Source organism: Pongo pygmaeus, chromosome 23 (assembly GCF_028885625.2).
Source record: "Pongo pygmaeus isolate AG05252 chromosome 23, NHGRI_mPonPyg2-v2.0_pri, whole genome shotgun sequence".
Classification (NCBI taxonomy): Eukaryota; Metazoa; Chordata; class Mammalia; order Primates; family Hominidae; genus Pongo; species Pongo pygmaeus.
In genome coordinates, this window is record NC_085931.1 from 1,061,513 (window position 1) to 1,133,601 (window position 72,089).

The window sequence follows — 72,089 nt, forward strand, 5'->3', positions numbered from 1 at the left end:
CCCTCATTTAGAAGATGTTTACCTCTGTGAAGAGTGGGCAGGCATGTCTCTTCAGATTTCTGAAAACAAAAACTATGTAGTAAATACCATTATCAAAAATCGAGATATCACAGCATGTCAAAGCCTGACACAGGTTCTTACCCCAGAATCTTGGAAGAAAGCCAACATAATGACCGAGCCCCAGAAATCTCAGGGAAGATATAAGGGAATTTACGTGGAAAAGAAATTGTACAGACGTGCTTGGCATGATGACAGCCTCAATTGGACCTCACGTGATCATCATGAGTCCCAAGAATGTAAAGGAGAGGACCCTGGTAGACACCCCAACTGTGGGAAAAACTTGATTATGAAATCAACAGTTGAACAACATGATGCGGCCCATGCTTTACCACAGCCTTTCACATGTAATAACTGTGGGGTGGCCTTTGCAGATGATACAGATCCTCGTGTCCATCACAGCACTCACCTGGGAGAAAAATCTTATAAATGTGACCAGTATGGAAAGAACTTAAGTCAGAGCCAATATCTTATCATTCATTGTAAAACCCACTCAGAAGAAACTCCCTATGAATTCCACGAATGGCCTACAGGCTGCTAACAGAGCTCAGACTTTCCCAGATGTCAGAAAGTCCCCTCGGGAGACAATCCCTAGAAATGTAAATACTGTGGCAAGGGCTTCAGGTGCAACTCCTCCCTTCACAACCATCATCGAGTCCACAAAGGGGAGATGCCCTACAAATGTGACTTATGTGGGAAAGCGTTTGGATTTAGGTCACTTCTTTTTATTCATCAGGGAGTACACACAGGGAAAAAGCCCAACAAATGGTGAAGAGTGTGGGAAGGGCTTTGAACAGTACTCCAACCTTCTTATCCATCAGAGAGTCCACACTGGAGAGAAGCCCTACATATCCAGTGAGTGTGGCAAGTGTTTTAGTTCAAGCTCCGTTCTTCAAGTCCACTGGAGGTTTCACACAGGGTAGAAACCTTATAGGTGTGATGAGTGTGGAAAGGGCTTCAGCCAAAGTACACAGCTTCACATTCACCAGAGAGTCCACACAGGGGAGAAACCATACAAATGCAATGTTTGTGGAAAGGATTTTGCTTATAGCTCTGTTCTTCACACTCATCAGAGAGTTCACACTGGAGAAAAACCATATAAATGTGAAGTGTGTGGCAAGTGCTTTAGTTACAGTTCATATTTTCACTTCCATCAGAGTGATCACACCAGAGAGAAATTATATAAATGTGATGAGTGTGGTAAAGGCTTCAGCCGGAATTCAGATCTTCATGTTCATCTCAGAGTCCACACAGGACAGAGACCCTATAAGTGTAAGGCATGTGGTAAGGGCTTCAGTCGTAATTCACACCTCCTTGCCCAACAGAGAGTGCATATATATGAGACACAGCACACACATTGTGAGCATGGCAAAGACCTTCTGACTCATCAAAGACTACATGAGCAGAGAGAAACATTATAAACGTAGTAAGTCAGGGTTAAATTAGGAAAACAGAAGCCACACTGTATTCCAGATAAGAAGCTTACTCAGCCTGTGGGAGGGCTGGGGGAGCAAAAGACAGGGACACTGCCATCGACAATGTCAGCCCGCAGCACTGGGGTGTGCCAGGCAAGTATTGTGGATTTCAAGAACTTCCGTATGCTACAATGGCAAAGTAGGTTACTCTTGACAAATGGGTGGTTTGTGGTAGTGTTTGTAGTTAGAGGTAAAATTTCCATTAAAGGGTGTATCCAGGAAAAAAATTCTAATTGGGATGATTATGGTAAGGTCTTCAGTTTAGCCAAAGTCCCTAGATTTTTTTTAGTCCCCAACGGAAAAATACTCTCTGTATGAAGAACATTCAAAAGTGTGCTCGGAAATGAAACCAATGCTCTTACTATGAAAGAATATTAGTACTCAGGTTTTCTATGAGATTCTCTGCACAGGCAAGAAGCTCTGCAGAAGTGACATTTGAAGGATGCGGCAAAGGCAGTGCTGTATTAATCACACTGGTTCCATTTCCTTGCAAATAAGAAGACTCTATTCCTCAGTAACTCCTGCAGTTAAGAGTGTGCCCATGTTTGAGTTCTAGCCAATGGAGTGTGAGCAAAAGTGATACAAGCCACTTTCAGGTCTAACCTTTATAAACATCCTCAGGCTTCTCTATCCCTGCCAAGGTGACCTTGGAAGCTGCTTATTCCAGACTGGGTCGATAGAAGGTCGCTATCTGATCTGTGCTGGCTTTCTTTTTAGAGTAAGAAATAAAAATTCGTTGTGTCTCACCACTGAGATTTTTAGTGGTTTATTTGTTACTGCAGCATTGCCTAGGCCATCCTGACTAGCATGGAGGGATTTTATAGCAATATGTTTCATTGTCATTGGAGTCCACATACAGAAGCAACATTGTAATTCAGAGTTCAAAGCTTTTAAGTCTTTAAGGCTTGATGTGGCAGTGCAACCATCTAAAATGGTATGGATGGGACTTCTCCAGTGATAACCTTCATTCTTTGGTGTGTACACCAAAAAGAAATGTTCAAGATGATATAGCTGTGGTAAAACTTTACTGAAAAGTACAACCCACAGACGTAAGACATCTCATACAATAGAGAAACTCTGTAGTGTGGGGGCTGAATAAATTTGTCAGCTCACACATTAAATGCGATTAAAAATTAACTAGAATAGGTGTTCTGTGGTTAGTCGTAATAAAATTAATTGAATAAAGCTAACATTTACTAAAGTGAGCAATAACATGTAAAAAACCAACAGTGTTCATTGCAGACTGTTGCAGTCTTCTTCTCAGCAGACTTGTATAATAATGGGTTTTTAAAGGGTGCTCTTTCTGTCAGCTTCCTCCCAAAATTGTCATTTAATTGGGGATAACAGATGAATTCGAGAGGACATCTCTTTGCTTTTTTTTTTTTTTTTTTTTTTGGAAACAGGGTATTGCTCTGTCACCCAGGTGGCTGGAGTGCAGTGGCCTGATCATGGCTCGCTGCTGAAGCCTTGAACTCCTGGGCTCAAGTGATCCTCCTGCCTCATCCTCCTGAGTAGCTGGGACTACAGGCATATACCACCATGTTCAGCTAATGTTTTCTTTAAAAAATTTACTTGTAGAGTTGGGGTCTTGCTCTATTTCCCAGGTTAGTCTCATTCTGGTTTCAAGTGATCTTCCTACCTCAGCTTCCCAAAGTGCAGGGATTACAAGTGTGGACCACTGCACTCAGCCCACAATGTCTTTTATTTTTTCTTCGAAAACAATGTCCTTTTTTGTTTTAATTGACTTATAGGTTTCTTCATTTGGATCATGGTTTATTCCTAGTTTTTCCTTCATTACATTTTCCTGCCAGTTATAGTTTGTAAATGGAATAGCCAGTCAAGTGCAAATAAAACCATCCCTGAAGTGTCATTTTCTTACTGATCAGGTGGATAAGAGTGAAGTATTTTAAAAATTCTATGTCAGTAGAAATGAGGAAATGAGTGTTCTTACATAAGTTGGTGGGGAAAAAAAAACAGGTACAAAGTTGCTGGAGAGGATCTTGTCTATATATATCAGATGTACAATTTGCATTGTCTTTGAGCCAATGATCCTCCTTCTCAGAATGTATTTTTAGGATGTAATTACATGAGTGGAAAAATATGGTTTCAGAAAGAAATTTATTCTAAGAATTTTGCAATGAGAACACCGTAAACAACCTGAAGCTTCATGTATAAGAGATTAAGTAAATTAAGGCATCCCATATAATGGAATAACATGGCTCCATCAACAATGATCTAGATCTATAAACGTGTCCACATTTTATTGTCCATGTCCACTACATACTCCAGTCTTCCTACGCAAACAGTAGGTTAGAGAAAAAATCTGGGATACACATTATCCCAGGAAGCTTTTGGGGTTTACAATGGGTGCTACATTCCCTCATGACAGACTCAGCCCTCAGCCTTGGTGGAGGTGTCCCAGGCAATCCTCCAGTTTGGTCAGGAGCAGCCCTTGCATATCACATTAAGGTTTTTAAATATATGATGCTAACAGGATTGTCTCCCTACTTCATAACATTGTTTGCTTTTCCTCTTGTAACAAAGTAGCATGGAAAAAGCAGAAATTAGTCTAGCACCCAATCAGTGGGAGCCAATCTCATTTACAAATGTAGACGCAGAGATCCTAAATAAATATGAGCATGTCAAATCCAATGATTTGATAAAAGCATAACAGACTTTGCTCATGTATAATTTATCCTAAATATGCTTATCAGCTTCTGCCTCATAACACACACAAGAACTGAGTAGCTCTAAATACAAATTTAATTAGCTCATGATGTGTGAGCTGGCAAGTTCAGTTGGCCTTAGCTGAGCAGTTCTGTTGTGGGACATGCTAGATTACCTTAACTGGGCTTTGTGCATGCCTCTGCATTCAGCTGATGGCTCATCTGGGCCTGGCTGTTTTATGAGGGTCATAGATGAGACAATGAAGTTCTCTCTGTCATCATGGTCTCTCATCCTCCAGAAGAGCAATCTAGGGTTGGTCCCATAGTGCCAGGGTTTCAAGAGCAAAAACTGTGATCTCTTAAGGCCTCATCAGAGAACAGGCTCAATGATAATTCCACCACATTCTAATGATTAAAGCAAGTCACAACACTGGCCTAGATTCATGCGGTGGGATTAAGACGAGATAAAAAATGTTGAGACATAATCATTGGAAGGAAAACGAAGGTACTATTTTTATGTTAGAGAATAATGTTATTTACTTATAAAATTCAAATTCGCCTGTAAAATGTGACCAGTTGAAGTCTGTTTTAAAATTATCAGGTCAAAAAATTGGTTTCACACAAAATTGGCACATGAAAATTCATAGCATCACTATGTAAGTGTCTTTTATAAAATGTAGCCAAAATGTTTCATTCACAATAACAATTGTGAGCAAAGACCAGAAATGTCCAAAGGTAATTCTGGGAGTTCCCTTTGGGATGCGTAGGTGAGGAGCTATCTGGAGCCTCAGACTCCCACATTCTTCAGTGCGAAGGGCTTTACATGAGCTCAACTTCCCAGCGGCTTTCTCTTTCTGATGGGAGGTGTTAGAACCTGGCTTTCTCATGCAACTTCTGTGAAGCTCTGACAACTAAAGCCAGATTGTCTGTTTTAGTCAATCTGTCGGATCAATTAGTCATTTGATCTGACAACTAAAGCCAGATTTTCTGCTTTAATTAAGTAGTCCAGATTACCTTCATAGTCAATTTGTTCCCCCACCAACATGGATGCCTTCACAATTGCTCTTTAAGAAGGATAAAAACGTAGGGGTGAGGTGTGGTCTATCTCCTGCTTCACCCATGCCATGGTGATTCTTCAAGTGGTGAGAGAAATTGTGGTCCTGTGCATTCTCTTCCAGACCCTTAGCTTATGTGTTTTCCCTATAAAACTTCATCCTAATCCCAGCACTTTGGGAGGCCGAGGTGGGTGAATCACGAGATCAGGAGTTTGAGACCAGCCTGGCCAACATAGTGAAACCCCGTCTCTACTAAAAATACAAAAAATTAGCTGGGCATAGTGGCAGGCACCTGTAATCCCAGCTACTCAGGAGGCTGAGGCTTGAGCCCAGGAGGTGGAGGTTGCAATGAGCCAAGATCGCACCACTGCACTCCAGCCCAGGCGACAGGGAGAGACTCTGTCTCAAAAAAAAAAAAGAAGTCCCTTATGTGTGATGATAAAATTTGATGAAGAGCAACATTGGTGGACTTACACTACCACAGATCAACATTTATTATAAATTTTCTGTAATTAATACACTGTAGTATTAGCTCAGGAGAGAAAAAATAGATCAATGGAAAAGAATAGGGAGTCCAAAAACAGATCCACATGTATACAGTGAGTCAGTTTATCAGCCTTGAAATATGTTGAAAAAATAATAGTCATTTTAATAACTGATGCTGGGTTCACTGGCTACTTTACACTAGTTCTTCATAAAATTGCATGTAATAAATACAAATAACATGCAGCTGGAAGACTGGGATCAGTGGCTGTGCCTCCACTAGACTGCCCATCGAAACACATAGTAAAAGCTACCAAAGGTGTCTGATCCGTCTTGTCATTTTTTTAACTCATTTTGTTCAGGTATAATTTACATAAAGTGCAGATTTTAACTACATTTGTTTTAAAAATGTACATATCCTTGTGAATAATGCACATTCAACATGTTAAACATTTTCTTTACCCCAAAATATTCCCTTGTGCCCCTTTCCCTTCATTTCTTTCCAAAAAAGGATATAATCACTGTTTTGGTTTCTATCACCATATGTTGGTTTTGTCTGTTCTTGAACTTTATATAAATTAAGTCATACTGTAATATGCTCTTGTATTTGGCTTTTTTTCATTCAACATGGTTTTCTAAATTAGTAATTTATAATAAAGAGTATTGCATATTTTATTATTGTTTATAAATTGTGTTCTAAAAACATTCTATGTTAGTAAAATTTATAGTAAACTTCTATAATGTACATACTTTTCTTTCTGGAGAGCCATTTATTAAACATTTATTAGCATACCACTAACAGAGGAGATGTAACCCGAGAATTGGCCTTTTTCTTCTGAAGTCAACTGGCTTTGAATTAGAATGTAGCATTAGTTATTATTCCTCATTCCCCACTCATTCTCTGTATGTACTTCCCTTATTTTTTTCTTTTATTTTTCTGCAGACACTATGGTTACTTAAGTGTCTACTTCTCTTTTTCTGCATGTCTTTGAGTGGAGACACTGGTCACCTTTGTTCCCCACTGCCTTTTCAAAGGTGCATGTTAGGGAACAAAAATATAGTGTCTCCCTCTAGAGCAGTAGATTTGTTTATGGCCCACTCTAGTGAAGACAGTGTCTCCCTCTAGGGTGAAGGGCAGTGGTTTTGTTCCCATGGGCTATCATAAAAGATTCAGGTTTCCTAAGCTTAGGGTTCTATTCCTACAACGCAGCCCTCTAGGCCTGCAGCACCTGGCCTTCCATGTCACTCTGTGGGATTAGAATGCCAAAAGTCATTGCAAAGAATGACACTCTGGCTACTGCTGTGGTTGTGACTAATAAAGTCCTTTGTCTCAGAGCCAGGAGTCTCTCATCTTGTGCCAGCATCTGTGAGACTGTCAGGCTAACTTGTGAGCTCATAAATTGGTTACTTTCAGATCCTTGGTTTTTGATGGAAATAAATGTCTCTTAATCTTAGATGCAAACTAGAGCTGCCTGGAATGCTTTCAGCTTTTTACAATTTTTTACTGGTGAAATATACATAACATGAAATTTACCATCTTCACCATTTTTAAGTGTATAGCTTAGTAGTGTTAAGTACATTTACATTGTTGTACAACCAATCTCCAAAACCCATTTTATCTTGCAAAACTAAAACTCTATCCCATTCAACAGCAACCCTCAATTTTCCCCTGCTCCCAGCCACTGGCAACCACTATACTTTGTGTCTCTATGCATTTGACTTCTCTGAGTCACATAAATGGAATCATACAGTATTTGACTTTTTTTTTTTTCTTTTGAAATGGAGTCTCGCTCTGTCGCCCAGGCTGGAGTGCAGTGGTTCCATCTTGGCTCACTGCAAGCTCCGCCTCCAGGATTCACGCACGCCATCTTCCTGCCTCAGCCTCCTGAGTATCTGGGACTACAGGCACATTCCACCACACTCGGCTAATTTTTTGAATTTTTAATAGAGATGGGGTTTCCCCATGTTAGACAGGATGGTCTCGATCTCCTGACCTTGTGATCCACCCACCTCGGCCCCCCAAAGTGCTGGGATTACAGGCGTGAGCCACCACACCTGGCCCAGTATTTGCCTTTTTGAGACTGGCTTATTTAACTTACCATAGTGTCCTTAAGATTTATTTGTGTTGTAGAATATGTCAGAATTTTCTTCCTTTGTACACTTGGGTTTCTTCCACTTTTTGGCTACTGTGAATAATGCTGTTATGAACATAGGAGTACAAATATCTCTTCAAGACCTTGCTTTCAATTCTTTTGAACACACACCCCGAAGTGGAATTACTGGATCATATGGTAACTGTATTTTCAATTTTTTCAGGATCTGCCATTCTGTTTTCAATAGAAGCTGCCACCATTTAACATAATGTTTTTAACTTCATTTATACTATTATGCTTGTCAGTCTTCTTTTAATGTTCAGAGTAATCAGGAAATTACCACAGTTTGCCCATTCTCACTTTGGTGAACATTTGTTTCCAGGTTTTTGAAATTTTGAATTAAGCTACTAAGAATATACTTGTATTGGCGTTTTTGCAGACATATGCTTTGATTTCTCTTGGGTAAATACCTAAGAGTTGAATTGCTGTCATAGGCTAAGTGTATGTTATCTTTATGAAGAATTGCCTGTCCTTGTCTATTAACATAAAGAATGAGGTACTTTACTGTTCACTTAAATTCTTTATGTGGTTGGCCTGTGTGGGCTGGCATATACCTGTAACATACCTTTAGTCCCAACTACTGGGGAGGCAGAAGGATGACTTGAGGGCAGGAGTTTGAGGCTACTGGGTGCTACAATCATGCCTGTGAATAGCCACTGGACTCTAGCTTGGGAAACTTAGCTAAAAAAATTTATGTGCTTAAAATTTCAATATGTTTATGAAATTTTTGTATAATGATTTTGTAAAAGAAAACTTTCCCATACTCCCAGGCATTAATTATTTTCAAAACATGAAGAATATGTCTTAAATGGTGTCAGGCACAAGTCTAATTTTAATTTTTTCCAATTGGATAGTCAAGGCTTTCAACATTTATTGATGAGTCCCTTTTTTATTTACTGATCTTAAAGGTCACATTTATACTACACTAGGTATATCCATTCCTAGAGTCTCCTATCTTCCATGTTTATTACTGAAATCTCTGACCTTTTTTTTTTTTTTTGAGATAGAATCTTGCTCTGTCACCAGGCTGGAATGCAGTGGCACGATCTTGGCTCACTGCAACTTCCGCTTCCTGGGTTCAAGTGATTCTCCTGCCTCAGCCTCCTGAGTAGCTGGCATTACAGGCGCCCACCACCATGCCCAGCTAATTTTTGTATTTTTAGTAGAGAGGAGGTTTCATCATGTTGTCCAAGATGTTCTCCTGACCTCATGATCCACCCACCTTGGCATCCCAAAGTGCTGGGATTACAGGCATGAACCACCATACCCAGCCCATTTTTGTTTATTCTCAAACCACTATCTCACATCTTTAAGAATTATACTTTTGGTACAAGGCAAATAACAGTGAATATGCTAAGTGTCTGTTTAACTTTACCATTTCTAAAAGTGACTATACCACTTTATACTTCCATTAGCAATCAATGAAAGATCACTTGTTCTACATGCTAACCAACACTTGAGATTTTTAGTCATTGGGATTATTGGTAGTGTTATCTCACTGTGGTTTAATTAGCATTTCCCTGATAAGTAATGATGTGGTTATCAGTCATTTTATCATGTGCTGATTGGTCATTTTATATCTTCTTTGGAAAAGAACTTTTGAAAGTTTTGCTTGTTTTTTGTTGGTTTGTTTCCTTATTGTTGGGTTGTAAGATATCTTAATATAGCTTAGATACCAATTATTTCTCAGATAAATACATTATGAATATTTTTCCTAGTCTAGGGTTGCCTCTTCATTTTGTTAATGATGTCTTTAAGAGAGGAAGTTAATTTGATGAAGTTCTGGTTTATCTTTTTAAATTAGATTTTGTGCTCTTTTTTGCCTACCTATGAAATCTTTTTTTGCTTATCCTAAGGTTTTAAAAATTTTCTCTTATATTTTCTTGTAAAATTTGTAGTTTTAGCTTTTCATTTAGGTCTGTTACCTATTTTGAGTTGTTTTTGTGTATGATGTGAGGTAAGTGTTGAGGTACATAATTTTTGAATGGATATCCAGGTGTTCTGTGCTATTTTTTGAAACAACTTTCCCCCATCGAATTATCTTTGTGGCTGCACCGAAAATAAACTGATCATATGTACTTGGCTCTATTTTCTGCAATCACTTCTGTTCCACTGATTTATATAAATATTATTAAGCTATTACTATGTTTTAACTACTGGAGCTTCAGAATAAGTTTGGAAATCTGATACTGTTATTCCTCTAATGATGTTCTTCCTTTTCAAAACAATTTTGACTATTCCAGTTTTTTTAGCTGGCTGTTTTGTGCATTTCAATGTAAATCTTAATATTAGTTTCTGCAAAAACCTGCTGTGAATTTGATAGACATTGTGTTGACTTTATAGATCAATTTTGAATTCTGGTTCTGGGTAAGATGGAGTAAACCAGTGGCTGGGAAATTCTGGCCTAATGGCTAAATATCGTGTACTGACTGTTTTTGTATACCCCTATGAAGTAATAATGGCTTTTGCATTTTTTATTGAGACAGGGTCTCACTCCATCGACCAGGTTGGAATGCAGTGGCATGATCTTGGCTCACTGCAGCATGAACCTCCTGGGATCAAAAAATCCTCTTATCTTAACTTCCTGAGTAGCTGGGACTATAAGCATGCTCCACCATGCCCAGCTAATTTTTTGAATTTTTGTAGCGATGGGGTTTTACCATGTTGCTCAGGCTGATCTCAAACTCCTGTGCTCAAGCATTCTGCCTTCCTCGGCCTGCCAAAGTGCTGGGATTACAGGTGTGAGCTACCACACCCAGCCTACACTTTAAAATAGTCAAAAAAATCAAAAGAAGAATATTTTATGACATATGATAAGTATATAAAATTCAAATTTTAGCACTCATAAATTTTGGTTGAAACACAGTCATGCTTATTTGTTTACATATTGTCTGTAGCTGTTTTCATGTTATGTTGGTACAGTTGTGTACTTATGATAGAGACAATATATAATGCTCTCATCTCTTCATACTGCTACTCAGTGTATCATAAATCAGAGTAACACAGTTATTACAAGTTAACAGATTTTTGAGTGCCATACTGTGATATTTTATTTATTTTGCATATCCATCATGTCAAAACAAGAAGAGAAAATCAAATTTTGAATGTTATGCTTTTAAGGTATATTAAAGTGTAGATTATTTTGTTATACAATCAGACAGCTTACTATTGTGTTTCTTATGCAGTGACAGCTGCACAAGAAGAAAAATTATAACATTAATACTGCCAGATTAAAAACTTATCCCAATATTTCCAAATCACAGATAATTATGGCCAAAAATAAAAAATTTAAAATGGAATATCTTATCAAAGCAGAATTACTTTTATAAAATAACAAATGAAAATGAGGCTATAACCAAAGTAAATTTTAGAGTGGCTAATCTGTTAAGCAAGAAAAGTTATTTACTGATGATGAGTTAGTTGAATCATATTTTGCAGCAGCTGAATAAATGTATCATATAAATTTGTCTAAGACTGTAAGCCTTTTGACAAGGATAGTTTCTGAAAAAGTTGAGAACATTGGGAGCAGCACTGATAGTCATTTTAAAAAGAAGATCATAAAAAATTCACACTTATTGTTACCGGTGGTGAAAATTTATCAGCCATAAGTGAACACAAAACAAAACAAAAATGAAAGTTAAAATTAGAAGAAAATTAAAATGAGGAAAACAGAGGATCAACAAGTTTCTATTTCCACTTTGTATTTACCTCTGGGAGCCAAGAGACAATGCAACTGGGCTTAAGACCATCAATGAGGTGTACTTTTCTGGTGACAAACATCACCTGGATTTGTTACATCAATCCATTTGGCATCTCTGTGGGACCCCCAAAACTGTCAACAAAATAATTTTCAAAAAATAAAATCGTAACTCTTATGCAGGTATGAAAAGACCAGCTAGGGAGTGACAGACTATTTGCAAATCATATATTTGTAAAAGTCTTGTATAGAAAACATATAAAGAACTCTCAAAACTCAATAAGAAAACAATCCAATTTTCTAAGCTAAAAGATTTAAACAAACACTTCATTGAAAAAGATATACGTATGACAAAGGGGCACATGCAAAGATAATCAACATCATTAGTCATTAGAGAAATATAAATCAAGACCACAATGAAATATCTATACACATCTATTATAACAGTTAAAATTAAAAATAGCAACAATGTCAAACTCTGGCAAGGATGTAAAGAGACTGGAAGTCTCATAAGTTTCTGTTGGGAATGTAAAGTAGTAGAGCCACTCCAGAAAACAGTTTAGAGTTCCTTAAAAAATTAAACATATCCTTACCATACAACCCCATAACTTCAATCCTGGACATGTACTCCAGAGAAATGAAAACTTACATACACAAACAAATGTACACAAAACTGTACATGAATGTTCATAGTAGCTTTATTCATAATGGCAAAAGACTGGAAACAACCAAAATGTTCCCTAATAGGTAAATGTTAAACAAATCGTGGTACATCCATACCATGGAATACTACTCAGCAATAAAAAGGAATGGACTATTGATACACACACAACTTAGAGGGATCTTAAGATAATTATGCTAAGTGAAAAATGTGAATCTATTTTATGGTTCTAGTTGTATAACACTCTTGAAATGACCAAATTATAGAGATAGAAAACAGATTAGTTGTTTCTAGATATCAGGAATGGTGGAAGGGAGGGGACTGGGTGTGACTATAAGATGTAGCAAGAAGGAGGGCTTTGCAGTGACGGAATAGTTATTTATCTTGATTGTGGTAGTAGCTATATCAGTCTACAAGTGATAACATCCAACTACACATATTCATGGTATCAATATATTTTCCTGGTTTTGATGTTGTATTTTAATTAAGGACAGTATAATCATTGGGTGAAACTGGGTGAAGGGTATGTGGGACCTCTTTCTACTGTCTTTTCAATTTCATATTAAACTGTGATTATTTTAAAATAAAAAGTTAAAAAAATAATTGGATGCTTAGGATCTCTATAGAGGATTTTATTTATTTCTGCCAGGTTTACAAGCATTACTGGGTCAGGGATTGAGTTGACTTGGATTTGGATTTGAATACCTGCCAGGTTGAGCCTACTTCCCATTCAACTTTGCTCCTAGGATGCAGTCCTTTGGTGTTCCATACACAAAACCCAAGTGATTTTTTTTTTTTTTTTTTTTGAGATGGAGTCTCCCTCTGTAGCCCAGTCTGGAGTGCAGTAGTACGATCTCAGCTCACTGCAACCTCTGCTTCCCAGGTTCAAGTGATTCTCCTGCCCCAGCCTCCTGAGTAGCTGGGACTACAGGTGTGTGCCAACACAACCGGCTAATTTTTGTATTTTTAGTACAGACAGGGTTTCACCCTGTTAGCCAGCATGGTCTCAATCTTCTGACCTCGTGATCTGCCCAACTTGGCCTCCCAAAGTTCTGGGATTACAGGCGTGAGCCACTGCACCCCAGTGATTTTTTAAACCATGGTTATCCACCCCATCTTTGGCAGGTCCTAGAATACAACTATCAGCTTCTCAGGTTTTTACCTTAAGGAATTGGCAAATTCCACCTCAAACTTTTTTTGAGATAAAAGTGGTCTCAAATACCTAGCTTACCTTAATGGATTTTTTGCAGAGACATGGTCTCACAGTATTGCCCAGGCTGGTCTCAAACTCCTTGGCTCAAGCAATCCTCCCACCTCAGCCTCCCAAAGTGCTGGAGATTACGGGTATGAGCCATTGTACTCAGTCTAGAATCTGATTTGTTATGATGGTTTCCATATTTTAATCTGTCTCTTTTTGCATATTTGCTGTTATTTATTTTTGTCTTTCTCTTCAGAGAGAAACTTGCTGAGGATTTGTGTTGACTTTAGTTGAAGAGAATATGGTTTCTGTTTCCAATATTTCCAGTCCATTCTATGAAGTATTGCAAAAACCAATAACTTGTATTTAATCTAGCCTTACATCAAATTTCTACTTTACAGAACATTTAAAAGAGCAAAGGAGAAAATATGGGGATACCTTTAGACAAATCCAGAATTTATACACCTAATTTGACATTTTTATTTCACCAACAGTTCAAGGAAATAAAAAATGGTGGTGGTGGTGCTGTGTGTGGGAGGGTCGGGGTGGGGGCATAGTTTCAGAGTAAATGACTTCCCGGTGAGATAAAAATCAAATAAAATGGATCAAAATATTTGGATAATGACTGGAATAAATCAGCTGTAAAAGTATTTTTTCCCCAAAAAAACAGGATTTAAATGGGGATGCATTTTAGATAATATTAAGAATTGCTAATTTTATTTCATAAGGTAACAATTTTGTGGTTATGTTAAAACATCATTATTTTTAAGTGATACAGATAGTATTGGGAAGGGACAAGGCCAGGGACCTGCTTTAAAATATTTCAGTAACAATATTCAATAGTCATAGATATTGCCTGTATGGAAAAATGTTGGGAAATGTTGAATTTAGGGTAGGCGCATTTGGTGTTTCATGTTATCATTTTCTTTTTTTTCTTTTTCTTTTTTGTTTTTGAGATGGCGTCTCCTCTGTCGCCCAGGCTGAAGTGCAGTGGCGCGATCTCAGCTCACTGCAAGCTCTGCCTTTTTGTGTTATATCGAAAGTTTCATTAAAAAAATTTTTTTCCTGCCCAGAAGGAAAGTGGTAAGTACATACTTCCTGTAGGTTGAGTTGTTATAGTTATCTGGAGTCCATCTCCCATCTCGACCTACCCACCTCTTCCTGAATAACAATAAATTCACACGGCTTAAACAGATTTGTAGAAAAGATATGTTCATGTTAAATATATGAGGTCAACAGGCAACAGAGGAATAGCCAATTCCAAGCTTGATTTTAACGCAAAAAATTTCAAGACAGGAGCCATTTTCCATATCATATTTTCTAAATTTCCTGCCAGTACAGCTTCCTTCATTTTTCAGATACAACTTGCTCTTTCTGTGCTTGATTTCAAGACTGATTTGTCCTCGGAATTCATTGTGGATTCTTGGCATCTTGAAATAAATTATCCATGCCAGATAGCATAAGCAGAAGTCTAGATGACTACAGGCACATATAAAGAGGTAATAGAGTTAAACCACGTCTGAGATTCCATATTCCTTAAGGTTATGTCTAGCGGACAGCCCAACTCCCTTTTAGAATCTTGTTTTTTCTCATACTTATCACTTTTCCACTAAAGTGTGTTTCTTTTCATACTAAAACCTTCGCTTTTATCCCCAAATAGTTATATTTTCTTTATATTTTCACATACTCTTTTTTTCTTGAGGAAAAAAAATACAAAAATAAGAAGCCCAAGCGCTAATCGCGATACAGAAGTGACCTTCAGTTTGAACGCACTTAACCAACAGAATGAGCTGTAGGAAGTCAGAAGCACTAGCGTGCTGGGTATTCTGGGAACTGTAGTCGGAAGTATTTTTGCCCAGGCTGGTGGAGTCCTTGTCGTCGTTCCGCTTAAACATTCTGGGAAGTGTGGGTCAGACGTTTCATATAGTCGACAACACTTCCCCTTCGGGAGTACAGGGTGTGGACCTCTCATGTGACTCCGGACTCTGGGAAGTGAGTTGCAGGAACTTCCGCCACAGGAAAAGTTGCGGCCATCATGCTGCATGCGAGACTTGAGCCCCAGCGAGGTTTCTGCGCCTCCTCAGCCTGGGTGAGGGACCAAAGATGGTGAAGGCACTCTGTCTTGAGGAGGAAAAGTGGCAGCCGGTGGGGGATTAGGATTGCAAGTGTTTGCGTTTCCCTTGACTCAGCAGAGCTTTCTAGTGTTAGGGGAGGTTCCTGAGTCCCGGGTTGGGGAATGAGGCAGGGTCTTGCATCATTGGGTTTGATGGTTTCTTGGGTCCTGTACTCCCGTAGCCCTTGTGTTGGACCCACCAATCAGGATTGCCGCTTCCTAGGGAAGCTTTTGAGGCGTTGGAAATATTCTGTAACTTGATTGTGTTGGTAGTTACCTGTCTGTACATATTTGTTAAAACTCATTGAACTATATACTTAACAATAGTAGACTTTATAATGTATGTACACTGCACTTCAATAAATGTGACTTTTTAAAAGTGTCTGGAACTTTATTTACTTTTTTTTAAGTGTCAGGACCTCATTACAAGTAATTTCAGAACTAAGTTAAGACTTACTATAATCCTACTAGCACCACCCTCATGTAAACATTTTCATTTTGCTTTATTTTATACTTATGTAGATATTTGCTTTTTAATAAATAATGTGTAAATTTTAAATTAGTATTTCAGTTAGTAATATATCAAAGTTAATTTTGCTGTTTCCCACATTCTTCATAAAGTTCATCTTTAATGACTGTGTTGTATTCTATTGAGTGAATGTGCACTTGTTAAACCTGGGCATCTGGGATGTGTTTAAAAATTATTCTCATAGTTTTATGTATATATGAAATGTTTTACAATTTAAGAGATATATGCTGACTTCCATGCCTCTGGTCATCTTTTTTGTCTATCCTACTTGGAGTACTCATTTCCATGGTCATACCATAGGTCTTAAATTAGCAATAGCTGCAATCCCTCCATAGTCTCCATTTAAGGCACTACACTCTGCTCTACATGTTCTCTTGCCAGATCTTCCTATGGTTTACTGTGATATTGACTTTATCAATTTCTACAATTCATTGATCCTATTGCATTTTCAATGTCCCTTATTCATCTCATATCCTCAATACCAACCAAATCTTTTCTCTTCTTTCTAGTATAAACAGAAGACTTACACTTACATCTAATTTTTCAAAATATTGTCCCATGACAACTGTAGACTTAAGGAACATTAAGAAAGTGTTTTGATTTTCCCCCATGATTTTATAGAAGAGACGTGCAGGGTCAAAGGGATTATGAATGGATGCTCTGTTTGCCAGTCAATAGCATATGTCCCAAAGGCTACAGATTAAATATATTACCTGGCCCAGCAGCTTTAAAATCATCTTTTGGTCTCCTACTCTAGACAGCAAACTTCAGTTCAGGCACCGGTGATGTTATTATGTGAGGAATATTGACTTGCCTCTGTTTTTGTTTTTAAATAACATCAGATTTGGTATCACTTATTACTTAAAAGTTATTTGTGAGACACTTTCTCAGTGTATGTGACCTTGGCTGGGAAGCATTGCTTTATAGGTACAGAGATCGGATAACTTTGATAAGTCGGTATGTGCAATGGTAGAAGTATTTTTAACATGCCATGCAAGGGAATATTTCAATTCATAGCATCTATTTTTGGGGAAGAGGTTCCCAAATGCTATTGGCTCAGTCAATCAGATCACTTGTTTGGGGATAAGGTTGGTAATATGACTCTATGCACTATGCATACTCTTAGATTCAAGGGTCCCCATTCATGGAATTTATATTATGGTAACACTCATTTAAAGATCAAGAACAAATGGACATGAGTGTTCACTAAAGCATACTTTTGTGAACTCTAAAGTATGTGAGACAGATCTCAATCAATTTAGAACATTTAGTTTGCCAAGTTTAAGTACGCACCTGTGACACAGCCTTAGGAGGTCCTGACGACATGTGCCAAAAGTGGTCAGGGCACAGCTTGATTTTATATATTTTAGGAGAAATCAGGCATCAAACAGTATGTGCAAGTTATACATTGCTTAAGTCTAGAAAGGCAGGACAATCTGGAATGGGAGTGGGAGCTTCTACATCATAGGTACATAAGAGACAAACAGTGGCATTATTTTGAGGCTCTGATTAGCCTTTTACTGAATACAAAACTCACACGTGAGAGGAGGGTAGACGAATAGTGACTTAGGTCTTAATTTTGCTTAGTGAATATGCATTATTACAGAAACAATAGGGAAGAAGAAGCAATCAGATATGCATTTGTTTCAGGTGAACAGAGGAATGACTTTGAGTTCTGTCTGTCCTTTGTCCCACACCTGTGAATATAAGCTATCAATTTACATTACCAGGGTGAAATTCAACAGAAATACTTTTGGATAAAGATGTTCAGGCCCACAAGGAATTTCCTTGTTGACAATTGGTGAAGGAGATATGTAGCTTTTTCTTCTTTATAGCTTTCTTATTAAGTAATAAAATGGGAGGTTTGCCTGACACAGTTCCCAGCTTGACTTTTCCCTCTGGCTTAGTGACTTGGGGGTTCTGAGATTTATTTTTGTTTCACAGTTTGCAAGACTATGGATGCTTGATAGGATGAGATTAGCAATTGGAAGAGAAAAAATTTTGATTCTTAAAATCTTCACCTTTTCCCTCAAAGTCTTTGAACCTTGTTCTTCTTGTAACGGACATTTGTGTGCATGATTGAGGTGTAGTATCTTAGGTGCTGTAGGAAACAGTAATATTGAAGAATGTGCTGTATTCTGCACTAAGGAGAAGGTGATGCTACTGAACAAGGCCAGAATAAACCTACCTATGGGGAAGTGTTCTTGCCGAAAACGATGAACCTTAATCTCGTCTGCTCTCTAAATCTAAATTGTAGTTTACCAGAGCCACAGGAGATATTCAAGAAAATGTTAACTGGCAGCATAATGAAACATTTTTAAAAATCCAGAATGTGGGACATCTTACTTGACAACTGACCTGATGTCTTCTACAGGCCAAAAGCATGGATTTAAAGAGGATCAAAGGGGAGATACTCTTCCAGATTGAAAGAGACTCAAGAGAGAAAACAATCACATGAAAAGAATGGGTATTTTTGAGATGAATGGAAATTTTGAAGTTTTGTTTTGTACGGTATAAAATAATATTAAGGAATTATAAACTTTCTTCAGTGTGATAGTTGTATTTTTGTTATATTACAAAATGTAATTCTTTGAAGTATGCATGGGAGTGTTTAGGGGGAAAATAATACAATGTCATGACTTTGTTTTAAAATTACAATAGCAAAAAGGGGAGAAAGACAATATTGATAGATAAAGGAAGTGTGGCAGATGTTGAAAATTGCTGAATCTGGGTGACGAGGTGATGGAATACTTCACTCTTTACTTCTATCAATGTTTGAAATTTTTCATAACATAAAGGTATGAAAATGTTTAGTTCTGGTCCAGAAGAAAAGTGGTAAGCAGAACCTTCGGGTATTTTTATTTGTTGGATTTTCTGGATTTGCGTCCAACTCTCAATCGACTCACTTGAATGAAATACAGTTATTATTGTATTTATGATAATAAGAATAGGGTGGAAGTGGGTGATGTTATATTTGAACTTGAACAAAAAGAAATTTTAAATTTTTATATATTTATCTCTTTTCATATTATAATAATTCTTCCACGTGAACACACCTCCTTTCATTCGCCTCATGAGCCACTTTTTACAATGAACAATTAAACTCAGGGAACACCCAAAAGCTTTTGCTGCTTCTGCTTTATACTTTAATAAACTTTGCATGACCTTCTTGTGGGTTATTGTATCATGGAATGAATAGCTGATATCAGATAACACCGCCAAGAGTTCTAGATGCATCCAACACACATGGATTAAAGTAGAAAATCCAGTCAAAGTAGGTTTGAGATCTTGTGTTCCTTACATTCTTGCCCAGTTTCTAACTTCTGCATTTCTAGCTCACACATATCTTCCCTTTTATAATTTATGCCTCCTTTTCATTTCAAACTACATTCTCTACTAAAAGGAAATGGGTGGGGGACAGGGTGGGAGGGGCGTTCAAATACATTTGTTTTGTCACATGTGAAAGAATAAAAATGAGAATAAGGGAAAGGAATGCTGAGCTTGACCAGTGAGATAGAATGATTCGGACTGAACCCGGTTATCCAAAATAAAAAGGGAAACGCTGGTGAGAAGCGCTACCTGAAGAGGATTCTGGAAACTGGTCCAAAGGATTCACGGCGTCAAAAACACTTTTGTCCAGGAAAGGTAGCTTTAATGATTGGGCTTCTGGGGGAAATATTAAGTAAAAATTAGAATCCTGTTTTTGGAGACATTTTGGTTCAAAGAGGACAGTGCTGACTTTGCATTCTGCTCTAGAACTGTATGACATACATTCCAAATTCAAAGGGTAGTAGCCAGCCTTCCGCCAGAGAAAGGCAACAACATTGCCAATTCTTTGCAAGGATTCTGGGAGCAGTAACCTTCGAGCTCTGTGTAGGCGGCCGGGCTTCCTCTACTGGAGGGCGTGGCTGTGACGATTATCTCATTGGGAATTCTGAGGTTATAATCAAGGAATTGTGGGTAACTACAGTCACTTCTGCTTCATGAAAGTGTTGTCATCATTTCTTTCAGGAAGTTGAGTGAGGTCTGAGACAGCAATGTTTTGTTTAGCCTGGAGGTGGCCCTCCTTGTCTTCAAGAAGAGCATCTGCAGCTAGCAGTGGAAGATGGGGTTGGGCCCCAGGTGAGTGAGCCTTTTTCGAGTTTGCAGCATTTGGTCTTGGTGGGTTGAGGATCTCTTGCATTTTGTGCGCTCTCTTCCTACTCCAGGACTGACCAGGAAGTTCTGCCATCTTCTAGGGGTGTGAAATTGGGAAGTAATTCAAACTGTATGTGCCTGGCATTCCTTTTATGTAACATGAGGGGAATAGAAGTATCAAACTGATGCAGTTCAGTGGAGAATTAAATGAGATAGTCACAAGTAAAAGGTGGTAAGTGTGGTTCATTTTATTAATTTTTTTTAATTTCCCAAGAAGCCCCAGTTACCTGAAAGCTTCTGTGAGCCTGGGAAGGGATCAGAGTTCCACCTGCAGTGCTATTTTGTCCCTTTTTTCTGATCCGTATAGGAAGCAGGATGATTCCTGGATTCCCTTTTAAAAAAGTGGTGGTGGGGATGGGGGTGCGGGGGTAGGGCGGGAATCACTCCAGGCTATTTTATTGGGATGTCCTCTGTGATTCATGCAGGAGGGAGACACAGTTCTGATTTCTTGCAGATGGTCACATGAATGAGGAAAGAATGACTCTTCAGCTCCTAGAAGCAGAACCTTAACTGAGTATGACTTAGCATCCTTCTTCTTGCCGTGTCATCTCTCTTCTCAGGGCAGAAAATATTTACTAATTAGCACATTCTGCTACCACATCTGTGGGAAAAGGTAGGAAGGAAGGAGGGAGGGTGGGAAGGAGGAAAGAAGATCCACTCCTTATACTGGAAAAAAGGAGCAATATACTTTTCCTCAAAATGAGAAGTCAAGCCCAAAAGAATTCTGTACAGACAACCTTAAAATAACTTCTTTCAAGCCTTTCCACATGATTTAGTTGCTTCTTTAAAAAAAATTAATTTATTTTTATTTTGTAGAGATGCAGTCTTACTGTGTTGCCCAGGATGGTCTCAAACTCCTGGCTACAGGCTATCCTCCTGCCTCTGTCTCCCAAAGTGCTGGGATTACAAGTGTGAGTCACCAGGCCCGGCCTAATTGCTTCTTAACCACTTACTATTCTTTGTTCACTACAGTGTATACATAACTGACTGTTTCTTTGGAGCTTCATTTTGTAATGAAGGCTCTGGTCACATGTAAAACTTGTATTAAATAATTTTGCCTCCTGTTCTCCTGTTAATCTGTGTTATGTTAATTTAATTCTTGAGCCCAGCTAGGTACTGGGTCCTGGAGAGGATAGAGTGAAGTTTTGTGGCAGCTACATAAGTCAATGAAATTGGAAACAGAAAAAAAACCTTTAAAAATCAACACAATCATAACCTTATTCTTTGAGAAGTTCAATATAGGTTATAAACCTTTCAACTGACTCACCCACAGGGAAAAAAAAGAAAACAAAAATCAGGAGGGAGGGAACATTATTACAGATTTCGCAGATATTAAAAGGATTATAAGGGAACATTACAAACAACTCTTTGTCCATAAATTCATCAATTTACATGACATGGAATATTACTCGAAAGGCACAAATTACCAAAGTTCACTCAGAAAGAACGGATAACCTAGATAGTTGCATGTATGTATGTGTGTGTGTACATACAATTTTTACACACACACATATATATATACGCGCAGTTAATTTTTTCTCTTTTGTAGAGATGGGTTTTTACCATGTTGCCTGGGCTGGTCTTGAACTCCTGGGCTCAAGTGCTCTGCCCACCTTGGCCTCCCAAAGTGCTGGGATTACAGGCTAGAGACACTGCACCTGTCTGGCCTGATATATATTTCAAAACTGATTTAATAGATAAAGCCTTCCAACAACAGCAATAAAAAAACCAATATTGAGATTACTTCATTGCTGAATTCCAACATTTAAACAGTAAAGATGTGAATTTTATATAAACCCAGAAGCAAAAAGAGAAGGGAACACCCACCCACCCCCAGCTTGTCTCATGAGGCCAGCATTAATCTGATAATACCAAACAAGACAAAGAAATTATTAGGAAAGAAAACTACCGATTAATATCCTTCATGAACTAGGTGAAAAAATCCTGAATACAGTAGTCCCTAGGTATTGGCAGGGAATTGATTCAGGGACCCTTATGGAAATCAAAATCTGTGGAAGCTCAAGTCTGTTATGTAAAATGGCCTTAATATTCTCATGTAACCTTTTCATATAGTTGTCATAATGTATTGCATTTTTATTTGTGTTATTTTTATTGTTGTGTTGCTAATTTGTATTTTTTTCTGAATATTTTTGATCCCTGTTTCATTGAATCTGTGGATGCTTCTGTAGTATCCACTGGCATGAAGATCTAGATGACAGAGATTGAGGTGACCACAGGACCTGGAAAGAGAGGGAAGAAATCCTAGGAAAAGGATGTCAAGCAAAGAATTGCCCCTTATTCTACATTAAACTCTGCCCAAATTTCAGACTGACTGACACCCAGAATATATAAAGACTTGTACAATACAATATTAAAGAGCCCAGCATCTCAATTATAATGGGCAAAATTTGAACAGTTACTTTACAAAGGAAGACATACAAATTGTTAATATAGCCCGTGAAGAAGTGTCACATTATTGCTCATCAGGAAAAAGCAAATGAAAACTGCAGAGAGACACAACTACACAACCACCAGAATGGCAGATATTAAGAATACTGATAATAGGCCAGGCGCGGTGGCTGACAATTATAATCCCAGTATTTTGGGAGGCCAAGGTGGGCGGATTATCCAAGATCAGGAGTTCGAGACCAGCCTGGCCAACATGGAGAAACCCTATCTCTACTAAAAATACAAAAATTAGCCAGGCATGGTGTCAGGTGCCTGTAATCCCAGCTACTCAGGAGGCTGAGGCAGGAGGATCGTTTGAACCCAGTAGGCAGAGGTTGCAGTGAGTCAAGATCACGCCACTGCCCTATAGCCTGCATGACAAGAGTGAAACTCCGTCTCATAAAAGAAATACTAACAACAGCAAATGCTTATTAGGATTCAAAACAATCAGAAATTGCATATATTTTGGAAGACAGTGTAAAATTAATCTTTTGGGAGATTATCTGGTGTTTTCTTAAGCAGTTAAACACATGAAGCAATTCTAATCATAGATATTTATTCCAGAGAAAAGAAAGCATATGCCCACAAAAAGACTTTTATAAGTATGCTGCAGGATCTTTATTCATAAAAATATTTAGACAATTAAAATGTAAGCAATTTTCCAAAGACATATATTCATGCAATAGAACATCGCTCAGTAATAAAAAGGATCAAATGACTGATATGTGCATCAACATGGATGGATCAGAAAAACACTCTATTCAAAGAATTGTAATGCAGAAGAGTTCTTACCATATGGTTCCATATATTTCATATTCTAAAATTAGTAAAATTTATGGTGAAAAAGTGGAACAGTGGTTGCCACTGGGGGAAGGGGTTAGAGACTGACTGGTAAGTGTCATGAGGGAATCTGTCTGGTAATTCTAATGTTCTGATGGATAAGTAATAAGTAAGATAGGTAGATGGATGACTAAGACATAAATGTTGCTAATTTTAGCATCTAAGCTGAGAGTATATGGTTGACTACTGTATAATTCTTCCAACTCTTCTTTATGTCATAAAATTTCAGAGCTAAGTACAGTGGCTCCTGCCTATAATGCCAGCAAATTTGGAGGCCAAGGTGGGAGGATCACTTGAGGCCAGGAGTTTGAGACTAGCGTGGGCAACATAGTGGGACCCTATCTTAGCAAAAAAAAAAAAAAAAAAAAATAGACAGGTGTGGTTGGGCACACCTATATTCCCAGCTACTTTGGAGGCTGAGGTGGGAAGATGGCTTGAGCCCAGGTGGTCAAGGCTGCAGTGAACTGTGGTCATGCCATTGCACTCTAGCCTAGGTGACAAGGTAACACCCTGTTTCAAAAAAATATTTTTTCGTAAAATATTGAGAAAAACATTGTTTTGAGTGACAAATTTTAACAGTTTTATAACACAAGACATATATATGCATCCAAAATTCCACACATTTTGCTAAAAAGACATACCAACAACAGGCACACATAAAACAGATCGACCTGGCTACTGATTCTACAGGAGAGAAAATGAGAGTGGGTAGTGGGGGATATAATGGAACAAATAAATAATAAATTTGTTTTTTTCTTTTTAATATGTATGCCCTCAAATATTCCCCTATTCAAATAAATATTTTTATGTTCACATTTTATTCATTATTTCTATGTAAATAAACTAGGGAGATGGTCTGTGGAAGCTTTATGTGTGTTGTTGCCAAAGGCCTGTAATATGTCTTGAAGAATATTTTCTAGAAAGAATTTAGAAGTGATTTGCAACTGAATCTTGTATGCCAGTAATAGTAGACATGAACAAAACATTCTCTGACCATAGAAGGATCAATCTTTTCATCTCAAAATCCTATAGATTATTTTTATATTTTATTACTGCTTTTAATGTTGCAGACAATAATTAAAATGAAAAGCTTATTTTTTCATTCCTTTGAAATTGACTCAATTCTTCAGTCTTCGGCCTTACCATTAAAAAAATTTCTCAGTGTCTACAAGTGCATCTCTAGGAGTCTCTTCCTCCTTTTTCTCTTACTCTTCCTCCTCCTACTTCTCCTCCTACACACCCTGGCCTTCCACCCACGTCTCCTCCATCTTCTTCTCCTCCTTCCAATATGCGATTTTGCCCATTTGGATAAATTGTTTATTCTCTCTTAATGATTTATTTATTACAATCTGCTTCTTTCGCTAATCCCCTTATTTTTTCTCATTAGCTTATAAGATACACCTGATCAATATGTTCATATTCATTTTAGAGTTCCTTATTATTTTTAGCCCTTCCCTCTAAGTTCTGAATAAAGTTCTATGCCATATATTCAGTTTCCTTTGAAATATATCATTGATTTTTTAAAATAGACTTTATTTTAAGAGCTGTTTTAGGGTTACAGAAAAAATTGCAAAGAAAGTATTAATATTTCCTGTATACTCTCCTTTCCCCTGCCCAGTTTCTCCTATTGTTTGCATCTTGCATGTTTGTGCCATATTTGTTACAACTAATGAACCAATATCGATACATTATTATTAACTAAAGTCTGTGGTTGACATTAGGGCTTACTCTTTGTGTTGTACATTCCATGGGTTATGACAAAGCATAACGTCCTTTATCCACCATACCATATCATACAGAATAGTGTCACTGCTTAAAAATACCCTGTGCTCTACCAATTAATCTCCCTGAACCTCTAACAACCACTGATCACTTTACTGACCTTTAGTTTTGCCTTTTCCAGATTATCATATAGTTGAATTACAGTATGTAGCTTTGACAGACTGGCTTCTTTCCATTAACAATATGAATTTAAGGTTATTCTATGTGTTTTCATAACTTCATATCTCATTTCTTTTTATGGCTGAATAATACTCTATTGTATTGATGTACCACAGTTTGTTGGTCATATATCATTGATTTTTACGGATTGAAATATCACTTACATTCAGAAAAGTGTCCAAATCATAAATACACATGTGAAAGTATGAACATAAAATGAACAGCTGTATAATCACCACCCACAACCAAAAATGGAGCATGGTAGAATTGCAAACACCCCACTCTCACAGCATCATGATGCTTTCTTCCCCATGAAAAGAAACCACTACCCTAAGATTTAAGGTTCCCCTGCTTTTCTTTATATTTTTACTATTTAAGTGTCCAAAATCATCCTACTGATGAATTTTGCATGTCTAATGAACTTCGTACAAGTGGAATCACTCTGCATCTACTGGGTTTGTCTAGTTATTTTGCTCAACATATTTATTTGAGTCATCATGGTATTGCATGTACAGCTAAAGTTTGTTCAATGTCCTTGCTCTTACCTTGTGTAAGTAACAAAAAATATTTATCCATACTATCATCGATAGACATCTGGAGTATTCTCAGCATGTCATTGTGATGAATGATCCTGCTATGAACATTCTTATATGTGTATTTTGGTACACATTTATTATGGATTTATACACTGAGTAGATTTAAGTGTCATAAGAAATGCTTTTCAAATTAGGTTCTACAATCCACCAGCCTTAGATTGTTGCATATAGTGGGAGATATAGGTCAATTTCAGTTTTATTTCACAATACTCAATTTAACAGGAACATATATTGAATATTTGCCCTGTTCCCATGGGGCTGCAGTGCCACATTTGTTGCAGATCTGAAGTCAACATGAGCATGCATATAAAATTCAAAAGATCTACACATATAATATTAAAATTAATTAGATTAGTTTGCAAGATTGCAGGATAAAGGAGCAAATGTGGTATTTAGTAGAAATGGTTGGAGTGGACATCATTATTTTGTTCCCCATCGTAGAGGAAATGTTTTCAATATTTCACTATTCCTTTTGATATTTGTTGCCATTTTTGTAGATCTTTACTATTGCTTAGTTGCCTAAATTTTCTTATGACAAATGGGTGATTAAGTAAACTTTCTTTTTCTGTTTCTGATACCTAGGTCATGATGGGTTACCCTTTTATATATCGTTGGCAACATTTTGTTTAGGATTTTTGAAAGTATATTTATGACGAGATGGACCTGTCATTTTCTTTTTCTTTCTATTTTCTTTTCTTTTTTTTTTCTTGAGAAGGAGTCTCACTCTGTCACCCAGGCTGGAGTGCAGTGGCACGATCTCAGCTCACTGCAATCTCCAACTCCCAGGTTCAACTGCCTCAGCCTCCCAAGTAGCTGGGAATACAGGCGCATGCCTCCACATCTGGCTTTTTTTTTTTTTTGTATTTTTAGTAGAAACGGGGTTTCACTGTGTTAGCCAGAATGGTCTGAATCTCCTGATCTTATGATCTGCTCGCCTTAGCCCCCCAAAGTGCTGGGATTACAGGCATGAGCCACTGTTCCCAGCCAGACATGTCATTTTCTATTCTAATGAAGCCTCTCACAAGTTTTGTCAGTGTTATTATAGTGGCCTCATAAAGTTATTTGGAAAGTGCTTCCTATTTTGTTATTCTCAGGAATAATTTTGAGACTAACATGGTTTCTTCTTTAAATATTTGGTAGAATTCACTGATGACACCAGATTTCAATGCCATACTTTTTATCTATGGATTACTTAAAAGTAGTTTGATTAATTTCCAAACAAGTTTATAATTTAGGGTCCACTGAGAAAATAGAAACCTTACCAATTATTTGAAAAGAAAAATTAGCATATTGTAGAGTTGGTAGCCAGATTTCTGAAAGAGCAGAAAAAGAACTCTAGGCCAGATGCAGTGTCTCATGCCTGTAATCCCAGCACTTTGGGAGGCTGAGGTGGGTGGATCACGAGGTCAGGAGTTCAAGACCAGCCTGGCCAACATGGCGAAATCTCATCTCTACTGATAATACAAAAAATAGTTGGGCGTGGTGGTGTATGTCTGTAATCCCAGCTACTCGGGAGGCTGAGGCAGGAGAATTGCTTGGAGCCGAGATGCAGGGGTTTACAGTGAGCTGAGATGGCACCACTGCACTTCAGCCCGGGGAACTGAGCGACACCCTGTCAAAAAAAAAAAAAAAAACTCTAATATATGATGGAAGTAACAACTGCAGGAAGTAGCAACTGCAGCAAGCAGCTACCAACTGAGGTCTGAGGAAACAAAGTAAAGAGACAGGAATTACTAAAACTTAGAAGGTTGGAGGAAGGTCATGCTCACCTGAAACTCAGACCTCTAAGGAGAGGCCAGTGTTCAGCTAGTTCTGCTGTCTCTGAGCTCAAAAACAGGGACCTGCAGTTTTAGGACTTAGACATCTAAGGATCAGTCTTTGGGAAGTTGTTTAATAATGTTTATAAAGGGCCATGATGAAATAGGTATTTAAGTGTTAGAAAAACTGAAAATTAGGCAGTTGCTACAAGAAAAAGTACTGCTGGCTGGCAGGCACAGGATATAGTATATCTCCCTGCCCCCACCACCCCTATACTATTCAGCTAATAGTTGCCAAACACAGAACCAGATTGGGGGTGTGGAGGTCGGGAAAGATTGCCTGCAGATTCCCCCATTCCAGCCCCATGAAGCAGAGTGAAGAATGGTGGGTTTGGAGATGAGACAATATTTATTAAATGCACACATGAATCATTTAGTTGTATTTTTATTGATTTCTAGCCAAATTTCACTGTATTCGAAAACATAGTATTTCAGTATTTTGAAATCCCATATCATTTTACTCATTTGTACAAATCTTATATGCGCTTGAAAAGATGTGCATTTTAGTTTTTGCTAGAATCTTTTGTTCCCCCAGCTTCATATAGGTGTCAAAAGCGCTGCAGATCTTCTAGGCTTTTCAGATCCTAGACTAGACCAGAATCCCCAGGAGAAAAGTAGCCCCAAATGCATGACTCTCCCAACCGTTTCTGAATTTTGGCCCACCATTTCTCCATTATCTTGTCGTTTGTTGCCTTTTGACATTTAAAAAGTTTGCTCACCTTTCCTCTGCTAGATGTTTGTTCCAAATCACTCATTTTATTATTACTGGAAGTGGAAGTATACAAAGTATTATTCTGTCACTTTTATTTTCAAATTTTCCTTCCATTTTATCAAAAAAATCACCTATTATCAGATTGATCCTCTTTAATATGTAAACCGTATGGATTTTCAAAAACATTTCCTTGGAAAGGAGTTAAATAAAGAATCAAATAGTCTCATCTCTTAATAGTGTCTTAAGCCACTGAGCATTTTCACAGATTGGTCGTTATGTCTTTTTATTTTCCTCTTCCTTTTCTGGATTGAGTCAACCCATTCACCGTCCTCCCTGAATCATCCTCCATAAGACAACGTACAATATTTGCTATATCAAGAGCAGGGTGAAAATAGGTGATAGATTTTTCTCAAAGAAGAAAAAAATTTCAAGGTTTTACAAGGGACTTATCCCTTCCCATAATAATAACATTTTGTCTGTATCAGTACATCCCTACTATTTGCCTTATCAAAGCACAGAAATCGTGGGAACCACTTGCTGTTTCTGCTTATGGCCTCATCAATGGTTGCATCTGTTTTTTTGTGGATTCTTGGCATCCACGTTCTTGTGGGTCTTGCAACAAACACATTATGGTAGGTAGCAGCAGCACTATCAGTTTCAGACGCGTCCACACCAAAATGGAATAAAAAAGCAATCCAGTCAAAGAAAGGTTGAGATCCTGTATTCCTCAAATTCGGTGTCCAGTACAAATCAGCCCAATTTCCTTTAAGTGCCTGCGTTTTTAGCACACACATCGCTTCCATTCTGTAATTCTTTTTTTTTTCTTCCTGTATTGCAAGCTTCTCCGTTCTCTCCTTTATGGGATATTTTCTTGGTAGGTAGGAAGGTAGGTAAAGTCCGCTTTGGTTGAGTTTATTTGGGTTTGTGTAGCGTTTGAAGAAAAATAAATTCAAACTCTAAGGAGAAGGCAGTAGAGCTGGACTAGCAGTATAAAATTAGAGGGCTAACCAAAAGAGAATAGTGACTATACAAATACTGACTATCCAAACGAGAAAGAGACGACTTAAGGGGAAGTGCTGCCCTGCAAGAAATTCTGGGAACTGTCCAGAAGATCCAGAGGGTCAGAGACACACGCGCCAGGAAAGGCGCCTTTCATGCACGGTCCTCTGGGGAAAACAGAGAAGTATATATAGGAGCTCTCTGTCTTTGGAAGCATTTCGTTTCCAGGAAGGGGGAGTTAAGGAATTCCTTTGGGACCAGCACATGTGAAATATCATCCAGACTCTCAGCTTGGAACCAGGAACTTGCGTCCTAGGCAGGCAGAGAAGTGGAGAGTTTTCCTAGGAATTCTGGGAAGTGTAGTTTGGGAGCCCCGTGTAGTCGGGTAACTTCTGCTCTAGGAGGCTGAGGCCGTCTCCCTGATCCCGTCGGGAATTCTGGGAAGCGTAGTCCAGGAGGTCTCCGTAGGCAGAGCCACTTCCGCCCAAGATACGCTAGGCCATGGCCTTCTTTCCTCCCAGAAAGACGACCCTCCCCGCTCTGCGTCCTGCTCCTTCCGTCCATACTGATGTTCATTTTACTGGGGGCCAGTAGCAACTGGGAAGTAGCTCTAGGGGAGGAGAATCCACTTGCGGCGAAAGGTGGGATTTGTTTTCTTTGAATTAGCCTTCTCCAGCGTGGGGCAGCTAGCGCATACCCACTTAGAGCCAGGGGTCCAGGATCCTACATCGCAGGGACTGGGGATCTCCTGGGTTCTGTACTCCCCCAACCCTTTCCCCTGACCATCAGCCAGCTCTGCGATTTCCTAGCAGTATAATAAAAGGCGAATATCTTAATCTCTCTGCCTATGTTTCTTTTTCTTTAAAATGGTGCTAGTATCTATCTAATGGAGTTCTTTTGAGAGTTAAATAAAAAGACTTGGAACAGAGCCTGACAAGTGGTAGAAGATGGACCTCTAGTTTTTAGCACTTTTTAATTTTCTGAGAAGGACTGAGTTCCCTGAAAGCTTCTGTGAACCCAGGATGGAGTCAGAGCTCCAGCTGGAGAGTATCCCTGGCCCTTTTCTGATCACTGAGTGATTTTTCTTTAGGAGAGGATCACTCCTGGCTGTCTGGGCAGTCCACTGTAATTTATGCAGGAGTTCTGATTTCTTCCATCTTCCTTTCCTTCTTTAGCCTTGACTTCTTGAAAAAGGCTGCAGGGAGAAGGAGGGAACGACCCTTTGGCACTTGGCAGCGGAGTGTCACCTGAGTAGTACTTATCATCCTTTCTTCCCAGGGAGACGATATTTCCTTCATTCATTAGCAAATTCTGCTCGAAGATGCCCTGATATTTGTTCAATAAATGCAGAAATGGATGAGGGAGTACTTGGGCATGAGTAATAAAGATAGTATTTAAACATTGAGTGCTGTTCATTCTAAGCGTTTGATATGAATTAACATATTTAATCCTCACAAGAGCCCTTTGAGGCTGGGTTGGGTGCCACCATTCTCATCTTAAAGATAAGCAAAGAGTCACACAGCATAGGTGGTTTATCTTTAGGTCACCCAGGTGGTAAGAGCCTGAGCTGGGATTTGAATTCAGATAATTTCCATCCATTGCCTTAGTTCTTGATGTGTTTAGTGTCAGCTTCAGAAGACATGTTTGGATTTTTCCAGAGGACCGTAAAAGCCACGTTAATGAGCTTTGAATTTTTGATTTTTTTTTTAGTTATCTGTAATTTAATTTTATTTGAAATATTTACAGTTCATATTCTGATTATATAAATGATTGCATATTGTAATAGATTAAGAAAGTATAGAAAGAGTAAAAGAAAAAATTTAATTATGGTAACCACAAGATATAACAATAACAATATTAATTCAATGTTTTCCTCTTCCAGTAGACTTCTTTTTGGATTTTTATCCATGTTTAACCAAATAGGCTTCATAGCTTTTATTTTACCCTTAAGTCTTTACTATGGAAATTTATAAGCATAGCCAAATGTAATATGACTAAAATAATTCTGTGGAAGCATCACCCAGCTTCAAGCTTTGTTAACATTTGCCAGTCTCTGATCAACTCCCTGCCCCCTTTTTTTTTTTGTTTCAGTATTTTAAACCAAATCTCTAACATTGACTTAGAATAATATTGTTTGATTGATTGTCATAATTGTCAAACATTGATGACCATAAATTGCTTATATCCAAGACCGTGAAAGGGAAATGCCAGCAGCTACTCTAAGGTTTTCATTCGTTGCAGCTTACAGAATGGTCCTTACTTGAGGACGCTAGGGGACGCAAGAGAGTTGTACCTTGGAGAAGGATGGTGATGAATTTTTTGTTCCAGTGTGGAGTTTGCCTTGCCTAAGTTTTATAGCTCCTCGTTTCTTATTTCTCTTTATCTAAATCCATACACTGAAAGTTCTTCTATTTCTGGGACCATGTCATATTTTTCTCTATGTGTCCAGCACATCGTACAAAGTTGTTAAGTGTTTATGGTTAGAGTAGTTACTCAACAGACAGCTGGCATCAAGGATTTGCAGTGTAGAATTGGAACTAGGTATCAAAATAGAATATAAATAACCCCTGGATATATTCCTTAGTCTCACTTAATATTGGTAGGTTATATAATCCACCAACTATTTCAGAGTATTGAAGAGTTGAAGAGCAATGATTGGTTATGTTTTGATAATCTAAACAAAATTCCTAAGAAACAAATTGTTAGAAATGATAGCAACATTGATAGACCATGCCTTATAACTGAGATTGTGTTTCCAGGTTTTTAAAACAGGTTTTTAAAAATTGTTTCTACAGTAAAATTGTCTGTTTTGTTATTTTTGGGGTACAATTCTATTACAACACAGGCATAGTTTGTGTAATGACTATCGTAGTCAGAAAAATAACATTTCCATCACCCCAAAAAGTCCGCTCATGTCTTCCCTCATAATTACCCCTCAGCATACCTGTAACTACTGGCAACTACCATAAGCACTAAAACTCTATAGCGTTGTCTTTTTGAGAATGTCATATCAATGGACTGACGCTATATGTAAGATTTGAGACCGGATTCTTTTACACAGCAAATTGCTCTTGACATTCATCCAAGTTGTTATACGTATCAATACTTCATTTCTGTTTACTTCTGGTTAACAGAAGTATCCAGTTTATGGATATATCATAGTTCATCTATTCACTGGTTGATAGACATTTTCCCCCACTTTTTGGCATTTCTGAATAGAGCTGATATAAACATTCATGTAAGTTTTTTGTGCTTATTTCTGTAGGATACGAAGCCAGGAGTAGGGTTACTGGGTCATATGGGAAATGCATGTTTAACTTTATGAGAAACTGCCAAACTGTAGTTACTGTACCATTTTGCATTCTCACCAATGATGTAGAAAGTTCCAGTTTATTTACATCTTCATCAGCACTTAGTATTTTCCTTATTTTTTTTTATTTTAGCCATTCTAAGCATTGTGAGTTTAATTTACATTTCCCTAATGGCTAATGGTGGTCAGCAGATATTACTTTTTTGTTGTTGTTTCTTTGCCATCCTTATATCTTCTTTGCGGAAGTGTCTGTATGCATGCTTTGCCCAGTTTTACATTGGGTTATATTTTTCCTATTGTTGATTTTTGAGAGCTATTTATATATTCTGGCTATAAGTCCTTTGTTGGATGTGTGATTTGCAAATATTTCTTCTCAGCCTGCAGCTTGTCTTTTCATTCTCTTAATAGTGTCTTTTGCAGAACAAAATTTCTAATTTTAATGACATCTGATTTATCAATGTTATCTTTTTTGGATTGTGCTTTTGATGTCATATCTAAGAAGTCTGCCTAGCCCCAGGTCATGAAGATTTTCTCTTGTTCTAGCAGTTTTATGGTTTTACACTTAAATCTGTGATCCATTGTGAGTTAACATTTTAACAATATGCGATGGTTAAGTTGGGGTTTATTTCTTTACATATGAATGACCAACCATCCCAACACTACTTACTTGGGTTTATTTTTGTACCATGTTCTGCTAAATTGATCTATGTGTGTCTCTCTTCACCAGTACCAAGATATCATATTTACTGTAGCTTGATAGTAAATCTTAAGACAGGATAGTTTGATTCCTCCAAATTTATTGTTTTTTTCCAAAATTGTTTTTAGCTATTCTGATTCCTTTGCCTTTCCATATGAATTTTAGAATCGGCTTATTTATATCTACCAAAAATTCAGCTGGTATTTTCTTTCTTTTTTTTTTCTTTTTATTTTTTCTTTTATTATTATTATTATTATTATTATTATTATACTTTAGGTTTTATGGTACATGTGCGCAATGTGCAGGTAAGTTACATATGTATACATGTGCCATGCTGGTGCGCTGCACCCACCAACTCGTCATCTAGCATTAGGTATATCTCCCAATGCTATCCCTCCCCCCTCCCCTCACCCCACAACAGTCCCCAGAGTGTGATGTTCCCCTTCCTGTGTCCATGTGTTCTCATTGTTCAATTCCCACCTATGAGTGAGAATATGCAGTGTTTGGTTTTTTGTTCTTGCGATAGTTTACTGAGAATGATGATTTCCAGTTTCATCCATGTCCCTACAAAGGACATGAACTCATCATTTTTTATGGCTGCATAGTATTCCATGGTGTATATGTGCCACATTTTCTTAATCCAGTCTATCATTGTTGGACATTTGGATTGGTTCCAAGTCTTTGCTATTGTGAATAATGCCGCAATAAACATACGTGTGCATGTGTCTTTATAGCAGCATGATTTATAGTCCTTTGGGTATATACCCAGTAATGGGATGGCTGGGTCGAATGGAATTTCTAGTTCTAGATCCCTGAGGAATCGCCACACTGACTTCCACAATGGTTGAACTAGTTTACAGTCCCACCAACAGTGTAAAAGTGTTCCTATTTCTCCACATCCTCTCCAGCACCTGTTGTTTCCTGACTTTTTAATGATTGCCATTCTAACTGGTGTGAGATGGTATCTCATTGTGGTTTTGATTTGCATTTCTCTGATGGCCAGTCAGCTGGTATTTTCATTGACATTATGTTAAATCAGTATATCTGTCTTTATCACATTGAGTTTTCCAGTTCATTAATATAACAAATCCCTTCATTTAAGTGTTCTTTATTTTCTTGCATTAGTGTTTCACGATTTTCTGCATACAGATCTATACATGTTTTGTTTAGACATATGCCCAAGTATAATCATCCAACTGATCTTCGACAAAGTAAACAAAAACATAAAGTGGGGAAAGGACACCATTTTCAACACATGATGTCGGGATAATTGGCGAGCCACATGTTGGGGAATAAAACTGGATTCTCATCTCTCACCTTATACAAAAATCTACTCAAGATAGATTAAGAACTTAAACCCAATTCCTGAACTATAAAAATTCTAGAAGATAACACGGGATAAACCCTTCTAGACATTGGCATAGGCAAGGATTTCAAGACCAAGAACCCAAATGCAAATGTAATAAAAAGAAAGATAAATAGATGGGACTTAATAAAACTAAAGAGCTCTTGCAAAGCAAAGGGAACTGTCAGCAGATTAAACAGCCAACCTACAGATTGGGACCCCTGACCCTGACCCCTGACCCTGACCCCTAACCATGACCCCTAATCCCTGACCCTAAACCTAACCCCTAACCCTAATCCTTAACCCTAACCCCTAACCACAACCCTTACTCTCACCCTAACACAACCCTAACTCCTAATCCCTAACCCCTAACCTCTCTTAACCCCTAACTCTAAACGTTGACTCCTAACCCCTAACTCTGACCCCAACCCCTATCTCCAACCCTTAACCCTAAACTTAACCCCTAACCCCTAACCCTAACACCAACCTGAACCCTAGGTTCGTTACTACGTTTGTATTGACTATGTCAATGTTGATTATTATGATTGCTGTCTTAGGACTGCACGGCAGCGAGGGGATTGCGGATCTTATATTAATATTTTTGTATTGAGGCAGTGCATTAGCATTACAGGTGCTTGTTACATGAGAAATGGGGGTGTCATATTTTGGGTGTCATGTCTGCATTAGGAATGCTGCATTTGTCTTCCGAGGCCGCGGTGTGGATCTCTCACTGCGGCCGCCTCGCCTTGGCTGGGGAGAACCTCGGTGGGCAGGATTCAGAGGGGCTTTTGGTTTCCCGTTTTCCATATTGAACCCTTCTAACTGGTCTCTGACGCTGATTATTCAGGGCTACAAACAGGAAGGATTTTATTCACCGTCGATGCGGCCCCGAGTTGTCCCAAAGCGAGGCAGTGCCCCCAAGGTCTGTGCTGAGCAGAAAGCAGCTCCGCCCTCGCGGTGCCCCAGGCCCGCCCTCCCAGATCTGTGCTGAAGAGAACACTGCTCCTCCTTCACTGTATCTCCGAAGTCTGTGCAGAGAACTCAGCTCCGCCCTCACGATGCTCTTCAGGTCTGTGCTGAGGAGAACGCAGCTCCGCCCTCGCAAAGGCCCAGCGCCGGCGCAGGCGCAGGGAGGCGCCCAGCAGCGGGGCAGGTGGCACCACCAGGGGGGTCCTCAGGCCTGGCGCGCACGCATTCCAGAGGCCACCCAGACCATTCCCCGCCGCCTGGGCGCCCAAGCTGCAGTCGCTCTCTGTGTGCAGGCAGCAGCTGCCTGACAACCGCCGAGCCCCCTCGCGCTCCCAGCATCGCAGAACCAGGGCCAGGTGTCCCAGGGGCTGTGGCCAAACCAGGCATTTTGCCCGGCGGCAGCGACTGCACAGGAGCGAGTACTGAGAACCCGCCGCTCAACTCCGCATGGGGTGACTGCCGAGTGCCCGTGCCAGCGGCCCCGATATCCCTCAGGTGGAGGAGTGGGCGGGAGGCACGGCGTGGGGGCCCTCAGGCTGGGCGCGCTGGCGATCAAAATTAGATTTTGATTAAATCTAATTTACATGTATTTTATTTTGTTATCTGTGCTTTTCTGTCATATTTCAAAATACACTTAAAACTCAGAGGTCATAAAGGTTTACCTTGTGTTTTCTTCTAAGAGTTACATATTTTTTGTCCTTAAATTTAAGTCTTTTATTAATTTAAAATTAATTTTTGTGTATACTGCAAGGTAGGGGTCTAACTTCTCTCTTGTGCACTGACATCCAGCTGTTGAAGAGACTGTTCTTTCCTCCCTTGACTAGACTTGGCCACCTTGTTGAACAGTCATTGACCGTATATGTGAGCACTAATTTGTAGGATCTCAAATCTGTTCTATTCTATTGGTCTAAAAGTTTATTGGTCTTATGCCAGTACCACACTCTCTTAACTACTGTAGATTTGTAGTAGGCTGTGAAACTGAAAAATGTGAGTTTTCCAATATTCTTTTTCAAGACTGTTTTGTCTGTCAGATCCTTTGAGTTTTTGCATGATTTTAGAATAAGTTCCTCTGTTTCTGCAAAAATGCCTTTGGAATTTTGATGGTACTGCATTGAATCTGTAGATTACTTTAGATGGTATTGTCATCTTAACAATATTGTCTTACAACCCATGAACGCAGAATGTCTTTCCAGTTATTTCCACTTTCTTTAGTTTTTTTCAGCAAAGTTTTGTGTATACCATCATGGTTAGATTTATGCCTGAATAACTTATTCTTTGATGCTATTATAAATGGAATTTTTAAAAATGTTTTCATAGTTCTTTACAACTATACAGAAATATAGCTCCTTTGCCTATGTTTGTTTTGGATCCTGCCTCTTTTATTAGTTATAAATGGTTTTGTGTTTTGTTTGGAGCTTTATACACATATTATCATGTGTAGATATAATTTTACTCCTATTTTTTATTTCTAATTTAGATGCTTTTTATTTCTTTGTCTTGCCTAATTGCTCTGGCTAGAACTGCCAGTGCTGCGTTGAATACAAGTGGCAAATACAGCATCCTTGTCTTGTTCTAGATGTTAGGAAAACAGCTTTCAGTGTTTCATCATTGATCATGATATTAACTGTTGGTTTTTTATACATCCCATTGTCATGTTGCAGAAGTTCCCTTCTATGCCTAGTTTATTGAGTATTTTTATTATAGAAAGGTGTTATATGTCATCAACATTTTCTCTGCATCAATTGAAATAATCACGTGCTTATTCATTTTACTGTGACAGTGTATTACACTGACTGATTTTTTTTTGTTGAGCTACCCTTGCATTTTGGGGATAAATCTCACAGGGTGATAGTTTACAATCCTTTGATTATACAATATTGCTGCTAGTATTTTGCTAGTATTGCTAGTATTTTGCTGAGATTTTTGCTTATATATTCATAAGGGATATAATGCTGTAGTTCTCTCTTTTGTGCTCTCTTTGACTTTGGTATAAGGATAATGCTTTTATCAAAAAATGAATTAGCAAGTATTCCTTCTTCATATATTTTGTCAGAAGAGTTTGAGAAGAAATGGTATTAATTCTTCTTTAAATGTTAGGTTGACTCAACAGTTAATGCAGCTATTTGGTCATAAATGTTTCTTTGTTAAATCGCTTTCAAGTACGAATTCAATCTCCTAGGTTATAGGTCTATTCAGATTTTCTCTTTCTTCTTGAGCCACTTTGGTAGTTTATGTCTTTCTAGCGATTCATCCGTTTCATCCAGGGCCCCTAATTTGTTGTTAGACAGTTGTTCACAGTATACTCCTGTAATCCTTTTCTATTTCTGTAAAGTTGGTAGTAATGGCTCAGCTTTCATTTATAATTTTAATAATTAGTCTTCCATATTTTACTCAGTCAATATAGTGAAAGGCTTGATCTTTCAAAGAATCTTTTTTGGGTCAAATAATTGTATAACTTCTGTGTATTTATTTATGTATTCCCCTATAATTTCTCCCTCTCTAAAATGGAAAATCAACTGTAATTCAACTGCTTTGCATGCAGTTTCTCAGGACTCCTTAAACCTGCGATTCCCTGGGCCACAGTCATTCATATAAGCTCAAAATAATCCTCTTTAAAATCCCTCAAAGAGTTTGGTTTCTCTTCTAAAATTTTGTAATGTAAATTATATGTAAATCATGGTGGTTGGCATTTTTCCACGCATGAGTAAGTTGTCTCACAGTGACCAAACGCAACTTGCAGAAAATAACTTGATATTATCTTCAAAATAATAGCAATCTCACTTCAGATGTTCTTTATCCAACATAGATTTAATACCTAAGAGATAACCTATAACATAAAGATTCATTATGTCATCTTCTCCACCATTATCCATGATGATCACATACTTTGGAATTTATTCTATGGAGAATAGCCTAAAGTGAAGTCATAATAATGATCACATTGATATGCATTATCTGTCCTTTCCTTTTTTATTTTTTATTTTTGAGACGGAGTCTTGCTCTTGTTGCCCAGGCTGGAGTGCAACGGTGTGATCTCAGCTCGGTGTAACCTCTGCCTCTGGTGTTCAAGTGATTCGCCTGCCTAAGCCTCTCAAGCACCTGGGATTGCAGGTGCACACCACCATACCTGGCTAATTTTTATATTTTTAGTAGAGACGTGGTTTTGCATGTTGGCCAGGCTGGTCTCGAATGCGTTATGTGTCTTCTGAGAGTGGTCAGGGGATTCATTCTAGCTTAATTGTCACTTCTTACAGTGAGTGCTGAGGTTTGTATTCAGATTTTACATTTCGAATGTATTTATTAGGAGCTGATTACACTCGTTTACACTCTGACCAAACTATATGAATTCTATAAATTTTAATTCTATATGACTTCTCCAGGTACATATCATATTTTCCAAGACCCATGATTATTTTCATGGTGGAGCTACAAGATTCAGCAAATAGTCATATAGAATATACTTAAGTTCAAGATTGTGATAAAAGTAATAATTTTCTATTATGATATCTGCATACTTGCATGCAATATGTGTATGCAATACTTTAAATGTAAATACACTAAATTTTATCTATTATTTATCTGAAGCTCAAATTTAACTGTATCTTTTGTTATCTCTCAACTCCAGTCCATGGGAACCGTGGTGTTCTTCTGTCCAAGATTAGCTCCAGCTACCTCCAGGGATCCATTGGAGAAAGACACCAGTTTTTGAGCCAACTACTACAATTCTTATAATGTGGACACCATTGTGTCTTAAAGTAAATTTTTTTCTTACTATTCTTGTATCCAAAATGACAGTAAAACACAAACAATATGACTGTGTTGATACGTGTTGGTGGCAGCTATTAATTATTTGGTTCTGGCACTGAAGATAAATAGGTGTATTTATGAGATTAATCTTTTAGCTCGAGAATAACAACCACTTAATAAAATATAAAATTTTCCTTTTCTAAACTCAAATTTAGATTAAATTTTTTTTTCAAGGTGATGGATTAGAGACTTTAAGCATGCTTCAGCCACATGGACATAGCACAGTAGTGCATAAATGTCAACTCTCTGAGCTTTAATTTAAGAAGTAGAATAGGAATCCAGCAGAATCATGAAGGAGATGCCAGATCCCGGGAAGGAGAATGGAGGCAAACTGCCCCCATGATGACATCCAACTAATAAAAGTGAGTGAAGTACCAGTAAGTAAAATATATTTTAATATATTCTAAATATGTATGCAATATATATATTCTAAATATAAATGCAGCCAACATTGGAGCACACAGATTGGAACACACCTCAATGACAGTGTTAGACTGATCACTGATGCACAAAACTAATAAAGAAATTCTGCGTTTAAATTCAATGCTTGACCATTTGGAATTACAATACACTTCACTCATCAACCACAGAACATATACTGGAGTATCATCTGCGTGTAGATGGGTATACTGCTCAAAGCGATTTACAGATTCAATGCTTTTCCTATCCAACTACTAATGTCATTTTTCACAAAATAGAAACCATCTAAAATTTATATGGAACCTAAAAGGAGTCTGAATAGCCAAGCCAAAGCAATACTCAGGCTAGAGACCTCATATTACATGACTTCAAACTATAATGGAAGACTATGGTAATAAAAACAACATGGTACTGTTAGAAAAACAGACACATAGACCAATGGAACAGACTAGAGTACTAGAAACTAAGTCCACATGCCTGCCACCATCACATCGTTAACAAAGTTGATAAAAGCAAGCAATGGGAAAAAGACGTTTTATTTTATAAATAATGAGGGGATAACTGGCTAGTCATAAGCAGAAGAATAAAACTAGACCCCCATATTTCACCAAATACAAAAATTAACTTGAGATGGATTAAAGAGTTAAATGTAAAATCTCAAGCTATAAAACAACTAGGAAATATTTTTCTTGATAATGGCCTTGGCAAATAATTTATGGCTAAGTCCTCAAAAGCAATTGCACCTAAAACAAAAATTACAAGTGGGATTTAATTAAACTGAAAAACTTTTCCACAACATGAGAAACTATCAAGGTAGTAAAGAGATAACCCACAGAATGAAAGAAAATATTCACAAACTACGCATCTAACATAGGTTTATTATTCAGAACCTATAAGGAACTTAACAAATCAACAAGCAAGCAGCAAGTAACTCCATTAAAAAGTGGGCAACAGGACATGAACAGACACTTCTCAAAGAAGACATACACACAAGCACCCAACAAACTTATGTAAAAGTGCTCATCATCACTATTTATTAGAGAAATGCAAATCAAAACCGAAATGAAATACCATTTCACACCAGTCAGAATTTTTTTGAAAAGTCAAAAGAAAAAAAAGTCAAAAGTCATATCAGTGACGATTTAGAGAATAGAGAACACTTATACACTTTCTGAAGGAATGTAAATTAGTTCAGCCACTGTGGAAAGCAGGTTGGGGATTTCTTAAAGAACTGAGAGTTGAACTACCACTCAACCCAGTAACCCCATTACTGGGTATATACCCGAAAGAAAATAAATATCCTACCAAAAAGACACATGTAGCCATATTTTTATCACAGCAGTATTCACAATCACAAAGACATAGACTTAACCCAGTCGTCCATCAGTGGTGGTCTGGATAAAGACTCATGGAATACTATACAGCCATAAAAAACTCAAAATTATGCCATTTGAAACAACATGGATGCATTGTTTCCAGCAAACTTATGCAAAAGCAAAAAAACAAAAAACAAAAAACCGCATGTTCTCTCTCATAAGTGGGAGCTAAATGCTGGGTACAGATGATCATAATACAGAGGAGCAGGAGGGGCCGGGACTGGTGGCTCACGCCTGTAATCCCAACACTTTGGGAGGCCAAGGTGAGCGGATCACCCGAGGTCAGGAGTTTGAGACCAGGCTGGCCAACGTGGTGAAACCCCACCTCTAATGGAAACACAAAAATTAACCGGGCATCGTGGCTGGAGCCTGTAATCCCAGCTACTCGCGGGTCTGAGGTGGAGAGTCACTTGAGCCCGGGGGGCGGAGGTTGTAGTGAGCCAAGATCGCGTCACATCACTCCAGCCTGGGCGACGGAAAAAAACTCTGTCTCAAAAACAAACAAACAAACAAACAAATAAAAAACAAAGAGGGAGGAGGGAGGGAATGCAGATTGATTAAAACTACCGATTGGTTAGTGTCCTCTCTACCTCGGTAATGAATTCATTCATTTAATTCATAATTCATTCATTCAATTCATAATTCCGTTCCCCCTGAGAAAAAAAATATTCACTTGTCATTAAAATCTCTCTGCATCTTACTGATTTCAGATAGAAGTTAAATTTCACCTTAATAATAGAAACAAAAGAACTACTTAAACTGAAAAAACTAATAAACGTTTGCTCAAATTTACTGACAGAGTCATGGGTACTTCATAATGTAACATTCTACCAGTTTTAAGTAAAATAAATAAGGAAACAATCTTATTTCCATCGCCTACCGGGAGGGACGTGCCCCCGCTCCCAGGTGAGTGGGACCCTGCGCTCTGGGAGGGTTGCGCAGCGGACTCTGACACCTCTTGTTGGCAGCGTCGCCGTTGCAGGCACAGGGCAGGCATTGGGGGGCAGGCAGCGGGCCAGGCCCAGGCGACTCCTTTGCCAGGGGCTGGGCAGGTGCGGAGAGGGGCGGAGCTGTGCTGCCCTGGGTGAGGGAGCTTCGCGGTCTGGATGGTTCGCCACCCCTGCCCCAGGAGGGCGCTGCAGGAGCTGGGTGAGGAAGCGGAGGGACGAGGGGACGCAGGCCAGGCCAGGTGGCCCCTTAGACCTGGGTGATGCAGGAGGGGCTGTGGGAGACCAGAGAGAACCCGGAGCAGAAACCGGGAACTGATACCTCTGGCTGAATATTTGTCCTCTTGCTGAAGTTTGAAAGTCAGTTATTTCATTAAAGTTTAATTTTATTATAAAAATAACAACTATTAAAAATTCCCTGGAGTCACTGGAATGATGAATTTTGGTACAGTTTCAGCATAACAATCTTTGGAGTTTTTAGATATTCTAATTATTCAAATTGCAGTCATGTTTCAAAATATATGCCGTATATTTTTATGGCATCCACCCCTGTGTCCCTGTGTCCCGCATCTTCCTCTGGGTTCCTGCTGGCTCAGGACACGAGCTTCTTCCTCCTTCCGCAGACTCGGATCAAGCTGTCCCTCCGGCGCCTGAGGCGGTCATGGGGACAGCCTGCCCTCGAATAGCACGAGAAAGCCCGGCCTGTGCCCTGTGCTCGGAGTGGTGTCCTGGCTCGTGCCCCTCAGAGCACAGGTGCGGCAGGTGTGGAAGGACCCAGTACCAGGAAGCAGTGAGCGGATGGATGATCCAGGGATGTGGGCCTGCTGGCAGTCAAGAACCCATTGCCAAATTCCATGGCATAATTTTGGATATTTTTCCCTTATATTTTTGTGTAAGGCTTTCAGATTTAAACATTTTGAGTTTTTTAAAAAATATAGTATAAACTACAATTCTGACTTCTGTATTTTACATGTTGATAGCAAGTCTTCACACCGTTTTTTGTTAAAGGGGGCTATTCCTCTCCATAAGTTGGCCTTTGCACCCTTGCTGAAGATCATTTTGACCATGTATACAAGGCTTATATGGAGAGGGGTGTCTCTATTATTTACTATGTCTACATGTCTTGATTTAATACATTTCTTTTTAGATTTTCTCCTTTTTACTTTTTGAGACAGGTTCTCTGTCATCCAGGCTGGGGTGCACCGGTGCGACCATGGCTCACTGCAGCCTTGCTCTCCGAGGCTTAAACAATCCTCTCACCTCAGCCTCTGGAATAGCTGAGACTACAGGTTCATGTCACATTGCCAGGTTAATTTTAATTTTCATTTTTTTTGTAGCAATGGGGGTTCTCACTATGATGCCCAGTGTGGTTTGATCTCCTGGGTTCAAGCAATCCTCCTACCTCGGCCTCAAAAAGTGCTGAGGTTACACGTATAAGCCATAGAACCTGGCCTCAAAATACCACATTTGAAAAGAGTTCAACAGCACTGCAATTAGTTTTTGATTTAAAAATTGTGAGGGCTCCACACTTGACATTCTTTTACAAGTTTAATTGGCTATTTTCAGTCTTGAGATTTCATATGTTTTAGAATTTTGTATTTCTGCAAGTAAATATTGTTATGATTTATATAGCTATTGCATTTAATCTGTTGTTGAATTCATTAGTATAGACAAGATCATTGTTTTCTAATTTATGAATATGGGATATCTTTTCAATTGTCTAATCTATAAATATAGAATATCTTCCCCATTGTTTGTGACTTTTCTTCAGCAACATCTTGCAACTTCTAGTATACTAGTCTTACATCTCTTTGCTTGTTTATTCCAAAGTATATTCTTCTTAATGCTATTTTAAATGGAATTTTAAAAACTTGGATTTTACACTGTAATGAAGAGAAACTCAATTAGTTTTGTATTCTGCAATTTTGCTAAATGCAACTATTAGTTCCAACAGGTATTGTTTTCAGCATTTAGGATTTTTTGTAAATAACATTATATCATAAGTAACAGGAAATTTTACTTCTTCCTTTAGAATGTGGATCTTTTCTTTTTTTCATTGCCTAGTTGTTTTGCCAGGACCTTCACTGCTATTTTTGAATATATGTGGCAACAGTGAATATCTTGCCTTATTATTAATCTTAGAGGATAAACTTTCCACACTTCAGAATTCAGTATAATATTAGTGATGATTGCTTTTTTTGGGGGGGTTTTTTTGTTTTGTTTTTTTGAGCTAGAATCTTGCTCTGTCACCCAGTCTGGAGTGCAGTGGCATAATCTGGGCTCACTGCAACCTCCCCCTCCCGAGTTCAAGCTATTCTCATGCCTCAGCCTCCCTGATAGCTGGGACTGCAGGCACACACCACAACGTCCAGCTAATGTTAACATTTTTTGCAGAGACAGGGATTCACCATGTTGGTCAGGCTGGTCTGGAACTCCTGACCTAAAATCATCCACCCACCTGAGCCAACCAAACTGTTGGGACTATAGGCATGAGCTGTTGAACTCAGTTGGTGATGAATTATTTACATATCTTTTGTTATGTTAGTTTCTTTTTATTTGTAGTTTATTGAGTGTTTTTTATCTTGAAAAAATGATTAATATTGTCAATTGACATTTCTCCATTATTTGAGATGATTGTGTGGTTTACATCTTTACTCTGTTAATATGATATATTAAATTGATTGATTTAAACTCTCATTCCAATATGGCCAAATAGAAAGAGCTCTTGTCTGCAGCTCCCAGTGCGATCAATACAAGATGGGTGATTTCTGCATTTCCAACTGAGGTACATGATTCATCTCATTGGGACTGGTTGGACAGTGAGTTCATCCCATGGAGGGTGAACTGAAGCAGGGCAGGGCATCAACTCACCCAGGAAGTGCAAGGGATTTGGGGGATATTCCTTTCCTAGCCAAGGGTAGGCATGACAGACAGCACCTGGAAAAACAGGACACTCTTACCCAAATACTGCACTTTTCACACAGTCTTAGCACCTGGCAGACCAGGAGATTCTCTCCTGTGCCTGGTTCATTGGGTCCCACACCCATAGAGCCTTGCTCACTGCTAGTACAGCAGTCTGAGATTAACCTTCACGCTGCAGCTGAGCATGTGGAGCTGAATCCGCAATTTTTGAGGCTTGAGTAGGTAAATAAAGTGGCCAGGAAGGTTGAACAGAGTACAGCCACTCACAGCTCAGCAAGGCCTACTGCCTTTATAAATTCCACCTCTGTGGGCAGGGCATAGCTGAATAAAAGGCAGCAGAAACTTCTGCAGACTTAAGCATCCCATCTGACAGCACTGAAGAGAGCAGTGGTTCTCCTGGCATGGTGCTTGAGCTCTGAGAATGGACATACTGACTCCTCAAGTGGGTCCCTGAACCCCATGTAGCCTAGCTAGGAGACACCTCCTAGTAAGGGCCAACAGACACCTCATACAGGTGAGCGACCCTCTTCAACGAAGCCTCCAGGGAAGGATCAAGCAGCAATATTTGCTGTCCTGCAGCCTTCTCTGTTGATACTCAAGCAAACAGTGTATGGAGTGGACCTCCAGCAAAATCCAACAAACCTGCAGCTGAGGGACCTGACTGTTAGAAGGAAAACCAACAAACACAAAGGAATAGCAGCAGCACAAACAAAAAGGACATCCACACCAAAACCCCATCTATAGGTTACCAACATCAAAGACCAAAGCTAGATAAAACCACAAAGATGGGAAGAAACCAGAGCAGAAAAGCTGAAAATCCTAAAAACCAGACCACCTCTTTTCCTCCAAAGGATTGCAGCTCCTCACCAGCAACGGAACAAAGCTGGAGGGAGAATGACTTTGATGAGTTGACAGAAGGAGACTTCAGAAGGCTGGTAATAACAAACTTCCCTGAGCTAAAGAAGCATGTTCAAACACATCGTAAGGAAGCTAAAAACCTTGAAAAAAGTCAGATAATGGCTAATTAGAATAAGCAGTGTAGAGAATACCTTAAATGACTTTATGGAGCTGATAACCATGGCACAAGAACTTTGTGACACATGTACAACTTCAATAGCTGATTCAATCCAGTGGAAGAAAAGATATCAGTGATTGAAGATCAAATTAATAAAATAATGTGAGAAGACAAGTTTAGAGTAAAAAGAGTGAAAAGAAACGAACAAAGCCTCCAGGAAAAATGGGACTATGTGAAAAGACCAAATCTATGTTTGCTCGATGTACCTAAATGTGACAGAGAGAATGGAAAACACTCCTTAGGATATTAGTCAGGAGAATTTTCCCAATGTAGCAAGGCAGGCCAACATTCAAATTCAGGAAATACAGAGAACACCACAAAGATACTTCTGGATAAGAGCAACCCCAAGACACTAATTGTCAGATTCACCAGGGTTGAAATGAAGGAAAAAATGTTAAGGGCAGCCAGAGAGAAAGTTCGGGTTACTCACAAGGGGAAACCCATCAGACTAACAGTAGATCTCTCAGCAGAAGCCCTAGAAGCCAGAAGAGAGTGGGGGTCAATATTCAACATTCTTAAAGAAAAGAATTTTCAGCCCAGAATTTCACATCCAGCTAAACTAAGCTTCATAAGTGGAGGAGAAATAAAATCCTTTACAGACAAGCAAGTTCTGAGAGATTTTGACACCACCTGGCCTGCTTTAAAAGAGCTCCTGAAGGAAGCACTAATCATGGAAAGGAACTACTGGTACCAGCCTCTGCAAAAAATATGTCAAATTGTAAATACCATCGATACAATGAAGAAGCTGCATCAATTAATGGGAAAAACAGTGAGCTAACATAAAAATTACAGGATCAAATTCACACATAACAATATTGACCTTAAATGTAAATGGGCTAAATGCCTTAATAAAAAGACATAGGCTGTCAAATTGGATAAAGGGTCAACACCCATCAGTGTGCTGTATTCAGGAGACCCATCTCACATGCAGAGACACACATAGGCTCAAAATAAAGGGATGGAGGAAGATCGACCAAGCAAATGGAAAGCAAAACAAATTAAAAATTAAAGAAAAGGAGGGGTTGCAATCCTAGTCTCTGATAAAACAGAATTTAAACCAACAAAGATCAAAAGACACAAAGAAGGCTATTAAATAATGGTAAAAGGATCAATTCAGCAAGAAGAGCTAACTACCCTAAATATATATGCACCCAACACAGGAGCACCCAGATTCATAAAGTAAGTCCTTAGATACCTACACAGAGACTTAGACTCCCACACAATAATAATGGGAGACTTTAACACTCCACTGTCAATATTAGACAGATCAACAAGAGAGAAGGTTAAAAAGGATATCCAGGACTTGAACTCAGCTCTGCACCAAGCGGACCTAATAGAAATCTACATAACTCTCCACCCAATATCAACAGAATAAACATTCTTCTCAGCACCACTTCACACTTATTCGAAAACTGATCACATAATTGGAAGTAAGCCCTCCTCATCAAATGTAAAAGAACAGATATCACAACAAACTCTCTCTCAGATCACAGTGTAATCCAATTAGAACTTAGGATTAAGAAACTCACTCAAAACGGTACAAATACATGGAAACAGAACAACCTGCTCCTGAATGGCTACTGGGTAAATAACGAAATGAAGGCAAAAATAAAGATGTTCCTTGAAACCAGTGAGAACAATGACAAAAAACACCAGAATCCCTGGGACACATCTAAAGCAGTGTGTAGAGGGAAATTTATAGCACTAAATGCCCGCAGGAGAAAGGAGGAAAGATCTAAAATCGTCAGCTCCACATCACAATTAAAAGAACTAGAGAAACAAGGGCAAACAAACTCAAAAGCAAGCAAAAGTCAAGAAAGATAAGAGCAGAACTAAAGGAGATAGAGACACAAAAAAACCCTTAAAAAATCATGAATTTAGGAGCTGATTTTTTGAGAAGATCAACAAAATTGGCAGACCACTAGAAAGACTAATAAAGAAGAAAAAAGACAAGAATCAAATAGACACAATAAAAAATGATAAATGGTATATCATCACAGATCTCATAGAAATAGAAACTACCATCAGATAATACTATAAACTCGTGTATGCAAATAAACTAGAAAGTCTAGAAGAAATGAATAAATTCATGGACACATACACCCTCCCAAGATTACACCAGGAAGAAGTTGAATCTCTGAATAGACCAATAACAGGCTCTGAAATTGAGGCAATAATTAATAGCATACCAACAAAAAATATCCAGGACCAGATGGATTCAAGACTGAATCCTACCAGAGTTACAAAAAGGAGCTGGTACCGTACCATTCCTTCTGAAACTATTCCAGTCATTAGAAAAAGATGAAATTCTCCCTAATTCATTTTATGGGACCAGTATCATCCTGATACCAAACCCTTGCAGAGACAAAACAAAAAAAGAGAACTGTAGGCCAATACCTTTCATGAACATCGATGTGAAAATCCTCAATAAAATACTGGCAAATGGAATCCAGCAGCACATCAAAAAGCTTCTCCACCACGATCAAGTAGTCTTCATCCCTGGAATGCAAGGCTGGTGCAACATACACTAATTAATAAATGTAATCCATCACATAAACAGAATCAATGACAAAAACCACATGACTATCTCCATAGATATAGAAAAGGCCTTTGACAAAATTCACAGTCTTTCCTGATGAAAACTCTCAATAAACTACATATTCATGAAATGTATCTCAAAATAATAACAGCTATTTATGACAAACCCACAGCCAATATCATACTAAATCAGTAAAACTGGAACCATTTCCTTTCAAAACTGACACCAGGCAAGAATGCCTTCTCTTACCTCTCCTATTCAAAATAGTGTTGGAAATTCTGGCCAGAGCAATCAGGCAAGAGAAAGAAACAAATGTATTCAATTAGGAAGTCAAATAATCTCTATTTGCAGATGACATGATTGTATATTTAGAAAACCTCATCATCTCAGCCCAAAATCTCCTTAAGCCAATGAGAAACTTTAGCAAAGTCTCAGGATAAGAAATCAATATGCAAAACCCACAAGTATTTCTATACACCAATAACAGACAAACAGAGATCCAAATCATGAGTGAACTCCCATTTACAATTGCTACAAAGAGAATAAAATACCCCGGAATACATCTTACAAGGGATGTGAAGGACCTCTTCAAGGAAAACTACAAATCACTGCTCAACGAAATAAAAGAGGACACAAACAAACCGAAGGACATTCCATGTTCATGGATAGGAAGAAGCAATATAGTGAAAATGGTCATACAGCCCTAGGTAACTTACAGATTCAATGGCATCCCCATCAAGCTACCAATGACTTTCTTCACAGAATTAGAAAATACCACTTTAAAGTTCATATGGAATCAAAAAAGAGCCCATTTCACCAAGAAAATCTAAGCAAAAAGAACAAAGCTGGAGGCGTCACACTACCTGACTTCAATCTATACTACAAGGTTACAGTAACCAAATAGCATGGTACTGATATCAAAACAGATCTATAGAAGAATGGAACAGAACAGAGGCCTCAGAAGTAACACCACACATCTACAACCATCTGATCTCTGACAAACCTGACAAAAACCAGCAATGGAGAAAGGATTCCCTATTTAATAAATGGTGCTGGGAAAAGTGGCTGGCCATAGATAGAAAGCTGAAACTGCATCCCTTTCTTAAACCTTATACACAAATTAATTCAAGAAGGATTAAAGATTTAAATGTTAGTCCTAAAACCATAAAAACCGTAGAAGAAATTCTAAGCTACACCATTCAGGAAATAGGCATGGGCAAAGATTTCATGACTAAAACACAAAAAGCAATGGCAACAAAAGCCAGAATAGACAAATCAGATCTAATTAAACTAAAGCGCTTCTGCACAGCAAGAGAAACTACCAACAGCGTGAACAGACAACCTACAGAATGGGAGAAAATTGTTGGCAATCTATCCATCTGACAAAGGGCTAATATCCAGAATCTACAAAAAACTTAAACAAATTTACAAGAAAAAAACACCATCAAAAAGCGGGCAAAGGATATGGACAGACATTTCTCAAAATAAGACATCTATGCAGCCAACAGACAGATGAGAAAATGCTCATCATCACTGGTCATCAGAGAAATGCAAAACAAAACCACAATGAGATATAATCTCACGCCAGTTAGAATGGCGATTATTTGAAAGTCAGGAAACAACAGATACTGGAGAGGATGTGGAAAAATAGGAAGGCTTTTACACTGTTGGTGTGATTGTAAATTAGTTCCACCATTGTGGAAGACAGTGTGGCCATTCCTCCAGGATCTGGAAATAGAAATACCATCTGACCCAGCGATCCCATTACTGGGTATATACTCAAAGGATTATAAATCATGCCACTATAAAGACACACGCACAGGTATGTTTACTGCAGCACTATTCAGAATAGCAAAGACTTGGAACCAACCCAAATGTCCATCAATGATAGAACTGATTAAGAAAATGCAGCAAGTATATACCATGGACTAGTATGCGGCCATAAAAACGGATGAGTTTTTGTCCTTTGCGGGGACTTGGATGAAGCCGGAAACCATCATTTTCCGCAAACTATCACAAGGACACATAACCAAACACCACATGTTCTCACTCATAGCTGGGAATTTACCAATGAGAACACTTGGACACAAGGCAGGTAACATCACACAATGGGGCCTGTCAGGGGCTGGAGGGCTAGAGGAGACATAGCAGTAGGAGATAGCAGTAAATGATGAGTTGATGGGTGCAGCAAAACAACATGGCACCTGTAAACCTATGTAACAAACCTGCACGGTTTCCACATGTACCCTAGAACTTAAAGTATAATAAAAAAAAAATAGATTGATTTACATGTGTTGAGCAATACTTACATTGGAGAGACAACTCCTTCTTCGTCATGGTGTATAATCCTTGCAATATGTCATTGAATTTGGTGTTCTAAGGTTCCGAGAAGAATTTTTACATCAATAGTCAACAGGAAAATTGATTTGTAGTTGTATTTTTTTTTCCTTAGTGTCTTTGTGGGGTTCGGTGTTGTGTTAATGCTGGCCTCATAAAATAAGTTGGAAATTGTTTTCTCTTTTTGATTTTTCTGAAGTAGTTTAAGAAGGGTTGGCGTTAACCCTGCTTTAACATTTTGAAAAAAAAAAAAAATTAATGAAGTGATCTGGGCCTGGTCTTTTTGAGGGGAGGTTGTTGTTACTACTTATATGCCTATTCAGATTTTTTTATGGTTTATTTTTAGTATAATCTATATTTCCAGACATTTGTCTATTTCTCTTAGCCTATCATATTTTTTGGCATATACTTGGAATTAAACTTTTATAATCTTTTCCTACTTTTATGGCATCAGTAGTAATAGCTCCCCTTTTATTTCTGAATTTAATTATTTGAGATATCTTCTTTTTTTCTTTTAATCTAACTGTCAGTTTTCTTAATCTTGTCAATTAATCCAAACTTTAATTGATTTTTCTATGGCTTTTAATTGTTGTTTATTTATAAATACTGAAATTTTTATTCTTTACTTATGTTTGGTTACATTTACTGGTTGATTTAGATAGATTTTTTTAAATGTACATATTTACTACTACAATTGAATACAAGCTTCAGATGTATTCAATAATTTTGTTATGCTTTCTCTCCAGTTATGTTGAAATTTTCACTGTGATTTCTTCTTTAACCCATAATGTTGTTTAGGAGCATGTTACTTGATTTTTATGTATTTGCAAATTTTTAATTTTTTCTTCTGGTATTCACTTCTAGTTCCATTCCATTTTAATTGTAAATGATACTTCGTATGATTTTAATTTTCTCGAATTGATTTCTTTGTGGTCTGATTTGTGATATAGTCTCAAGAATGTTCCATGTGTGCACCAGAAGCATGTGCATTTTGTTGTTGAGAAGACCGTTTCTAAAAGTCCGTTGGATTTGGTTGAATCACTCCTTGCTCAATCCTCTGTGTTCATTTGGTCTGCCAGGTTGTCCTCTCCGTTATGAAAGTCTCCTATCATTTTGGGGGTGGTCTCTATTCCTCCCTTTATTTTTATTTATAATTTCGTTTTTTACACAGACGAAGTGTTGCTATCTTGCCCAGGTTAGTCTCAACTCCTGGGCTCAAACCATCCTCCTGCCTCAGCCCCCGCCAAGATGTAGGGATTACAAGCAGGCGTGAGCCACTGTACTCAGCCTATTTCTCCTTTTAATTCTTTCATTATTTGTATTATGTGTTTGGAATAGTTGCTGATACATGTGCATATTTTAATTATGATGTCTTCTTGGAGATTTATTTTTATTATATAGTGTCCTTGTTTGTCTTTATGACAGTTTTTTGCTTAAAGTCTAATCATCTAATGTAAATGTGACCAACTTTTTTCTATTTTGGTTGCTATTTAGGATGATTTTGTTACCATATAGAATATAATTTTCCATCCCTGCATTTTCAATCCATGTTTATGCTTAAATAAACAGAATTTATTTGATTTTATATTTTTAGTTTTATAAACAGTTTATAAACAGAATTTATTTGATTTTATATTTTTAATCTTTCAGTGACCTTGTGTCTGTTATTGGAGAATTTAACATTGTTACCTATAAGGTTATTATTTGCAGTTAAGGAGTTACTACCGCCATTTTGTTAATTGTATTGTGTTTCTTTTGTAGTTCTTTTATTTATTTACTTTATTTCTTGCTGTCTCCCTTTTTGTCTAATTAATTTTTGTACTAATATGTTTTTATTTCTTTTTCTTTTGTCTACATTCTACATGTATTATCTTTGTGACTACTATGCAGATTACATGAAACTCCTCAAAGTTATAACAATCTACTTTAATCTGATGTTATCTATCTCCAGCAGCATATAAAAACTCCAGTCTTCTACGTGACTGTCTTTGCCAACACACACGTTGTTCTTGATGTCACAAATTAGGCCTTTTTTATGATGTATTCTTTAACATACACATAAAATATTTTTGTACATTTTTTGTCAAATTCTATAAGGGAATTAAAATTACTTACCAACATCACAATAATACAGCATGCTATATTTCTCTATATATTTGCTTTACAACAGAGGTTTATAGTATTGTATGGCTTTTTTAGTATTCTCATTTTTTAATCTCAAAGGACTTTCCAGCATTTCTTGAAGAACAAACCTAGTGGTCATAAACTCCTTCAGCTTCAGTTTATCTGAAAAAATCTTAATTTCACCTTCATGTTTCAATGAGAGTTTTGCTATATATAATGTCCTTGGTTGGTAATTTTTCTCTCTTTTTTTTAACTTGAATATATCATCCCACACTCTGAACTGCAAAATATCTTTAAAGACATCTGTTAATAGAATTAGTGGGCCTAAATTGTATGTGTTTAATTTTCTTTCTCTTGAAATTTTTGAAGTTTTTTCTTTGAGATATTTAACAGTTTTATATTGTGTCTCATTTTGGTTTTCTTTAAATTTATGCTGGTCAAAGTCCACTAAAGTTCTTGAGTGTGTTTGTCCATTTCTTTTTTCAAATTTGAGCAGTTTTCGTCCGTTAATTTTGTTTGTTTATTTATTTATTTTGAGATGGATTCTCACTCTGTTGCCCAGACTAGAGTGCAGTGGTGTGATCTCAGCTCATTGCAACCTCTGCCACCCGGGCTAGAGTGATTCTCTTGCCTCAGCCTCCCAAGTAGCTGGGACCAAAGGTGAGTGCCATCAGGCTTGGCTAAATTCTGTATTTTTTTTTTTTTAGTAGAGAAGGGATTTCACTATATTGCCAGGTGGATCTTGAACTCTTGATCTCAAGTGATCCATCTGCCTTGGCCTCCCGAACTGCTGGGATTACAGGTATGAGACATCGTGCATGGCTTGCCTTTTGTATTTTTAATAACACATTTGGGACCTGTTATTTATTGCTTCTTGCCTATTTCTCCCTTTTGAAACAGCAATGTCTGTCCTTTGCCTTTCCCACCGTTGTATTTCAAAAACACACAACATGTTAGATTTCATAGATCCACAGCTAAAGAAAAAATTGCATTAGAATGAATTATACCTTGACTTTCACCCATATGAGGTTTGGACAAGACTTTGAAGTCAGATTTTAAAGTTGATTCTGGAGTGAGTTTAGAATTATAGAATCTAGTAGATGGAATGATTGTATTTTGTGTGGAATTAAAAATAAATTGGGGACATAAGGCATAGTTTTCATGTTTTTGTTTCCCTTAAAACTTTATGTTGAAAATTAATCCCCAAAGCAGCAGTATTGGGAGGTGTGGTTTTTCGGGATGTGTTTAGGTCAGCAGTGCTCTATCCTCATAAATAGATTACTGCTCTTATTAAAACGTTTGATGAAGAAAGCTTGGCCAATTACACATTTTAACTTCTCTCCACCTCGCATTAATTCGTAGAGTGAAAAAAAACTGACCAATGGATTGTCTGCTTATCTCCAGTCATTCACATTTTTATAAAACTTAACCTAACACTGTAACAATTGTGCAGATACAAATGCTCATAAGTCATTGTCCATGATCCTGTGTAATTTAAGAGAAGATATAACAATAAACTAAAAACTTCCAGGACACATGACACTTACAACTGTTCAGGAAATGTGAAGATAATAAAAGTACAAAAAGAGGGGGCTTCAGTGGCATCACTGCATGTTTGATGTTTATGGGAAGTGAAGGAAAGAGCAGGCTGGGGGGATGGTTCACATAGGGTTGCTAGGGATGACTCAGGACTTTTTGATTGAGGTAACCATGATGGTCAGCACTGAGGAGAGTGGTGGTCTTGGTTGACATAATCACAGAGATTTTCTAAGAAGAGACTTTGTTTGCTGTCCTGTTTGTTTTTCCAGATATGCATTTACTTTTCTGATAAAGGGCACATCTTCAAATATTAGTGCTATAAAAGTGCTTTTTATTCCATAGAATTGGAATCTCTGTCATGTTCCTTCCTGTCTTCTGGATTTTTCCTGTTTTTTGGGTTGCAGGCGCAGGTACTATGACATGAGCATCAGTAACTAGGCCTTCATCTACATAGTGATGCTCCTACCATGACAAACTTGTTCTCTACAGACAAAGATTGGGAAGATGTTCTCTAGAGTGGCCTCAAATAGAAGCCTGCTGTCTATCTTAACATGATAATGAGCAGCTTCTTCCCATGCACCACCTGCTCTTTGAACATACTACAAGCCATTGCCATTAATCCCAGAACCTATTGGTTGGTGAATTTCAAACTCACTCATTTTAGTTATACACTATGTGTTTTCTTACTCTCATGGATTACCAACTTCTGTATTAGTAGTGACTGGCTCTACCCTACTAAAGCTAAATCAAATGTAACCTGGGCAAGAATTATTTTTCTTATTTACTCATCTTTTACCAAATTTACTCTTTTAATTAATATAACGCTTGGGATAACATTTTCTTTTATTCTTCCATAAATGGGCTTCATATCGATATATCACACATTGTGTATAATTTGACACAGTGTTAATATTATTTTGATCTTTGTACATTGGTTTTGTATCCTGAGACATTGCTGAAGTCGCTTATCAGCTTAAGGAGATTTTGGGCTGAGACAATGGGGTTTTGTAGATATACAATCATGTCATCTGTAAACAGGGACAATTTGACTTCCTCTTTTCCTAATTGAATACACTTTATTTCCTTCTCCTGCCTAATTGCCCTGGCCAGAACTTCCAACACTATGTTGAATAGGAGTGGTGAGAGAGGGCATCCCTGTCTTGTGCCAGTTTTGAAAGGGAATGCTTCCAGTTTTTGCCCATTCATTATGATATTGGCTGTGGGTTTGTCATAGATAGCTCTTATTATTTTGAGATAAGTCCCATCAATACCTAATTTATTGAGTTTTTAGCATGAAGGGTTGTTGAATTTTGTCAAAGGACATTTCTGCATCTATTGAGATAATCATGTGGTTTTTCTCTTTTACACCAATAACAGACAAACAGGGAGCCAAATCATGAGTGAACTCCCATTCACAATTGCTTCAAAGAGAATAAAATACCTAGGAATCCAACTTACAAGGGATGTGAAGGACCTCTTCAAGGAGAACTACAAAACACTGCTCAAGGAAATAAAAGAGGATACAAACAAATGGAAGAACATTCCATGCTCATGGGTAGGAAGAATCAATATCGTGAAAATGGCCATACTGCCCAAGATTCAATGCCATCCCCATCAAGCTACCAATGACTTTCCTCAAAGAATTGGAAAAATCTACTTTAAATTTCATGTGGGACCAAAAAAAAAGCCTACATCGCCAAGTCAACCCTAAGCCAAAAGAACAAAGCTGGAGGCATCCCGCTACCTGACTTCAAACTATACTACAAGGCTACAGTAACCAAAACAACATGGTACTGGTACCAAAACAGAGATATAGATCAATGGAACAGAACAGAGCCGTCAGAAATAATGCCACATGTCTACAACTATCTGATCTTTGACAAACCTGAGAAAAACAAGAAATAGGGAAAGGATTCCCTACTTAATAAATTGTGCTGGGAAAACTGGCTAGCCATATGTAGAAAGCTGAAACTGGATCCCTTCCTTACGCCTTATACAAAAATCAATTCAAGATGGATTAAAGACTTAAATGTTAGACCTAAAACCATGAAAACCCTAGAAGAAAACCTAGGCATTACCATTCAGTACATAGGCATGGGCAAGGACTTCATATCTAAAACACCAAAAGCAAAGGCAACAGAAGCCAAAATTGACAAATGGGATCTGATTAAACTAAAGAGCTTCTGGACAGCAAAAGAAACTACCATCAGAGTGAACAGGCAACCTACAAAATGGGAGAAAATTTTTGCAACCTACTCATCTGACAAAGGGCTAATATCCAGAATCTACAATGAACTCCAACAAATTTACAAGAAAAAAACAAACAACCCCATCAAAAAGTGGGCGAAGGACATGAACAGACACTTCTCAAAAGAAGACATTTATGCAGCCAAAAAACACATGAAAAAATGCTCACCATCACTGGCCATCAGAGAAATGTAAATCAAAACCACAATGAGATACCATCTCACACCACTGAGAATGGCAATCATTAAAAACTCAGGAAAAAACAGGTGCTGGAGAGGATGTGGAGAAATAGGAACACTTTCATACTGTTGGTGGGAGTGTAAACTAGTTCAACCATTGTGGAAGTCAGTGTGGCGATTCCTCAGGGATCTAGAACTAGAAATTCCATTTGACCCAGCCATCCCATTACTGGGTATATACCCAAAGGACTATAAGTCATGCTGCTATAAAGACACATGCACACGTATGTTTATTTTGGCATTATTCACAATAGCAAAGACTTGGAACCAACCCAAATGTCCAACAATGATAGACTGGATTAAAAAAATGTGGCACATATACACCATGGAATACTATGCATCCATAAAAAATGATGAGTTCACGTCCTTTGTAGGGACATGGATGAAATTGGAAATCATCATTCTCAGTAAACTATCACAAGAACAAAAAACCAAACACCGCATATTCTCACTCATAGGTGGGAATTGAACAATGAGAACACCTGGACACAGGAAGGGGAACGTCACACTTTGGGGTCTGTTGTGGGGTGGGGGGAGGGGGGAGGGATAGCACTGGGAGATATACCTAATGCTAGATGATGAGTTAGTGGGTACAGTGCACCAGCATGGCACATGTATACATATGTAACTAACCCGCACATTGCGCACATATACCATAAAACCTAAAGTATAATAATAATAAAAAAAATTGTTTTGATTTATTTAGATGTTTGCATGTTTATTTTATCTCAATGTTTGTTCTCAGGAAGAGTATTTTTCTTCATAAACTAAATTTTCAGGAAATTTTAAATGCATTTTACTGAGGTAAATATACACAGTTTACATTGCCTTTGTGTATTAAGGCACATTTTTCTTCAATCCTGAAAATAACTTTTGAAACATATGTAATTATAAATTTACATGTTTTTCCCTCAGAACTTTGAAGACCATAATCTACTGGATTATTGATCTTATTCACACATTGAGCAATAGGTTTGTTTTCATTGCTTTATAATTAATTTGAATTTTATCTTAGATGGCTTTATGTGATTTTCTCTATTTTGGTATTACGTTTTTAATTATTATTTTTCTTTTAATAGGTACGCCTTTAAGCTATTATAATTAATTATTTTAATAATTATATTTTTTATTCCCTATTTGACATTCACTCCATTTTATTTATTTAAACTGGGACTTAAACTACATGACTTATTCTAAATTTTTATGTATTTTAATTTTTCATATTGTTTATTTGTTTATCCCTATTGGGACTCCTAAATATTCACTTCATCTTACCTTCTAATTCATAATTCCTTTTTTCATTTATGTAATTTTTCTATTTATTCTATGGTTTACGATGAAAATTTTTTTACATTTAAAATTTTTACCTAATTATTTTCATAATATACTTTATTATTTTCTTACTTTTAAACTTTTCCTCTACTATATTTAATCATTATAACTACTTATATTACTTCCACACTATATATACAATTTTGAGATTTATTATGATCTAAAGGTACAGCCGTGTTTTGATTAGTATTTTGTTACTGAATAACTTTCATCTTGATTACTTTTGCTTTGTATATCTGGAAAAGAATAGTAGATTTCATTTTATTATAAATGACCAACCTCAAATAATGGGGTCATTGAAGATTCTGTGTCGAGGTATTTTATTCCACTGAAAAGATATCTGTAATGTGAACAATGCTCCCTTTGCAGACAACTGAAATGATTAAGTCAATGTATTTATCTAAATTGTCCCGGTTAAAACACAGGGTGTACATATGAACCAGAAACTAATGTGAGTATTGGTGTTAATTCCCAAATCAACCAAAGAGGAGAAACATCACCTCCACTAACTACTCTAGCCTATTTTTTCTAAACTTTTGAAAATGTAAGGATTCTTATTTTAGATAGCATAGTCAGATCCAAATACTCCTGCATCTATGCTGCTGTGACATTATATGCACCAATCAGACATGTTCAATTCTAACAACCTGTGCTTCCCTTATTAGCAATTCCAAAAGGTAGCATCAACTTCTAGTCTAATTTTTATTCTACAGCTGTGCTTCTTTATTCTTTCCTGAAAAATTATTTGTGGAGGTAGATGCCTTTGAAGATTCTCATCATATATGGTTATTTCAGGTTAAAAAGATAAGATTATCTAAATTTTTGCCAGAAATTCTGATACCGACATTATATCTTTGAAATCATTGGTTGTCACACTGCTGCTGACCTGTGCATTTAGGAGAAGCATATAAATATCAGTGCTTTGCAGTCTCTGAGGGTTTGAAATAAACAATACCGGCCATCTTGGCCACTGAGGCTCACATGTAGATTTTCATTCCCAGTCCCGGCACTTAGATTCAGGGGCACCTTCCTGAGGGGCTTTTGGTGGAGGCCTTCTTCAGAAACTTCTGCTCAGATCCCTGTTTCTGGGGAAGAAATGGAACTTTGATAATAATTCTTATACATTCTTATGAATACCCCATGCTTTTTACTCTTGCTCATGCATTCTCCTCTACGCTCTCCTGCCCCCTTTTTCACAACATTGCAGGCCTGTTTTTAATGAGGGGCCACCTCGGCAGTGAGACAGTGCCCCATGTTTGCGCTGATCCATCTGACCCTTTCCTGGTGCTTCTCCATGAGGAAAAAATGGAACAATGAGGAGTCGGTGCTTCATGTGATGTTGCCTGTTGCTTGCCACAATCACAGATAGGAAGACAAAAAGGCTTAACTCTTACTTTGATGTGGGCCTCTTGCTTTAATTTCCAACTCTGATATCAAGCAGTTTAGCTCTTCCCAGTTCAGCTCAGCTATTGAAATTTCAAGGAAGAAATTCTGTTTTTATTGGTCTAAATTTTGTGTCTTTTATATAGAAAAAATGGTAATAAAATTGCATCATATATTTAAAAATTGAATGCCTTATGTTTTGCCATTTTATTGAGGAGAAAATTTGTGTAGCCTATTGGAACTATTAACGGTGAAGCTCGAAGTACTAATATTTAGAAAAATTAAGGAATCAAAATCCAACAGTTTCTCATAGCATTTCTTTTTTTATAAACTTTCTATTTTATAGTTTGTAATTTAAAAACTTCTGTAGAAAATTGTTTAAAATTTTCAAAGTTAATACAAAATTAATTTTAGAATTTCTGTTTGCATAACCGTTACTTGTAAGTAGCTAATATTAATAAATTGTAATCAGCAACTATTATCTAAGCTGCACATTAAAAACTGTGTTAATATTTGCTGCTGCCTAAAATATAATACATATTTACATAATCTAAGTTACTAAAAATTACATAATTTTGCAGAGTAACATACACACATATAAATAATGAATATACACAGGTCAATTTTTTCTATTTCTTACTTACATTTTCTGTTTGATATTTGTATCAGAACAAAGGGTTTATGTCCTACTATCATAAATGGATATTTGCCTATTTTGCATTTTGTTACTTTAAATAATCAGACATATGCTTAGCTTCCCCTAGGTTAAATTTTTTACATAATTGTTATTCACATAAATAATCCAGAAAATATTTAAAGTTTTTAAAAATTTCCAGTGCCCTCACTGTACATAATATAATTCTATTTGTCAAAATGTTAGTGCTGTTTGCATGATATAAAACAACATTTTAGTGGTATCGACTAACTACATTCCTGTAGGTATAGCTTACTTTTGTTTTCCTAGAAGTGCTTGCAAATCAGTTCCAGGCCACAAGGCTTTGTCTTCAACCAAATAAGAATGTCTCAGAGACCCACAGAAATAACTGCGCCAAGTAGTCTTATAAACAGGCCTTGATAGATTGACCTATATAACTTTGAGACACTATCATTGGACTAAGTTATTTCTCTAATTCTAGCACAGAAGCATATGTGCTTACAAGATAGAGTAAAACAAATATTAGTAAAATAGGAATAAATGAACTGATGATGGATGATAATAGATTTTGTTTGGAATGTGAACATAAAACATTCCTGCTATTATTTCCTTGATATCTAAACATGAGTTAATGAGAGCTGCTGTTACATGTTATACAGCCTTTAGAAGGCTTGTGGTTTTTGTTCTTATCTATATTCATAGTTTTCCGTATTTGTGATTTACAATCTCAGCGCTTTTCATAATTATAGCTATATTTGTAGTTGCATACAATTGAGTTGCATAGTTGTAGTCAGTAGTCAGGGGATGGGCAAGGAGATGCACACAATTCCAGAGTGTTATTACCTTCTGTTCCAGTGGAAGTTCTTGAGGCTTCATTGCTACCTGGCACTCATCTTTCATGAGATCCTTTGTGTTTCTGAGGCCTCTGTCATACACCTAGGGTGTGGGTTTGCCTGGAAGCCAGCATCTACCTGTAGAAAACAGGGTTTTCCATGACCCAGTCATTGAATAGACTCTTCATCTACTTCTGCTGTTGAGAAAATATTGTTTCTTCTTCAGGAATTTCCACCTTCTTTATCAAGGACATCGTGTCATTCTTCAGGGTCACAGAATGCTCTACAGCCTACTTCCTGGTATCCACAATGGAGGAGATTAGTTGCACCTGAATTCAAGGAATATTCGAGAAGGGTTACAGTTGCAGAATTCCAAGCACCCTCAGTCTGACAGTGCTGATGTTGGAAAGACACATGGGGACCTGCCACAAGGGAGGCATTTTGCACGGAGGCCTCAAACGCAGGGCACACCCCTACAGGAGGGCTCTTCTCCTTGTAACAGTCACTTAGCCACTAACAGAAAGGCAACACTTAGAAAATTTAAATGAGGACTAAAATACTAACTCTAATCAGTTTATTATCTCAAAGAATTGGAAAAACAAATTTTTCCAATAATAGGGTATTAGAAGAGTAAACAAGGTATGCATCTTCTTTGGAGCTACATATATGTATTAAAAATGGGATATACAAATAATTTTTTTATGACATGGAGAAGTGCTTATGAGAAGATATACCATTAAACATATTAATTAAAGGCATACATTAAAAGGTATAACCAAACTTGTACATTAGAGCTTAAAATTTAAAATGTGCAGAAAAATGACTGAGAGGAAATATGCCGAATTATAAGAATTGAGGTGTTTCTTATAGGAATCAGGATCCTGTGAGAAACTGAATTGCCTTATTGATTCTCTTGTACTCTTATAGTTTCCAAATGTTCTACAGAGAGTGTAATGTAGGACCGTAGTCAGGAATAAGCATCTCTTTAAATAAGCAGTAGTGAAGTTCAAAGGAAGGGTGCGGTATGGGTCTGTGTGTTTCTTTTAAGATCTAATTTTTTCCACGTAGTGCTTCAGAAAGGAGAAGGCAATTTCAACAACTTAACCCCATCATCAAGAGGGTGTTACTTAGGTACATTATGGGAGGTCCTAGATAAACAACCAGGCAGCCACTAAGCCTCAGAAAGTCCGTGATATCTATTGGCTTGTGAGATGGTCTGCATTTCCTTGAAGGAAAAAAGCAGGTTTTAAAACACCAGAACCGAGTCAAATGCTAAGTTTAAATAGAAAGATTAGAAAGGCTTATGCATGAGAAAAAGATTCAGAGGATTCAATGGTTAATTCTGGCTATTTCTGAGTAATTTAAAATTACCTTTAATTTTTTAAATTTTAAGGCCAGGTGCGGTGACTCATGCCTGTAATCCCAGCACTTTGGGAGGCCGAGGCGGGTGAATCACTTAAGACCAGGAGTTTCACAGCACTATGGGCACCATGGCAAAACCCCGTATCCACCAGAACCACAAAAATTACCCAGTTGGTGGTGTCTACTTGTAGTCCCAGCTATTTCGGAGGCTGACGCATGAGAATCGCTTAACCCTAGGAGGTAGAGGTTGCAATAACCCAAGATCTCACCACTGCACTCCAGCCTAGGTGACAGAGCAAGACCTTGTTTCAAAAAAAAATTATTTTAATTAGGAATCAAATAAGTTAATTGTCAACTTACACTCTATTTACTTTTTAAACATTTCAAGAATTGATATTATAATTTTGTGTCAGTTCCTTATAAGAATCAATAAAATTATTTTTAAAATCCAACCAATTTTAAAGCTTTTATTTCATTAGACTCCCTGGCAAGAAAGCCACGGGATGTTAGAAAATTTGGAGAATGCAGAGAGAAGTTTGGGAAAAGTAGAGGAATGTATGGAGGGCAGAAGGGGTGAACATCAGGGAAACCCTCCCCTAGGTCAGTCTTCAGATGTGTTGGTGGACTTCCCCACTCAGCCTGGGTCACCTTTGCCAATAACCACATCTTGTCTTCTGAGTAAATGCTCCTTTCAAGAAGCTGGTGTCTAGAAATCTTTTCTCAATTTTAGTGTCTTCTTTTATTATTCAGAGGTTGAAAAGAAAGCCTCCACCTAAAGTGCCAGTCCTGGGGCCTTGATGAGACCCTCTGCTGAGGAGAACCTCCACTTGACGTGGGGGTTCTTATTTTATACAAAATGAGTACAAGAGGGAGCAGTCAAGCTGCAGTAAACCAAATCTTAAGCAAGAACCAAACTCTTGGGGGAGTTTGTTTCTTTCTGTCACATAGTGCGGAAGTTCTGGAGAGATTATAGGAGTGAAGAATAATAAAAGATTTTATTTTTGAAATATCTTGCATGGTTGTCCAGGTTGGAGTGCAGTAGCATGATCATAGCTCACTGCAGCCTAGAATCCCTGGGCTCAAGTGATCCTCTGCCTCAAACTCCCACACAGCTGGGACTACAGTTGGGAACCATCACACCTGATCAAACTTTTTTAATGTTTAAAGTTTTTTTTATAAATGGGGTCTCACTATGTTGACAAGGCTGGTATCAAATTCCTGGCCTCAAGCAATCCTATCTTCTCAGCCTATCAATATACCAGGAATACAGGTATGAGCCACCGTCCCTGGCCAGGCCCTTTTTAATGTTTTATTCTCCCAAATTCTTCTCAGAAAAGTCAACATGCACGAAGTATCAGCTGAGATTTGAACTTCAATCCTGAGGTGAAACCAGTTGCAAAATTCTCCATTCCCAACAAAGGACAAATGGAGAAAGAAATGGTGAGAGGGAGCAGCTTGATTCTGGCCATGCTAATTGGGCACCTATTGTGTGCTGACAAGACCCACAGAGCTCCTTCCAAGCTCCATCTGCAGTGGACAACCATGATGTAGAAGGCATAGCCCAGAGGAGGGAGCCTTAGCAAGCGGAGCACCCCTCCATGGAGTATTGACACTCAGCCAATTGTTTCCATCAATGCTGCTTTCTTTCTGCCCAAGGGAATACTTCATAGCACAGAGGAGGGAGCCTTAGCAAGCGGAGCACCCTTCCATGGAGTATTGACACTCAGCCAATTATTTCCATCAATGCTGGTTTATTCTGCACAAGGGAATACTTTTGGGCTGTCAGGAGCATCACATTAAATGTTCTGAAAACTAGTAGAAGGTATGAGAGGTCGCACTGAACCATTGTGAGCAAGAAAATCCATTCAATCTTCTTTGATTTGGTTAAAACAAACCTTTACTAAAAGGCAGCACAGAGTAAAGATTGCCTGTGGGAATTTAAAAACATCTTAGAAAACCACTCCTTTCTCAGTTTAAGAGGAAAGGCTAAAGGCTTCTGTGGGATAATAAGAAAAAAGCATATTTATGTAATACTTTGAGTTTCTATTGCTCTTAACCACCTTGCTACATAATTATTCCAAAATATTTATCTTATTTTCACACCCTGCTCTTCAAAAGTACCTCACCGATACTGTAACCTCCAACTAACCCACCCCATAGTCCCTGATGACCACAGAGGCCTATTATCCTCTGCTTTTTACTGTCACTCTCCCCAGTCCAGCAAACTCATTTCTGCATAAACCTTCCTGCATAAACGTCCTGCATAAACCTCCTGGGTATCTGCCCTTATTTATCTGCATCCTCTGCTGAGATTATTTTGTCTTCACCCATCCTAAACCCATTCATACTTCCAGTGCATTACCAGGGGTAATTATCTCATCCGCCCAGCCTGATTTTTAACCTTACCTTCCTGCCCCCACCCTCTCTCCACTCTGAACAAGCTTTTACTAGGTTCTTGTTAAGTTTTGTGGTTCAGAGAATCTGATAGTGTGAGTTTCCCGAAGTAAAGATAATGCCTTAATAATTTTCACTTTAATTGCCTTTTGTGCAGTGTTTTGCACATAATTTAACACACTAAATCGTCCCTGGGTAAATGTATAAAGCTTTGCAATGTCGTATTTCACAACCTTAGAGTTTGACTCTTTTCCCATACAACCATCCAGAGTCCCGTCTAACCAGAATGAAAATGCTCGTGGTGGTTACCTAACATTGCTGAGAATTCCCCATATGTATGGGGCAACTGGCTGCTTCTCAGAAACTCCCTCTTTCTGGCAGACATCCCTGCTGAGGATGGAAATAAATGCTGTCTATGCCAACTCTCCAGGACAGTATCGGTTTCATCTAGACTAGTTTTCAAAATGAGGAAACAGCATGCACACAATTACTTTATGCTCACTCTTTGGCCCTTGGGTTTATTAACAAGGTGAAATTATACAGACGAATAAATTAGTTTAAATGAAAAAAAACAAAAAAAAAGGTAACTGAGGGAAGAAATTGAAAATGCAATAAAAATAGAAGATATTCAGGAATTCAATGTTATTGGTGCATAGAAATGCTACCGATTTTTGTACCTCTGCTTTTTACTGTCACTCTCCTCAGTCCAGCAATCTCATTCCTCTTCCTGCATAAGCCTTCTGGGTTTCTGCCGTTTTTTATCTGCACCCTCTGCTGAGATTATTTTGTCTTCACCCATCCGAAACACATCCATACTTCCAGTGCATTACTGGGGTAATTATCTCATCCACCCAGCCTGATTTTTAAACTTACCTTCCTGCCCCCACCCTCTCTCCACTCTGAACAAGCTTTTACTAGGTTGTTGTTAAGTTTTGGGGTTCAGAGAATCTGACTAGTGTGAGTTTCCCGAAGTAAAGGTAATGCCTTAATAATTTTCACTTTAATTGCTCTTTGTGCAGTGTTTTGCACATAATTTAACACAATAAATCCTCCCTAGGACAGTATCGGTTTCATCCAGACAAGTTTTCAAAATGAGGGAACAAGAAACATACAAGTATTTTATTCTCACTTTTTAGCCCTGGGGTTTATTAAGAAGGTGAAATTATACAGAAGAATAAATTAGTTTAGCTGAAAAAACAAAAAAAAATAGGTAACTGAGAAATTGAGAATGCAATAAAAATAGAAAATGTTCAGGAATTCCATGTTATTGGTGCATAGAAATGCCACTGATTTTTGGACATTGGTTTTGTGTCCTAAAACTTTACTTGCTTATCCATTCCAGGAGGCTTTTCAAGTTTTCTCCAAAAGGAGTTTTGGAGAGGCTTTAGCATTCGCTACATAGAGACTCATATTGGAAATATAGAGAGAGGAATCAATTTTTTTTTCTATTTGGATGCCTCTTTTTTCTATTATCTGATTGCTCGGGTAGGATTTTTAAATCTAATTAAATTGTCTTTGAGCGATTTTTGTACATTTTAATATGTCTGTAATTAATTTTATATCTGAATAATGTACCCTTATAAAGGAATACGTAGCTGTTTTATTTAGTTGTTTTATTATTGATGCACATTTGATTTGTTTTCAGTTTGGAAAAGTACCAAATAATGCTGCTTCGAGCACTTTTCTGCATTGCAAACTATGCTGGCATTTCTATTATACCTAATAGTGGAGTTGCTGGGTCCTAGAGTGTGGTTAAGTACATCATGTAAGTTAGGAGATACTACCCAGGAGTTTTTGAATATGGTTATAACAGTTTACACACAGAACAGTATAAGAAACTTCCAGTTGCTTGACATCATCACTAGTATTTAATTTTATCAGTTTTCAAAAATGTTAACTATTGCATAGTGGTATTAAATTGTATTTGTAGTATGCATTGCTCTGATGCATAAGGATGCGGATATGTTTATCTACTTGTTGGCCCTTCGGTTCTGTATGTGGAACTCCTAGTCACATGTTTGACAATTTTGTTCAATGTATTGCATCTTTGTTTATTAATTGATCGTATTTAGTTAAATAACCTAGATATAAGGCTTTTGCCACATAAATATATGGCAAATGTTGACTTCCACTCTGTTCTTTCTTTTCTACTCTCCTGAAGGTTTAATTTCTATGAAGAGAAGGTTTTAATTCTAATAAGATCCAATTTATAATATTTTTGTCTTGATGGTTAATGCACTTTGTGTCCTAAGAAATCTTGGTCTGTGCCAAGGTCATGAACATATTTATCGATGTCATCTACTAGACATATTGTTTTCAACTTCACCTTAAAATTTAAAATCAACTTATCATTGAAATTTGTTAATGATGTAAGATAGTATTTCTTTCTCACATAAATAACCAGTTGACCCAAGGCTATTTACCGAGAAGTCTGTCTTCTCTCCACTGCTCTTCTGTTCCTCTTTTGTAATATACAAAATATCCAATTGTGTGGGTCTGAGTTGGAATCTCGAGTTTTTCTAGTTTTCTTTGTGCCTATTTTGGCATTACTAACATACATAGCTTTTATTACTATAGCTTTAATCTAAGTCTGAATATATGCCATTGTAAGCTCACAAACTTTGTTATTCTTCAGGACAGTTTTTACAGTTCTCTGATTTTTTGTATGTATGTAAAATTTTTAAATTGATTAGACAGCTTCCACAAGATTTTTGCCAAAATATTGTATTGTGAAAATACAAATCTATAAATCAATTTGGAGAGAAGGTACATAGAAACAAAGCAAAACAAAACACTAATAACCTCCAAACCAAACTTAAGGAGAACCCCACAATAAGAAAAGAAGTTCCAAAATTGGAATAAATATTTGCAACCCATGAAATTACAAAGGGGCTCACACATACACTGTACAAAGATCTCTATCTTCTTTTTTTTTGTTTTAACAGAGCGTCGCTCTGTCACCCAGTCTGTAGTGCAGTGGTGCAATCTCAGCTCACTGCAATCTCCATCTCCCAAGTTTCAGCAATTCTTCTACCTCAGCCTCCTGAGTAGCTGGGAGTACAGACACGGGCCACCATGTCTGGCTAATTTTTTTGTGTGTCTTTTTAGTGGAGACGGAGTTTCACCATGCTGGCCAGGTTGGTCTTGAAATCCTGACCTCAAATGATCCACCTGCCTCCGCCTCTCGAAATGCTGCAATTAAAAGTCTGAAGAACCACAGCCAACCTGTAAAGATGTCTTAAAAATTAGTTAAAAAACAAACAAAACAGAAAAAGAGAAAAGAGAAATATCTATGCAGTTAAAAAGAAAAAGAAAAAATGGCAAAAGATGTTATTTTACAGTTCTAGTACCCTGTGCCCCTCACTGTAATGGGGATGGACATGGGCTTCACAGGACATGAAATGCATCAAACAGTTGCTGGTTGAACGTGATAAATTCTTGTGGGACCAGCCTCAAGAGCAGAGCCCGTGGTGCATTGTTTCATCCCCTAGCCCTGCAAAAAAAACCTGGCTGCGCCGTGCTCTATGCTTACCTGCATTGGCCATTTCCAGAGCCCTGAGCACCTATGGACACCTAAGTCTGCCCAAACTCACCCCATCCCAATATTGTATCTGGTATTGAACATGACAACATGTCGTCACTGAACATGTGCTTATACAGTTTTGTGTTCAACACCTTATTTTACAACAGGAAGACTGAGGCCCAAAAAAGCCAAAGACTGGTCCAGATCGCAGAAATTGGGCAGAACACAGAGTATTATGGAGGGAGCCAGCTTCCTAGTCTTTGCATGCACCCCACCCGTCAGATTTGCTTTGGAAATGAGCGCCCCTAAGTCCTGGCAAACCCTGTGCTCTACTTTCTACCCGGGCATTCTACTATTCCACTTCTCACATAGGTGTGCAGGCATGCACACACAAACACCACACACACACACACAAGCTTCTAAAGTGGAGATCATGGAGGTGAGGTTAGGGAAGAGGAAACCAGAGAAGTGACAAAAGGGGAAGAAATAGTAGAGACAGCTTTGCCATGAGGCAGAGGCATCCTCCCCCCAGCTACACTTCCAGGAGCTGACAGCATAGGCTGAAGGATCCTCCAGGTTCCCTGGGTTCTGCCGGGCCTGGGGACCTCGCCAACTGTTTCAAGAGGACAGGACTGGGGTTGTGACTCCCACCTCTGTGGGCACCTGGAACTAAAATGAGCTATGCCCTCCCCCCACCACCCCATGTGATATAAAGAGAGGCTACGGGAAAGAAAGAATCCGTTTTTTCCTTCATAAATAGGGGTACTTGAAGGGAATAATATCAAGGATTCCAGATACTCATAAGTGTCTCCTCGCCTTGGCTTTTCATTGGTAACTCACTGCGCTTTGCGACTCTAAGAAGAGGCTTTTCAATTTCAAGAGGTCCTTCAGAGAAGAGAGAGGCCTAAAGACTTGGGGAGATGAGGACTTGGAATAAAGCAGAATGTGACAATTCACTGGGCTCTGGAGTGTGGGGCCCAGAAAAAAAATACTAGTTTTTGGGGTGTCCTTGAGGTCCTCATTCGGAAGTGGAAGAAAATAGTGTCTCTGAATGCTGTTAAAATGTTTAATGAGTGCATCGCACACCTAAAGAGGCTGAGGAAAATAGGAATCAAGGGAGGCTTCCTAGGTCACTTTTATGTCCTTTGGAACCTTCAAATACTGCTCCTTTTTCCCAGGGGTCTCTGAAGAGCCACTGCCTTGAGAATCCCCCAATACGGGTAGCTGTTTTGTGATGCTTCACCCTGGGGCTACAGTGCTAGTGACAGCCTCTAGGTGGCGGCAGACTCCGTGTTTCTTGTGCCCGCTGGGCTTTACTGGAGCAGCTGGAGCCAGGGGGAGAGTCACGCTGAGGTCCTGCACCTCCTGTTATCATTCATGATCTCCAAATTATTGGGTGGCCAAAAGCAGGAAGAAGGGCTTTGTGATTTTCCTTGTTATTTTACTCAGCGACTCTTTCCCTAGCACTCACCCTGTGGCAGCTATTTTGGTGGGTTCACCATTTGATACCAAAAATGATTATGTTATCCCTGCCTCTCCGCGGGGAGCCCACAGTCTAAGGACTGCAGGACAAAAATACTAAAGCAAGTACATGCAAAATAAAAGAACATTTTATAATGGAAATAAAGTAGAATGCTGGGAGGGAGGGCTGGGGAGAGGTTGCCTTGAGGGGACATGAATGCTTTGCTGAGGTGACATTATGTTGTGACCAGAACGGCAACAGACAGCCAGTCTTGTGGAAAGTGTGTCAGGAAAAAGCCACTCTTTGTGTAGAGACTCACAGGCACAGGTGAGTGCGGCAGAGGAGGTCAGGAAGGGACCAATGTGGCTGCAGGCAGCCTGAGAAAGAAAGGAACAGAGTGGAGGGAAGATCCTGGGGCCTGAAAGAGGAGGTTAGTCATTTGCTCCTCTCTGACAACATGGCCCTGAATTTTAGCACATTTTTACAACAAATACTATCTCACAATTTTTGTGAACCAGAATCTCGACATAGCTTAGTTTGGTGTCTCTGCCTCAAGGTCTTTTACTTGGCTGGGTCTCTGATTTCAACTGAAGCTGGATTTTGGGGAAAATCAGCCTCCACTCTGCCTCATGGAAATTGGCACGATTCAGTGTGAACTGAGAGCCCGAGTTCCTTCCTCTCCATTGGTCTGGGAATCTCCTCAGTTCTCTATCATGTGGGTCTGTACCTAGAGCATCTTAGGACACTGGAGATCGCTTCCTCCTCTTGAGGATTACAATAGAGAGGTGAAAAATGAAAGAGATAGGCAGATGTGTGCACAGAAAAAGAGAGAAAGGGAGACAGAGAGATTGAGAGAGGAAGCACAAGACAGAGCAAGTAGGAGAAAAATAATATATTTTTAAAAAATATAACGTTGGAAGTTGCAACAGACTATGTGATTTCCTCCCCCATTCACATTCCAGAACCTTAATGCCCAGTGTGATGGCCTTAAGAGTTCAGAGGTAATTAGGTCCTAAGAATGAGGCCCTCATGATAGAGATTACTGGCTTTGTAAAAGAAACCGTAGAAGGCTGTCTCTCCCTCTCTCTGCTAAATGAGAATACAACCTGAAGTCCACCATGTGTATTCTCATCTCTGTCTCCCATGCAGTAACACTATCAGTTTCCTCATCTGTCCTTTCTACTTTCTTTAAAAGAGGATGCTGATTGCAGACAACACGTGACAGATGCATTTCAAATCACAGAGGAGTTTCTTGAGATATACGTGATTCTAGTTTTAAGTAGAATTTCCTGAAGAGTTTTAGTTACAATACCACGTTCAAGAGGATGGTGGTGAAACTCATAGTAAACACTTGGCAAAACATAGGTTATGGGGAAGCCATCCCCTGGAAACACTTCATAGGGGTTTATATATGAAATGTGAAATATCATAGGTTTAATCCTGGCACAGAAACAAAACCGAGTGCACTGCACTTGAAGAGCTGACCAGTCCCCAGCACAGGTCCATATCGAGAAACGGAGAAGAAATAATCCATTTAACCCCAGAAAGGTCTTCATTTGCCCAAACTGAAAACCAAATTTCACTCGGGAAACTAATATTGGATTTAATTAAATAT

At 38.1% G+C, this 72,089-nt stretch overlaps 1 long non-coding RNA gene and 1 pseudogene across 1 annotated transcript; both read left to right on the top strand.

The window, feature by feature from the left end:
* LOC134739246 (zinc finger protein 285-like) overlaps window positions 1-2,066 on the top strand; it is a 14,407-nt pseudogene extending 12,341 nt beyond the window's left edge.
* A 34,004-nt stretch (window positions 2,067-36,070) lies between these two features.
* Window positions 36,071-56,651, top strand: LOC134739230 (uncharacterized). The gene is made up of 4 exons (XR_010125836.1): window positions 36,071-36,410; window positions 39,584-40,127; window positions 54,213-54,307; window positions 56,422-56,651. It is a non-coding gene; the product is annotated as an uncharacterized LOC134739230 (long non-coding RNA).
* The last annotated feature ends 15,438 nt before the right edge of the window (window positions 56,652-72,089 follow it).